Source organism: Camelus ferus, chromosome 22 (assembly GCF_009834535.1).
Source record: "Camelus ferus isolate YT-003-E chromosome 22, BCGSAC_Cfer_1.0, whole genome shotgun sequence".
NCBI lineage: Eukaryota > Metazoa > Chordata > Mammalia > Artiodactyla > Camelidae > Camelus > Camelus ferus.
The window spans coordinates 4,188,166-4,259,897 of NC_045717.1; the positions used below are offsets into that span (position 1 = coordinate 4,188,166).

Genomic DNA, 71,732 nt, shown 5'->3' on the forward strand with positions numbered 1-71,732 from the left:
ACCTGGGACACGGCCCTCCTCTTACGACCTGTTCTCTTATATCAAAATGTTAGCCTGCTTTCACCTGTACAAGGCCAGGTCTCGAAATCTGACCCCAGCCCCTGTGCTGAGTCTTTGCTCAAGAAAACAATACAACCAAACAAAAAAATGCACCTCGTACCTTACTCCACACTGTCAAACCACTTCCGGTAATTCTCCATTTATCTCCCTTCTGTAAATGTCCATTTCCTCACAGCCCCTTTCTGTTCTCCCTTTAAAAACCTCAGTCATCTTTGTCTTAGTCAGAGCTGAGCTCACTTTGTACCTGAATCTCTCTGCCCTGCTGCCCTCATCTGAATAAAATCTGTCTTGCCTGCCTTTAACCCGTGTCTCGTCCTGTTTCTCTCTGCCACTTCACAATTCTCTCTCTTCAACTGCTTCCACAAAGTATTTAAAAAAAAAAAATCTTTCAGGGCAGCCAGCCCTCTCTTGATTTTCAGGGATCTCTCTCTTCCTGCTGAAGTATCTAACCCTTTTTCACTTTGACCCACAAACTTCCTGCCCTGGTCGGACTGCATGCTCTTCCCAGCAGTCTCCCGAGTGGCTCTCTTTCCTGGATGCTTTGGAGAGCCTTGAGGTCCCAGAGGATGGCCATGTCCCAGGTCCCAGGCAAGTCTCCCGGATGTGCCTCATCAAGCCATCAAGTGAGGGTCCTTGGCTTCCTTGCAGGGAAGAATTTAAGAGCGAGCCACAGTTGAGTAAAAACAGATTTATTCAGAGAGATGCACGCTCCATAGACAGAATGCGGGCTGTCTCAAAAGGCAAGAGAAAGGCCATGAGGTGAGGGGTTGTTAGTTTTCATGGGCTTGGTAACTTCATGTGCTAACAAGTGGAAGGATCATTCCAGCTACTGCTGGGAAGGGGCTGGGGTTCCCAGGAATTGGGCCATTCACCCTCTTTTGACTTTTTATGGTCAGGCTTGAAACTGTCCTGGCACCTGTGGGAGGACCACTTAGCACGCTCTTGTATTTCAGTGAGCGTATATTGAAGCTCAAGGTCTACTGGGAGCTGAATCTTCCTCCATCTCGGCGCTAACTGCTGTGTCATTCTTTTAATGGCTGTGCCCTGCCCCCTTCCCTCCTGTCTCACCAGCACCCAGACCCTCTCCTTCCCTGTGCACTCACCTGCCAATCAGAGTCCTGCAGGTCCCTCCCAGTTCCGTGTTCGGATTTATGCCCAGTCCTGCCGGTCACCTTCTCAATGACTCACTGTTGCCAGTCTCTGCAGCTCTCAGCTCGTAGGACCTCTGGAAGTCCTGGGTTTCCCTCCCCCTGCCCCCGCACGCTGCAGCCCAGGTGAGCTCAGCGCCATCGGTGGCTTTGCGGCGGCCTCCTGTGCTCTGGGACACTCGGTCACCTGGTTTTATTAAATGCGTTGTCTGTGGCTTCTTTTCCCTTGCTCATGCGTGTTTGCAAGAGGAGCTGGGGAGATTAAGGAGTGAGACAGCCACTATCTCCACCACCCTTGATTGAGCCCTTTTAGACGGGACATGTGGATGCGTGCTGTCCACAGTGCCAGGGTGCCCACCGGGTGGCTTTGCTTCCTTACTCAGGACGTATTGCCCCTCTGGCCCCCAGAGGTTTATTTCCACATAACATTTATTTTTCTGGGACTACTTCTGAATCTCAGGGTGTGTGTGAGCATCTACCTGCTTATGTTTTTCTTTATATTTTCTTTATATTTTCTCTCTTTCTAATAGCTAAAAGTCATTCCTCTCTCTCTTTGTTTCCTTTCTTTGGGGGTGGGCATCCCTTCTTGTCTTTTTCTGTATTGCATTTTTTGCTTTGTAGCAAAAAGAATGAGGTTCAATGCTTCCCTCAGGCACTTTCTTAGAACTTAACCGTCTGAACTTCAATTTCCTCATCTGTAAAATGGAAATGATATGAACATATCAAAGACTTTGAGAAGATGAAGACTATGGTAGGGCCTCAAATAGTGCCTTTCTGCCTCTCTAACTGGTTATAACATTGAAAACTCAAACACATTTTCCAGCATTTTATTTGCATTCATTGAATAGTTTTGTTTTAAAAAATAGATGTGTATTCAGAAGGTTTTAAAATTCCACTTTGAAGAAATCCCAACCCCTACCCCTGCTGAGGAGGGGGAAAAAAGAAGAAAAAGAAACCAGGAATTCAGTTGCTTTTCCTCTGCCTCTGTCAATCACTGCTCTCCCTTCTGGATCAGGGCCCCTCGCAGGAAAAAAAAAAAAAGAAGGAAGAAAAAGAAAAAAGAAAAAAGGCTTTCTGCCCATGATTCAAATTAACCCCTTTTATGACCATATTTTTTTCTCCTGAATTGATATCTCCCCAGGCCACATGTTTTAGCCTTTTAAAAAAGCTGCCAGAAATGATTAGAACAGAGAACAAAAGGATTGGAGCCTCTGACAGGTGGAGACTCCACGTGCTTGAATTCAGTCACCTCTTTTATTATGCAAATGCGCCCCCTTGGGTCCTGCCTTCCATGTGCGATTAAATGGAAAGTCTCTTAGGATAAATGGAGTGCAGATGTGGCAATAAAGGATCCACATTTCTCAAGTCCCTTTTCCTCACAAGCCAAATAACTCTCTTCTCCACGGCCCCAGTTGTTTTCTTTGGAAAGTAGTCTTTGTTCCCTGGGGGAATAAATTTTGAATGACTGTTCCCAGCTATGTGCTAAAAACAAAAACAGAACCCCAATTCTCTGGTTTTCTGGAGACTCCATCCAGGTTCAGATCTGGGTGGTGTTTCCTGCCTGAGAGAGGAAAGAATGGCTCACATTTTGTTCCTGACCGCTTCCTATGTGCCAGGCACGGTGCCAAGCCCTCTCTCCATCCATTTTCTCTCTGCATCCTCCCAACAGCCGCGTGAGGTGGGCATTTGCTTGGATTATCTCGTTTTGCAGAGAGAGGGCCCGGACTCACCCAGGTGGAGCCACTCAGCTAGTAAACACTGAAACCAGGACTGAAACCCAGAGGCAGCTTCACAGAATTGGAACCGATGGCCATCATGCCCAGAATCCTCTGGGCTTTGGGACAGGGGTGCAAGCTTGGGGTTTGTGTCATTCTGGACCCTGAGCTTCTGAAAGCAGAGCCAAACAGGAGGATTGGCACAGTGTGCTCAAAGGAAAAAGAAAGAAATGATACAGGGAAAAATGGGGCTCGAGAGAATGCCAGTGTCCCAGATGACTCCCTGGGATGTGCCCCATCGAGTGAGGGTCCTTGGCTTCTTGCCGGAAAGAATTCAAGAATGAGCCACAGTTGAGTAAAAGCAGATTTACTGAGAGAGATGCACATTCCACAGACCAAGTGTAGGTGGTCTCCGAAGGCCGGAGACGTGAGAGGCTTGGCAGTGGCGGGGAGTGGTGGTTAAAGTAAAAGTAGATACTGTGAATGAAAAATACTGCAAAGCCATGTCAGTAAACAAAGAACACTGAAGCCATCAAGTCATCAGCGGCTGCCACCACCCCACAGTGAAGACAAGCCTGCAGCCCAGCCTCTGCAGCCACGGCGGTGACACACTCCGAGGGGACTCAGAATAAGAAAGGACGGGATACTGGCCCTAGATAGCTAGGTGCTTGTCAAAGGAATGAATTCAATGAGCCGAGACATTTGCTCCCTCCCATACATAGAAAAGCGCTAAATTCTTTAACTTGAGATGCCTGGTTTTCTTTAATAACAGCAATCTTTAATGTTCTGACTACCTGGTCTTTGTTGCAAAACTCCTATATATCTTGGATCCTTCCCTACCTCTTTGGAGCAGCCCCCTTAGAGCCATCTGAGAGGCTGTCATCCCAGGCTTAAGTCCTCAGAATTGTCCACCAAGTAAAACATAACTCCCAACTTTTAGGTTGTGCATTTATTTCAGTTGACAATACACATTCCAGAGACAGAGTGCTGGCCCGTCTCAGAAGGCAAGAGGGAGAGCAACCCAGAAGTGTGGGGTTGTTAGGTTTTATGGGCTTGGGGATTTCATATGCTAAAGAGTAGGAGGATTATCCCAACTGCTTTGGGGAAGGGGTGGGGATTCCCAGGAACGGGGCCACTGCCCGTTTTTGACCTTTTATGGTCAGCCTCAGACCGGTCACAGCGCCGATGGGTGTGTCATTTCCCATGCTAATATATTCTAATGAACGCATACTGAAGCTCAAGGTCTACTGGAGGTCATATCTCCTGCCATCTTGGGCTGCCACGTCTACTGGGAGCTGGTTTTCCTGCCACCTGGGTGCTAACTGCTGTGTCACTCCCTGAATGGCAGTGCCCTGCCGCCTCCCTTCCTGTCTCAGTCGAGCGGAGGGAACGTGGGCTTTGGGGTCCGACATCTGGCTTTCAGTCTCAGCCACGCCAGGGGCTGGCAGTGTGGCTTTTCCCAAGTGAAGTTCCCTCTCTGGGTCTCACTTTGTTCATCTGTCAAATGGTGGTAGAAACAGCTCCCTCTCAAGGTTGCGGGGAGGATAAAGTAAAATGATCCAAGGGAAGCTCTTTGTTAACTTGATGCCATTTTGGAGATAGAGATAGACAATTTATTGTCCAAACCAGGAAGATCGAGAACTGAATGGCATCCAGTCAGCCTGAATGCCGGACCATTCTCCTCAGTGTGCACACTGTCTCCTGGCCTCCCTGAGACTGGAAGAGAAATCCTGCAGAAGGAACCCAGGGAAGCATTCTTAAGGTGATTAACTCAGCCTTCTAGGCACCTGACTTTGAGTACCTTGCTCTGTCCTCCCCACTCACCAGCTCTCTGGGCTACTTCATAGAATGGAGCCGTTTCTGGTTTAACACAGCAATGGTTAGGATGATTGGCGCCAGCGTCTTATGTTGTGTATTTGTATCTCTTACAGGCTGTATGATCTTGGACAAGATGTGTAACCTCTCTGTGCCTCAGTTTTGTTTCCTGCAAAATGGGTCCATGAATCCCCAAGTGCATGAGTTGTGGGAGCACTGGGTGCTTAGCACGGTCCCCGGCACATGGAAGCCCTCAGTAACAAGTAGTTTCCCTTTTTCCCTTCGCATGAACCATGAGATTGTCTGAGTGTTTATTGAAATCCCAGCATCACGGAGGACGATGACAATTAGATTGAGTTGGTTGCAGCAGACTGTTAGATTTAAGTGAGTCGTGCAAGAAAAAATACCCTATTACAGGTACTTCTTGTTGCAAGCGAATACTAATGGTAACTGGAGCAGAGGTGATGGAGACCCCTCGGCATGTGCCCCTGGCCCTCCAGAGTTGGCCTGAAAGCGGAGCCCCTCCCACCTCAAGCTTCTGCATCTCTCTTCTCTGCCGAGGGCTTCTCTCCTTGGACAGCTGTGCCCAGACATGCGGTGGGGCTGGTCACCGCCTCCCGGGGCAACCCCTACGTGCTGGGGGTGAGCGTCCAGATAAACGTCCCAGCCTCCTGTCCTCTGGGGAGATGATATGGACGTGAATCCACACGCTTCCTTGGAGGGTCCCATAAGGACCTGAGCCCCAGGTGCCCACAGCAGGAACTCACCCAAAATGACAGCCAGTACCAGCTCCTTTCATTGATCCCTGTTCGCATGGTGTTTCCTGGCATCGACTCATAAGTAAACCATGAATCCAAGTCCTAGTCTTTGACGAACCCAAAAGGAGACAGTGGCTGCTGGAGTCTGAATGTTTGTAGTCCCCCCACCCCCACCCCTCCCGCCTAATTCACATGTTGAAATTAACCCTCGAGGTGATGCTATAGGAGGTGGGGATTTGGGAGGTGACTGGGCCACGTGGGCAGAACCCTCATGATCAGAATAAGTTTTCTTATAAAAGAGACCCCCCCGACAGGGGGTCCCCTCCGCGCGGGGAGGTTATAGTGAGGAGTGGATGTCAGCGGGGAAGCAAGCTCGCACGAGACATCGAGTCTGCCAGCTCTGCGATTTGGACTCCCCAGCCTCCAGAACTGTGAGATCCAAATGCCTGTTGTTTGTAAGCCACCCAGTCTATCGCAGTTTCATTATAGCAGCCCCGTCGGGTTGAGACAGTGCCTAACCCTTAAGTGCTGGCTGTGAGTGGGTCCTGCGCTGGGCGCTCCATAAGCATCACCGTACGTGACCCTCGTAAAACCCCAGGGGCAGGTCCTAACGCTAGTTGCATTTCACAGAGAGCCAGTGGCTTGCCCAAGTTCCCCCGGTGACTTAGTAGTTTTCCAGGACAGAGTACCTGGGCCAGAAGCCAAGGATGGGCTTGTTGATTCTGTTTGATGACTTCATTGATTTGAGGTGAGGAATCTTATTCAAAGGGGACTTTAGAGACCACCTCTGTGGGGCAGCTGGTGGGTGCAGAATATCCAGAAAGATCTATGCATCATGGGGTGCTGAAGAGACCGGGGTTCTGAGCCGTAGAAGAGCTTAGCTGAGCCTTAGGGAGAGGCCGTCCCCTTGTTTTGATGATATTACTGAGGCATCAAGGAGTAAGTGCTCTCCACTGTTCTCTGTCTGCTTGACTCCTGGGGAGGAGGTGGTCCTCCCGGAACAAGACGGGCAGCCAGCTCATTGCCTCTGCAGTGGGGCAGCCGCCACGCTGGGAGCCACGTGTGTCACCCTTGGATGCACATTTCTTTCTTTCCTCCTTCCTTCCTTCCTTCCTTCCTTCCTTCCTTCCTTCCTTCCTTTCTTTCTTTCTTTCTTTCTTTCTTTCTTTCTTTCTTTCTTTCTTTCTTTCTTTCTTCCTTTCTTTCTTCCTTTCTTCCTTTCTTTCTTCCTTTCTTCCTTTCTTTCTTCCTTTCCTTTCCTTCTTTCTTTCTTTCCTTTCTTCTCTCTCTCTTCCTTCCTTCCTTTCTCTTTCTTTCTTTCCTTTCTTTCTTTTCTCCCTCCCTTCCTTCCTTCCCTTCCTTCCCTTCCTTCCTTCCTTCCTTCTTTCATGAGTCTGCTTCTTTTTTATTTTATTCACCAGTTTGTTATATTTTTTAGATAACACATATAAGTGATATCATACAGTATCTGTCTCTCTCTGATTTTTTTTCTCACTTTGCATAGTGCCCTCCAAGTCCAACTATGTCGCTGCAAATGGCAACATTTCATTCCTTCTTAAGGCTTTCTCTTGGCATTGTCTCTTATTCCACTGTGTATATGTATAAACGATATCTTCTTATCCAGTGGTCAGCTGATGGACACTTAAGTTGCTTCTGTATCTGTAAATACTGCTGCTGTGAACATTGGGGTGCATGTATCTTTTTGAATTAGTGCTTTTGCTTTTTCAGAGGTGTGCTTGGGTGAATATAATCCCACTGGATTGCTGGGTCATATAGTAGTTGTATGTTTAGTTTTTTGAGAAACTGCCATGCTGTTTTCCATGGCTGCACCAGTTTACATTCCCACCAGCGGCGGAGGTTGGAGGCACACATCTGACGCCAGGGGTCAGCCAACCCTGCTCTTCCCATCACCTACAGCATCTCCTGCGCTCAGGTCTCAGGCCTTTGAGGGCTGCCGACCTTGGGAGACTGAGGCGGTTCCTCCCTGCTCTGTACACATCAAGGGATCCCCTCTCCACTGTCACAGTCACCTCTGCTGCAAACATCACTGAGAACAAGCCTTTTATTTCAGCTCTTAGTAAGGAATTTCTGACCAGGTGACCAGGAAACTTCATTTCCCAGTTGGACTAATTCCAAGAAGGAAAGTGTGTTGTTTTAAAATTTGGAGGTAATGAGATTCTGGCAAACACCCAGGGGAGAGGACGGAGGAGTGGGAGTGCTGGAAAGCTGCCTCGCAGCCTCCCTTTCGGATGGGAGGAGACCGGTCTCCCAGTCCAAGCCTGGCTCCGCCTCCCACTGGCTCTGGCCCCCAGGTGAGCCACATAGTCTTTCTGCTCTCAGTTTCCTCTTCTATCGAATGGGGATATCAGTTCCTACCTCGTAAAATTGCTGTGGGGATAAAATGGCAACTCACAGAGAACACGGAGCAGAGTGCCTGATAAATACTAAGTGCTCAGTAAACATTCGCAGGGCACAATGCCCGTCAAAGATAAAAGGGGGAGGAGGCAGGGGAAATCTTCAGGTTTTGGTGCAGCTCTGACATTCAGCCAACGCAGCATCAAATCCTAGAGGAAAGATTGTTTTTAGAAGAATCAGCATCGGACAGAAACAGGCAGGTCTGGGCACCCCGTCCCCCTCCTCTATCCCTCTGTGCTCAAGCTGTGCCTCCCAGCTTTGGGGAATGAGACAGAGGCCATCACTGAGCCAGATATGTAACATCTGCTCTTTTAGCCACTGAAGGCTCAGAGGAACTGGAAGCAATCCTGTGTAGGAACTTGCTTGAAGTTCATGCCCGTCCCTGAGTCTGGGAGAGGAGCCCAGGAAGGAAATTTTTGGATGCATGAGAAACTTACACTTTAGAAGTCAGCCAAGGGGTGTGTGTGTGTGTGTGTGTGTGTGTGTGTGTGTGTTCGTGCACGTGCTTGACTTTTTTGTTAGTTACTTATTAATTAATGCATTTAGCAGCAGACACTTACTTTTTAAGTGTCAACTATATGCCAGGTACCTGGAAATTTCTCAGAGGAAGATACCCACTTGGACCCAAATGAACAGAGGCAAGGCCAAATTTCCTCTGAAAGACTAATTTAGAATTATGTAGGTCAGGGCCCTAAAGCACTACTTTATAAAGTACAGATGAAGACATTTCAACTGAAAAACACTAAAAAATTAACTATTTTATTTTTTTCTAATTATAAAAGTGATAGTTACTTATTTCAAAGCATTTAGAAAGCAAAAAAAAAGTCTAAAACAGAAGTAAATATCACTTGCAGTCTCACTATCACCATTAATATTTTGGTGTTCTTCTTGGTTTCAAGAAGGAAGCCCACCATTTCCCCTGGGCTTTGAAGGATGAGTAGGAGTTTGCCAGGCATATCCAAGATGGAAAAGCCTTCTAGGAAGAAAGGAAGTGGCATGTGTGCAGGCTCAGAGATGCAAAAGCACGTGGACATGGCTTGCAAAAGCCAATGGGAAAGAGACAGGAGGGCCAGAGAGAGGATATTCACTTGGACAGGTTGGCAGGGATGAGGTCATGGAGAGTCTCACATGTCAGACCAAGGACTTTGTCAAAGGGCTTCAGGAGAGGGAGTGCCTGCTCAGGCAATGTGGAGGATGGGCTAATACAGGGAAGCCTGGCAGGAGGAGCCAGTGGAGGCTCTGGTTCAAGTCGAGGAGACAATGGTCCAAAAGAATGGACACCCAGAAGATGCTCAACCTCAAAGGGTAAGAAGTAAACTTCGAAAAGTTACCTTAAGATTTTCAGTTCTTACAGAGACAATTGTGTCTTATGCTGGGGAAGGTATGAGGAAATGGGCACTGGTGCTAGAGTGGAACTTCTTTGGAGGAGAGTCCATTTACTGTTTGTGTGATTTGGGGGAAGGGTTTCAACCTCTCTAAGCTTCAATTTTATTGTGTGAAAAATGAGGATAATAGTCTTATAATTTCTTTTATAGAGTTGATAAGAGGCTTAAGTGAGCTAATGAATAAATTGCACTTACAATGCCTGGTACGTCAAAATAAACGCTAAATACAGTTAGCTTTCATCATCATCCTGCATCTTCATATCCAACTTGCAAATGCTTGCATCCTAGGACCCAGCTCATCTCATTTCTAAGAACCTCCATTAAAGAAATAACATCATGAAATTATAAAGCTTTGCACAAGGATATTCACAACAGAATTTTTTTTTATAGGAGCAAAAACGTGGAAAAAAACAGAAATGTCCACTAATAGAAGAATAATTAATAAATTAGGGGTATAGCTTAGTGGTAGAGCACATGCTTAACATGCATGAGGTCCTGGGTTCAATCCCCAGTACCCCCATCAAAAAAAAAAAAAAAAGCAAAACAAAAAAATTATAGGAATGAATGTTTCAGAATTCTATGACACTCTTAAGAATAATGAGGAAGATCTTGTTAGAGCAAAGTGTGTTACAGCTCAGTGTTAACAGCAACCTGGATCCTGGCAAGAGACCAAGCAGCACTCAGAGAGCTGGAGAACTCAAGTTTATTAAGCCAGCGGGCCCAGAGGAGTTAACATTCCAAGCTCTGGACCCCATCTGTAGGTTTACACAGGCTTTTATAGGCTACAAGTCAAGAATTTGCAACATTTTACAACATCTTGCAACATCATATGCAGAGTAGGTGTTAGAAATGGACCAATCAGGAGTGATAGAGATGGACCAATCAGGAGTGAGCTTTATGCAAATGAGGTATTAGAAATGGACCAATCAGGAGTGAGCTTCAGGGACCAACAGAATCTTAGGGGTAAGTTCTGCTTTCCTAGAAGCAAGCGGTTTTACAGAAGCATTAGAGCGAGAGAATACTGCTGGACCAGGGAACCGGATGGCATTGGTGGGAAAGTAGTGTCCCTGCCTGTGAGTCCTGCCAGTCTTTTCATGGGGCCTCCCACATCAATCTCTATATATTACCTTTAAAAACATCCACAGCTTATGTTTTAAGGGGAAATAGGAAAGATTAGAGTATAACATATATATTTCATTTCTATAAAGTCAAATCAAATATACTCGCAGGTGAGCATATGCGTTTGCACGAGCATAGACAGTGTCCAGATGAACATAGACCCAGTTACACCAGTTACCCCTGGAGATGGTAGTGTTGGGGCTGGGGTTAGGAGAAGGAAGTTATCACTTTATACACTTCTGCGCCATCTTAGCTTATTCTTATGAGCATGCGTTATTTTGGTAGTAAAAATGAAGAGCTTCTTAGGTCAGAGAGGTTGAGGCATGAAAGAAGGCGGGGCACTGGAGGAGGAGCGTGAGGCGGAGCCTGGACGAAGGCAAAGGACGGGAGAAGCAGGCGCGCATCCAGAATAGGGCACCCTCCGGTGTTCCGCATGCACCATCTGTCCAGTTGCAAACTCCACTCACACTGGACTCTCTTCAGAGCCACGCTCCCCAGAGCTAACGAGCTGCGGCCCCAGGGACATCTGCTGTTTGCTTTCCGCAAAGGTCCGGGTCCCTTCTCCCAGGCCCGTGGGCATGGAGTCCTGGATACTGTTTCCTTGGGGTCAGGAGGCTGGCTCCGTCCCCTCCCGTGGAGGGAAGCCAGGCTGCGGGAGGGCCTGGGCAGGACCCCAAGGGTAGCTGGCGGATTAGCCAGGAAGCGCTAACACCCGACGCCGGGCTTCTGCCGCCGGGCTTCTGCCGCCCCCTGCCGCATACGGGCTGGATGACCTCTGGCAAGACCCAGAAACCCTGTAATTGCATCTGTGAAATGGGAGCAACCGAGGTGGTAGTTATTTTAGAGGGTGTTGTGAGGTTACACGAGGTGGTGACAGGGTAAGATGACTGCTCGGTGACTGTTGGCCATCACCGCCTGGAATGGGGGCTCCCCGGTGGCCTAGTGGATTTAAATGGTAATTCACGCCCATACTTGCAGCTGACCGCTGGGCATTCGTGTCACTGCAGTGCATTAACCGTTCTCCCCGCCCCCCGCAGCACCTCCAAAGTCTTTACACCACCTCAAAGTACTCCTTGAGCTCTAGGACAGCAGTTCTCACCCCTGGTTGCACCTCAGAACCTGAGTCCTGGGAGCCCCAAATGCTGATTCCCAGGCCACACCCGCATATTGGGAAGCCATTGGTTTGGATGGGGCCTGAGCAACAGGACCGGTGACACTCTCTCCCAGAGATTTTGGGGGTGCAGCCAGGGTGAGAAATCCCGCCCTACACCCAAACAGGGGTGCCCAGTTTCAAGGATAGGGTCCCCTTCCCTCAGACCCTCTGTTCCCTAATCTCAACTCCCAGACTTGAGAACTGCAGCCACAGCTGGTCCCTGGTCCAGGCGGCTTTTCGGTCCAGCCGCCTCCTCTTCCTCCCTCCATTTTTCTTTTCTACTCTTTTTTTTTTTTAATTTAATTATCAGGCCCTAGCCAGCAGCTGGGGCTTCCTTTGCCCTTTGCTCCCCAGCCCCTCATTGCTCCTGGGAAGCTGAAATTTCCCCTCGGAAGTGGGATCCAGACCCAGCTTCTCCCACGGTGACAGCACCCTCTTCCTCCTCATCGGGTCATCACTACTGGATTTTCCGACGTGAACTTAGCCTTCTCGGTGAGGAGGCCGTGTTGGAAGGAAATCTTTTGCTTCTTCCGCGTTTCAGTCGCCAGCACCCGCGCCATCCAGGGGGAAAGCTGCCCAGCCCTTAGTCTCTTGCTTCACCTGTCACCGCTCTACTGGGTAAACGGGTCCCAGGCATCTCCCCTCCTCCAGACCGAAATTATTATTCAGAGTTTGTAACGCGAGGTTGCATCCTTTGGAATTTCAATAGCATCCACATCTTTGTCTCTATTTTTAGCTTTTTCTTATTTAAAAAAACTTGTTCTCTCAGGCGACCATCTTTCCTGGAGATTGCACATGATTAAAATACATTTTCATTATAAAAGGAAAGAACTTGCTCTTGATTGCAATCACACACGATGAACCGGTTTCCCACCCCGGGAAGCTGGCTGGGACGACTCCCCGCACTACTGATGTTTACCAAGCTGGCTCGGGGCCGTACTGGAAATGGCCTGCCTGCCTTTCCCGTTTGGACGTTATTACAGAGAAATTAAACGGCAGGGGAAGGAAAGTCATGACTTCCGGCTTGCCACCTGTCCATTTTAACCTTCACCGCAAGACCTAAGGTGGGTTTTATTGTCTCCATCTTACAGATGAGAACACTGAGGCTCAGAGAGGGGATCTGGCTTGTCTCTTAGCAAGAAACAGTAAGAGACAGAGCTAGGACCTGACTGCTGTTCCTCCCCTGCACAAACCACCCTGAGAAGGACCCCCTGCTTTCAGGATGAAGTCCATGTTCCTTCACTGGGCACCGAAGGGCCCCCACGACTTGGCCCTGAGAACCTGGCAGCATCTTCCCCAAACTTCCCTTGGTGCACACAACCTTCAGCCACTGTCTCCCTGGTTTCCAGGTCTGTCACATGGACTCTCCCCTGCCCTCGAGGAGCCCCAATTTTCTTCCTGCCCCCTGCCTCCTGCCACTGAGAAAATTCCTGCTCCTTCAAGCCGACCCTGCTTGCCAGCTCCCCTCATCCAGCCAGCCGGGCTCAGGGTTCATTGTCCAGGTGTGATTCCAGGTGTGACTGGCCTGCGTCACAGCACTGATAGTCCCGAGGGCGGGAACTGACTCTGGTCTGGTTCTGGTTCCGCTCTGTCCCGCTCCCACTGGGAATCCGGTACCCTGGAAAATGAGCCCCAGTGGATGACTCCATTCCTGCCCGTCGGACGCCAAACCAGGGCATCTTTCCAACTTGCTGCAGCTGAAGAGATCACATTGGTCCTTCTCATAGCTTCCTGCACCCTCTTCCGGACTTAGCATCAGAAATCCAGAGACCCACGTTGGCAGGCCGAAGTCCGTTGCCTTGCGCCACCTGCCGGCAGCTCCAGGGATCGGCAGGCTCCAGCCGCGCGTCTTGCAGGCAATGCTGCTGCCTGGCGGCGCTTCTGCGCCCTGCGGCTCTCTCCGAAGAAAGTGAATATAGTTCCCTGTGTTATACCGTAGGTCTTTGTTATTTATCGATTTTATATATAGGGATGTGCTTCTGTTAATCCCCAACCCCTAATTTATCCCTCCATACTTTTTGAATTTCTGGTGTCAGAATCATTCAGAGGGCTTGTTAAAAGTTGGCTGGGTCCCACCTTAGAGTTTCTGATTCAGTACAAGGAGAAAGGCCCTGAGAGCACGCATTTCTCATTCCCACTGATGCTATAACTGCTGGTCCTGGTACCACACTGTGAGAACTGTTGCTCCTGTTACTGTAATAGGGGACCCCATCTGGCAATGACCTTGCCGACCTGCCTTTGACCGTTGGGTGCTTATTTGAATACTGTACGTTCTACAAACCTTTTGTTTGCTGGTGTATATGAAGGAATGTGAATACATTCTTTTATATAGCCTTTGAATTCACCAAGTTAGGTTTGTGGTAAGTGATTTCACTTCTTCAAGACTGTTTCCCCCACCTTTTTAATGAAGAGATGCTCAGAGGAACCCTTGGCGGTATTACAAGAGTAATGCAACAAACCTGACTCCATATGAGACCTGTTCTGTTGGCTTTAACCCTGTGCCCTGTTTTCCAGGCTTAGTCTTGCTGGCTCTGCACCTTTCGTAAAACAAACTTGCCTTTAGCCTGAAATATACAGGAGAGCCTGTTCTCAGGGCTCTGACCTTTAAGGATATTAACACTTTTGCACTCCTATAAAGATAACAAGTTGCAGGATGGAAAATAACCTTTGTTTTCTTAGAGGTTTTATAGGGGCACCATGATCTGACCCACCTGGACAGCTGCGAGAACAAAGGATTCCTACACCAAGAAGTTTGCAACAACCAACCACACCCCCTCTCCTTTTTAGTATAAAAGGAGCCTGGATTCTGATTTGGGGGAGGTGGTTCTCCAGGACATTCGTCTGCCATATTCTTGGTTTGCCAGCTTTCCGAATAAAGTCGCTATTCCTTGCCCCAGCACCTCATCTCCAGATTTACTGGCCTGTTGTATGGTGAGCCGAATGAGTTTGGACTCGGTAAAACAATGAGTAATGTATGCAGACGTGAAACCACTTTGAGGATTGTAAAATGCTGTACCAGAGCTAGTTCTAACTATTCTAATTGATGGAGAGGCCATGAAATACAGTGGAGGACACTTTTTGGAGTTTGACAGGCGTGGACTGAGATGGTGGTTGGATCACCATGTGACATTACACAAGTCAGTCCACCTGTCTGAGCCTCAGATCCCATCTCTTTAAAACTGGGCAGACCATGGGCTCCCTGAGTGTGAAACAAGCCCCTGTGAGTTTCATCACCAATGCTCCTTTTGCTCCAGGAGCTCCAGGGCCAGTGGTGCCCTGAGTGACAAACCGGCTGGTTCCAGACAAACCCTGGTCACAACTTGGTTGCTTGCGGCCACTTTGCCTCTGGATGCCTAGGGACGCTGCTCCTTTCCAGCTCTGTTCCCAGAAACTCTCATGGTCCCTGTTCTTTCTGCATCCTGGTGATGACCTCTCTGCACAATGCCAAGTGGATTCTTTTCCACAATTGGAAATTGGAAATACAGGGACATGGCTTCAGATCCCCAGCAAGAGCCCGGGTTAAACCCGATGACCATGTGGACCTGTGGCCAGGACCGGCTGCTCTGGGTGCTGGAGCTCTGGCAGTGGACCACATGGACATCCCTGCCCTCAGATGCCTGTTGATCCTGTGTCCCTCGGTATGTCCACATTGAACCTAAATGCTTCCTTGGACTCTGGGGGGGGGGGGAGGAGTGGTAAATATGCACATTCATAGAGTATCACAAGCTGATCTGAAATGGACCTGATGGAGCACGGGAGACGGGGCACAGCCGGAACTTCTCCAGCTGCGATGTTTACATATGCTGTCTCAGTAGGTCCGGGCTGGGCCCTGAGAACTTACATTTCTAGCAAACCTGGATGTCGCTGGGCTGTGGACCATACTTTGAACATCGGGGGTTGAAGTGATACCTTCTAGCATAGCTACCCAATGTAACTTTGTATTTCCTCAGTTCCCAGTGAAATTCTGAATCCACAAGGGAAACACTAATTTTCTTAGTGTCCCAGTTGTTTGTAGTTTTGGACAGGGCTGTCGGTTTGGGGGGTCAGACTTTGGCTCCCATTCTAGTTTTCAAGCCACCAGAGGCAGCTTTGAACTTGCATTTCACTATGGAAGCCCCCGCTTTCTCAGCCGTGAGCAGAGACTTTTCCCACCTCTATCTCGTTTGGGCAAAATCCTTCATTGTTAGACATCTTAAAAGGATGGATTCAGGTGTCTCCCTATGACCATTTTAATCTGCTATTTTTAGTGAGGTGGTGGGTTATCTCTGGGGAAGTTGCCGGGGTTCTGAAATCTTACTGCTAGCACTGATACACTGGCGTTTTGAATTCATGGGCAGTGTCTCTAGACAAATACATGATGGGTGACCCTCCCCAGACTGTTCACTATGTGAACAGCTGTACAGGAAGTACCTTGGTTACAACTCTATGATGTAGATTCAATCATTTTCTCAAATCACCCAAATGAACAAGACTGAAGGTCACAGAGGATGTCCGTAGCCCAAATACATATATTTAAAAGTGGGTACAACCAAGATTGCATCAGCTCCGTCTGACTCCTAGACCCAAGCTCTTGGATTTATTTACATAATTTTAGTGACAAACTGAGTTCCAGTAGCGAAACAGATGCAGAGATGTGACCAAGAAGGTTAAAATGCTCACAGCTCTTTAAGAAGTCTGTTAATAAGGCATTTCCCAATCTTGGGTTAATTTATATTTTCTGTGAACCACAGCAAATGCCAGTTCCACATTAGAATCCAACAAACGATATAAAAGCGGAGTGACCTCACCACCTTGTGCAATGGTGTTAGTCATCCAGGTCTGATGCAGAATCTCACTCCCGCTGTGGGCACAACTAATGGTCCTGGGGTTGCGCTGTGTGGGGCTGGTGGGGGGGTCTGTGCGTCTCTGTGCACGTAGTCTTTGAGAAGGTGGAAGGCTGGTGGCCAGAACTAGAATCTGTTTCCCACTTAAGGTGTACTACAAAAACATCTATTAGGAGTTACTGATGGTACCGAGAGATTCAGTTTACATGAAACGTACCATCGGTCGTAACATACAAACTGCATCATCCACTCCATACAAACCAGAGAGAGGATTTATTTTCATTCCAAGTTTATTTAACATTTCATCCAGTCGAACTGAAATAATACATTGACTCCAACTCTGGCAAGACACGGTGCTAATACTGAAATCAAAACTGCCAGTCAGTTAACACTTACAGTCATAATTCTTTATGTCGTGTTCATAGCAATGTTAATAACTATTTGCGGTTACCAGCGGATTGCACCTCACGTGAACTTTCCTCCAAAAAAAGGTTATTTATTTCAAAGAGATCAGCAAAGACTGCCAATCTTGGCTCAATTTGTTCCTTTTTATAAACCACAATTCGACGCTACAGTTCATATTTCTCTATAAAAGCATCAGGAGTCGGAAACTTCAGTAAATAGTGTTTAAAAAGACACACTTCCAGGCTTGTCATCCCTTGTGTCATGATGCTTTGGTCCTGTCCTCCTGGTGTGTATTCAAATTTCGGTTATTTTGTCAATCTTCCAACTGGTCATAAATTTTTCAATGAAGGTTAAGATTCTGAGATGGGGCCACCAGTGGACAAGGGAGAGGGATTCTGAGATTAGCTGGGGTGAGCAGGGCAGGCCTCACGGGCTTTAGTTTCTTGTTAAAAGTGCCCTTGAAGCACCTTGTGGAGGTGTGCCTGGAATTTCCGGCTTTTACCAATTTCTAAAGAGACGCCTCTATAGCAACAAAATACATCCAAGGCCGGAATGTCATGGGATGGTTTAATAGAGAAACTCTCAACGAGGAAATTCTGGCAGCATAAAGAAAGGCTCAGAGTGGCCCAAAGCTTTGGGTCCATTAATCCTTTTAGACAAAACAGAAACACAGACATGAGGCACACCATTCTTGCTTTGTGAGGAAATTCAGGCTGGTCACACTGTCAGGAAAAAATCTGCCAAGATTAGTTTCTACATTTTTGTTTTTTCACTTATTAAGTCTCTGAATTACAAGTTGAATCGAGTGGCCTACACTTGATAAAATAACTATTCTGCATATGCCTTTGAACCTCGACAGAACTGAAACATCATCTCTGTTTCGTTAAATGTATTATTTGTGAAGCTAACCTGGGTGATGAAAACAGTGGTCCGGGCGTTGGTTATTCTCACAGGGGGTGGAATGTAATATACAACATTCAAGTAAATGTCACTTAGTCACGGATTCACACGCACACACTGTGTCTGTATCTTTCTGAAAGCCAAACAGAGCTACAATGTCACGGAAAGACCTGTAGGTGAACGAACTGCACACGAGCTTCTACACAACAAAACAGACAAAACAAAACAAAACAAGAAAACAGCAAACAACCAGATTCAAACTAGTCATACTGCACTGGTTTTGGAAAGACTTCCAAAATTTGCCTTTCTAACTAACATTTCAGTTAGTTGACTCGTTGGCTTAAATCACTGAATATAAAGCCAACAGGTAAAGGGAAGATTAACACCTTCGCAGGAATGTGAAACAGGATACATTTAAAAGTCAGGCAAAGAAAACCCACCAGCAATACGAAAGCACACAGCTGCTGACAGCAGGGAGCTTGCCTCGCGACTGCCTGTTCCTATGACTTTCAGGAGGTATCTGATCTGAAGGAGCTTTTGTCTATGAATCCAAGAAACCCATCATCTACTTTGCGATGCTTCCTGCTCAGACTGGGGGCCAACTGCCCTGAATACGTACAAGTCATTTTTCACAGTATGGCCTCAGAGCTTTTGCGTTTCCCCAACTCACTACTGAGACCGCTTTGATTGGAAACAAAAGTGGGAATAACAGTTCAGTGTTTCAAACAGATTTCCTTTCTGCCGACTGATAATCAAGTTATTTGTGGAGCAGCTAGTGAACGTCTACTGTATGCCTAGCGGGGCTTTCGAAAACTCCGGGGGAGGGCTGGGACAGTGGCCTTGGAAAAAGCTGCAGGAAGGGTGCCTCTGTAAATCAGACCGTGATTCAAATGGAAGGGGGCCAACAGGTGGGGGCACCCGGCCCACACCAGGTGCTGTGCTGTATGTAGCAGCTTGACTCTAAAAGGCTAACGTGGATCTTTCAAAGGTTTGTGTCACTGGGAGGACCCGGGCTGGTATTCCTCGCCACCTCGGCTACCACCGGGCTTGCGGTTGGCGGGACCGGCTGAAGGCGTTTCTGCCCCTGCTTCACAATCCCTTGTTAAAGTACACGCGCTGTAAGTCAGGACGGGTCTCTCGAATCTTGGCTCGCAGCTCCTCCTCCAGGCTTGTCACGGACATGGAACTGGGATAAGGGACAGATGACATGGTTATTTCACGGGTGGGGGTGGGCATTAGGACGTGAAGGGAGGAGAGAGGGGACCCCCACCGCCCCTATGACTGGTGCAGTCAGAGTCCTGTTGGAAAACCGCTTCGTGTGCCCAGAAAATGAGCACCCTGTGCCTATCAGAAAATTGTCGCTAAGGACCCAAGAAGTGCACTGAGAGACCCTCTTGACCTCTCCCATTATTAAAAGGCTTAAGCACTCATCGTTGGCAAGGAAGTATGGTCGTAGTACGTTCAGGCACTGACGGCATCGGAAAACAATCTGCGGTCACGCCACTTCCCAAGGGAAACAATATAAACGTTCACCACTAACGAAAAAAGACAGATGCACTCAGTGGAGTTTTTAGCACTAAAAATTCACTTGTACTAATGTGTTTTCTGTCCACTGTCTAATAAATAATAATGCAACTAATGCTAAAACTTCTAGAAAATGCTAGAAGGTGCGAGAAAAACCATCTCTTTAGTCACACCACTGAGAATGGCCACTGTGAGTCTTTGCTTTTAGGGATTTAAAAAAATGTACTTGAAGGTATTATAGGGGTATGTGTATGAAAGCTTATTTTTTCTTTTTTTTGGTTATTAATACATACATGTTCTATAAAAGGATGAGGAGAAATTGCCCAGAGAAACTGCTGACATTCTGACATGTAATTTGTCTTTTGAAAAGAATTGTTCTTTAAGATAGTTGAGACGTGGTGAACTACGAGGTAAAGAAGGTCAGCTACAGATTTATAAACATATGTCAAAAAAAGGAAAAATTATTGACTATAGAAAGAAACTAGAAAAAAAACCCACATTGGCTATTTTTTTCCCCTATGGAGTGGTTCCTTGGGTAATTTAAAAATAATATGAGAATGATAATGGCTGTGACTTGTTGCTCATTTTGGGGGCCAGACATTACGCATTTTAGTTCTTACAAAGACTCTGAAAGTCAGGTATTAACCTAGTTTTACAGATAAGGAAACCGGAGTTACACCTGAGATGTGAAGTCCAGTCTAGCTCGACCCAGAAGCCATGCCCCAAACCAACGGGCTACACTGTGTCTCTGTCCTTGCAGGAATTTCCACTGATCTGTAAGTATGTACAATTACTACTGATACAATTTAAAGGACAAATCCGATTTTGGAATTAAAGTTACTCAAACCCTAATGGATGATGGCAGTGGTCTCTTTTTTTTATCTTCTAGGAGAGTTTTAAAAAATTGGAATAATCTGTTTCTTGACACTTGGGTAACCCTCCCCTGTAAAACCACCGGGTTCTTGTGTTTTCCTTGTGGGGAGAAGTTTAACGATCACTGCAACTTCCTTCACGGCTGGAGGCCAATGCAGATTTTCTAATTTTTCAGCGTTGACAATACATTTCTAGGAATTCATCCATTTTGCCCGTTTTCACATCTACTGTGTGATAATGTTGATAACACGCTCTTATCTTTTTACTCTGTTGGATCTATGTAGTTTCGCCTTTTTTTCATTTATAATTATCATTGTGCCTTTTGGTTTTGATTGACGTTGTAAGATTATTGTCTACTTTGTTTCTATTTTCAAAGGATCAACTTCGACTGTGTGGACCCTCAATTGTTTCTTTATTATCTATTTGACTTGTTTATGGTCTTCACTCCTTCTTTTTTCTGTCTCTGGAGTTTATTTTTATTTATCTTTTTAAAATTAAGTTGGACATTTACTGCATTGATTTTCAGCCATTTTTTCTTTCTAATAGGAACATTTAAATCTACAAACTTCTCTCAAAGCAACCCTTTTGCTGCTTCCTACGGGTTTTGCTAAGAGTGTTTTCGTTTCGTCTCATTCACGTAGGAGAATGGATAATTGTGGTGTATTCATACAGTGGCTAACACACAGCAGTGAATGAGCTGCAACTCCATGCAATAATGGGGAGGGATCTTAGTCACATGATGTTGAACAAAAGGAATATGACAGTCTTCTCTGAAAGGTTCCCACGGAGGCAAAACTAAACACCACCATAAGGCTCATGCTTATATACGATGATGGTAAGTTTTCAGTGCAACTGCATAACCAGCATGAAATTCATCCCCGTGATTAAATCTGCAGGGGAGGCAGGGAGAAGGGCTGGAAGAACTCAGGGATAGAAATAACCTATTGGCAACATTTTTATTTATGGGTTGGGCAGCGGATTCCTGAATGGTCATTATTTCATTTAGATCAATAAAATAAAAGAGGGTCCTTTCTGGACCAATGAGGACAGCGTGTTACAAACCAAGGGATATGATTACTCTGCCTAACTAGTGAGGGACAGAAAGATAAACAAACGTACAAACAAATGTGTACATGAAATATCCAGACTCATAGCCTTTGTTTTTAAATAGAGGAAGATGAGAGAGGGTCCTTGGTCTCCGAAACGTAAAACCATGTGACTTCATGGCACTAGCAGGTACAGAGATCTTTAAATTTCTAGACCTAGAGTTCACTCCGTAAAACAAATATCAGAATGAATATATTGGTTTTTCTCCTAACACTTAAACAAAATCAAGGCCATGAAACCACCACCACAATCAAGATAGCTCACATTTCCATCACTCCCCAAGGGGTGCAAATTTCGAACTCCTGCTTTATCCCTTCCCACGATTTTCAAATTCTTTTAATCTCAAAATAAGAACAGCCACATTTATGAAGAGTTCCTTCGCTATCAGGCGTGCTCCTCAGGACTTCACAGACACTATCTCTGTCACCGAGTTCAAAGTCAAGTGCTAAATGCAGATATTCCAAAGTTATGCACTCAAGAAATAAGTTTTTCTGTTATGAAGCCCCGAGATTCTGGGGTTTGCACAATGAGATGGGTAGGCGTGCTCCTCTTTAGATGAGGAAATTCATCTGTGCTGGGCCTGAAAACAGATTCTGAGGGTCCTGCCCTCCCCAAGGGCGGGGCTTGGCTACAGGCATCAAAGTGATAAAGGCTCCTTCTCTTTGAAATCTATCAAGTGAAAGATCAGATAAAAGATGGCATTCAGAGGGACCTGATGGAGCTAGTTCTGGAGCAGAACGCCTCATCTCAAACCTGCATAAAAGCCCAGGGCATGGAAGGCCACACGCTGGGGACCCACCGGCCACGGAGGGTGTTACAGAGGCAGGGGCCTGGTGACACAAACCACAGCAAGGCAACAGAATGCTGCTTCTCTGCGCCGTGATGTTAGACTGGAAGGTGGCGGAAGCCCTCTGTTTATAGGATGCTGATTTAGTGCCCGTCCATCCAGTTCTACATCAAAGGCAGGATTCAAAGGCAGCTGGTGATGAAAGACATGTGTACAATAAAGCTTTTGAGGCAAAACAAAGCAAAACAAAAACTCCGCGTAGGAGAAGTGGGGAAGCAAATAGACCAACCACTGAAGCTAAGCGTGTGTAACTGCCGTCCCTGGGGGTGGAGCTGAAGTTCTAATACATCTGCACGATAGTATGCCTTGGCCAGTGGACCGGACAACAAACGAACCATACTTAAATTTTTATAAAAGCAAATTTGCACCCGAGCTAACCTGAGTCTTAACACAAGAACAAAGCATTTTTGAAGGTATCAGTAGCAGAGAAGAGCCAGGCAAAGAGGGTTTTGAAATTCAACAGACGTGCGTTTGATTTCTGCCTCTGTCTCTGCCTTCTAGAGACTTGGTTTCAATTACCGTTTTGAGAGTCAACTTTCCCAGTAGTGAAACGGACCTGCACCTTCAACTGGATTTTAAGATCAGAACTCACGATTATTCTAAAGAGTAACAAATACATACCTTTTCTGAGGAAACAGAGCGCAGCACAGAGGCGTAGCGAATACCAAACTTAAAAACAAACAAACAAAAGACAAATCAGAGCATTTTGAAATGGCTGATTTTCAGATTCTTTCACCATCTTACTTTTATAACAATTCTCTTCCTTCCTTTTCTTTCCTTCGAGTGTTACACTGCTTCACAAAAATATGTCCTGTTTGTGATTTTATTACCAATGACAGCCAAAATAATTTTTTAAAAAATCAAAGAGATAAAAGGACTTCAAAAAAGAATCACGCCAATCGCCCTAAAATGTTGTAGGTTTCTCTAAAGACAGTTTACTTCCAGCTGAGTTACCGGGACCATGAGTTCCAGATGTTCTGGGGATGGTCTGACACTTTTCAAATGTATCCCAGGGAGGGTACAGCTCAGTGGTAGAGCACGTGCTTAGTACGCACAAGGTCTTGGGTTCAATCCCCAGCACCTCCATTAAAAAAAAAAGAAGTAAAATAAACGACTAAATAAATGAATATTAGAAAAAAGCTTGTGTCCCATGTCATCCACCCTTTCCCTCACCTTTCATATACCGTGTATTTCTCTTTGACAGAGAAATTAATGACAGCAAAGTCACTCTACTCACCAGAAACCAACCAATCCAACTTGGATGGGGGCGCTCATCCACGGAAACCTCTGTGTTGAGAGAGAAATGATTTTGAATAATTCACATACAGGCTCTGAGAGACCGCCTCTTCTGCTGGGAAACGGGAAGGAGCCACGCCCCATTACAAGATCCAGCTGGAATGCGATTAGTGAGATGTGGGGGTAACACGCCAACAAGCCTGTTAGTCCTGACTTCCCGGTCCCCTCCTTGATCTGTCGCTGGACGCACATGCAAAGCTTAGGTGGCTTCTCCTTTCGTTCCCCTGCACGTATCATCTGAGAGCTGCCTGGCTGTCTCTGGGAGCTGGAGAAACCATTATCGCTTCGCGATCGTTTCTCTCGTAGCCGGGGAGGCAGGGCAGTCTGGTTCCAAGGCTGGAAGACTAACGAACCCGCACGCAGCTCTCTGTCCTACCAGCTCATCCCGACCGTGGGGAAAGGGCAGACGGAGCCCAACCTCTCCAGGCTTTGGTCTCCTTCTCTGTAGGGTGGGGATCACCACAGCATCCTCAAAGCTTGCAAGTGAAAATGCACCAGATAACATTCACACAGCCCCTAGCACCGTGCCTGGACCTTAGCAGATGCCCAACGAGCACCCCGCCCACCTGCCCTCCTCTGTGCCTCTCCTTTCGTGGTTTTAGTTGCTGTCGGCATGGTTAAAACTCTTGCTGGCGTAACACATTTTTGCCGATCACTTTTTTTTTTAATGGAAATGAATGAGTTCTTTGGTGTTTTGGAGAATACGTGCATTAGATTTTTAGTTTTCAAAAAGGAGTTTTAAAAAGGTGTAATACACAATTGAAAGAGGGATGAGGTCTCTAGATTATTCTAAATCAGGCCACTGAACTAGCTGCGACCAAGCTGTGAATCGGTTGTAAGGAAATCAGCCAACTTAGTTAAGAGTCAACACAAGCTGTGAAAAAAACCACAATTTCACGGCGGCTCACGTCAGAGGCGTACCCTGGTCCCCGAGGAGACTCCTCTGGCGAAAGGGTACGTCGCGCAGGTTAATGTGAGGGGAGGGAGGCATGGACTAGAGAGGAAGGGAGAAACGTTGATGAGCAGAGACACACACAGTGTTCACCCCTCAAAGGACAGCAAGGAGAGGAAACCTGTATCTGGGGCAACTGGCTCCGACCGATGATGAAGGATTTTCACAAGGAGATGGGAAATGCTCCTCCCAGCACCTCCCTGTGCGCCCTCTGCGTGGGTCCACAGACTTGGTGACGGGTACTGATGAGATCTTGTGGGAAGATGAGACCACGAGAGCCCGTGAGAGCGGCCCCTCATTTCAAGTGGACTCTCGAACAGCTGTGTGTGATCTCAACGATGGACGTGTCCAAACGAAAGGCTGGCGGCGGCTTTGCTGGAAAGGCTCTCGGCAATGACTGGGATCCTACAGAATTCTGACGTCTCCCGTGAGCCCCAACCTGCACGTCATCCCTCCTCCCGACTCCCTCCCCAGCACCGCATCCTGCCTCATCTTTCCCGACTTCTTCAACAGGACTGAGTCTGAGAATACACGAGTGAGCTGACGATGTGTGGTTTCCCCCTAGATAACCTCAGAGCTCCTTCAAGTAGGGACCTTACAGACTCGTGCAAACGGAGGGTATTTGAAATGAAAAGTTTAAATGAATTAAAGACAGGAATCGTAAGTTTAAAAGACGTATCTTCAAAGAGGTAAAAACTACAAGAAGTTAACTTGACTCTCGATTCTTTCTCCTCCTGATGATCTTTCCGCGAATAGCTTTCCAACATACAATAAACTGCACAGATTCACTGTGTACAAGTTTTGACATACGTCTTCAGCTGTGAAGCCATCACCACAATCAAAATAATGAACATATCCATCATCCCTAATGTCTTCCTCCTTCCTCGTGTCCTGGGCAATTCCGCCGTCTTCCCTACACCGCAGGGTCACCCGCTCCCTGGCAACCTCTCATCTACTTTCTGTCACTATGTATTAGTTCCTATTTTCTAGGATTACATGTATAGTAGCTACGGTCTTGGGTAATTATTCTGAGATTCATTCCTGTGGTTGTGTGCATCCAGAGCTCAGCACTTCTTATTGCTGAGTTAGCTGTTCCCTTACGTGGATTCATGACAATCAGATCAATCCATCCTCTTGTTGATGAACATCTGGGTTATTTCCAGTCTTTGGCAACTGCAAATAAAGCCGCTGTGAACATCTGGCTTTTATGGACATGTGTTCTCATTTCTTCTAGGCAGATACCTAGGAGTGAAATGGCTGGGTCACATGGTAAGCTTATGTTTCACTTTTTAAGAAACTGCCAAACTATAAGATTTGACATTCTCACCAGCAGGGGATGAGAGTTCCAGTTCCTCCACATCCTCATTAACACTTGTTATGGTCAGTCTTTTAAATTTTAGTCATTCTGACAAGCATTTAGTGGCAGCTAACATGGTTTTAATTTGAATTTCCCCAATGACTAAAGACGCTGAGCATCTTTCCACGTGCATATTTGACATCTGTATATATTTGGTGAAATGTCTGTTCAAACCTTTTGCCCATTTTTTTTTAATTGGGTTGTTTTCTTGAACAAGTGTTGAGAGTTCTTTATGTATTCTGGATACAAGTCATTTATCAGATATATTCTTTGCATAAATTTTCTCCCAGTCTGTTGTGTGAATGTTCATTTTCTTCATAGCTTTCCAAGAACAGAATTTTACCATTTGGATTGAGTACAGAGGTGGTGTTTATTTGTTCATTTATATATTTTAGTCAATTTGTCAGTTTTTCTTTTTATGGACGGTGCTTTCAGTGTTGTGTCAAAAAAAAATCTTTGCCCAACTCTAGGTCTCAAAGAGGTTCTATTATATTTTCCTTTTAGGAGTTAGACAGTTGTAGTTTTTTTTTATATTGAGATTTTATGAACCATTGGGAGTTGATTTTTATATATGGCACCTTCAGTTCCTGACACTCGGCCAGCATCCCAGGCGACCTGACCATCCACAAGTCTCCCCGTAAGTCACACTCTGTGTCCTCTCGGAGCCTCTGCAGAGCATGTGCCCCTGGCCAGTCCTCTTCCAGCCTCTGCCCACCAACTGCAACTGAGGGAGAAGCCTCCTGTACGCTTCCTCTGCGCCCCACACTGTACTCACTGTGTCCTGGAACCACTTGCCCTGTGCCTCTCCCCACCACCGTGCTTCACGGTCCCTGAGAGCAGGGCTCACGCCCTATTTCTATGATTCTAGTACCTAGCACGTTGCTTGGCATGCAACAGGCATTCGGCAGAGGGCTACTGAATAAAATATATAAATGAACAAATAAACGCCACCTCTACACTCAGTCAGCAGACAATCCTGGAAATCTACTGAGTAGTCAGAGCCGTCCACCTTTATTAAGGAAAATATGAAAAGAACCAGGGGTTAAGAAATAAGGGGCCCTTATCTGACCCAAACCACATCAGCTTTGTTCTCAATGAAAATGCCAGTAAGGTAAAGAGAACACGGAAGCTATTCTTCAAGAAAACTGCTGGGCGAAGCATCAGATTTTAAGCAGGGAACTTTCTGGTTGACTGCACAGATTTCTGTGAGTCACCTGCCCCCAGCTAATGCCACTTCCCAGGGCTCCATTTGGGAAAAGACAAGGCGTAGGGGGGAAGGATGAGTCATGCCAAGGCCTCCCCAAGTGCACCGTTGAAAAAAAGCCAAGAACATTCAATTCATTTCATGTTTGCAGAGGAGTTTGGTCTTGTCCAAGGTAAAAGCCCAGATCAGTGCATCCTTGCACAGAGGTGCATCTGGGTGCTGGAGCTAGGGACAGAGGGCCGACCACCGAGGCAGATGCCACCCACATGGACCTTATGAGCTACTGAGGAGATGATCTCTGAGCTTCTGTCAAAGGAGCCAGGAAAAAGCCTGCCTTTCAAAATAGCACGTGACAGTGCTTTGCAGGTGGAAATGCATGCAGGATGCACATCTAAGCAGCCTCTGCCTGGGTTTTCGTCACGGCCACACTACCGATTAAGTCTGAAAGTCTTCTCTTCATGGGCAAAATGCAGTATTTCAGTCTGACAGCAACCATGAACATGGCAGTGGGATGTACGTCTGAGGAGCTCAACCACATTCAGCTGTTGCTTTTTCAAAGCAGCATCCTCCACTGGAGGCTGGAACGAGTTCAACTGTAGCCAGGACCCTTTGGCGCTAGCAAGGCTGCTGGGACTGCCTGGTGGGCTGCTCTGCCTGCCTCTCCCGACCTTGACACGGGGCTTCTGATGCCAGTGGCCCCTTCAGGCTCCACGTGAGACCCTTCGGGGAGTGGGGTGAGGGCAGAGGGGGAGTGAGGTAGCACACCTCCAAATTATTATTCATGGGTCTGGTTCCAAAGCAAAGCTGAAAGTCACCAACTAAGCCGAGGGAGGAAAACACAGTATTTACTCATTTACGATTGTGAAAAAGCCAAGGGCAGTGTGGCGATGGCAGGCCAGCTGCTTGGATCATCTGCTGGTTGCTTCATGTAAGAAAATGCCAGGCTGTATTTGTAGCAATTTCTGTCTGTGTCTCCGCAAGAAAATGATGCAATACGCCCAACTACGTCTTCTGTCACCAAGTGTTTGTCACCAAGGTATTAAAGGACAACCTGTGCAACAACAGACGCCCTGGCAGAAGTACTGCCACCCCAGTGACTTCTCAAGGGCCAGCAGAGAAGAGCACAGAGCATCAGTTCAATGCCTGTGAAGTTGCAGGTTTACCGGATGGGCCACCTCCTCCTAGTGTCACGCTGATGGTCCTCATTGGAAGTTCACTTGACAGGTTTTCTCCCTCAAAGCCTAAATCACTTCCCACGAGGAAAGCAGCGACGGACAGAGGAAGGAGCGTTATCATCCTTACTATTTTCAGATTGTCTGAAAACCACTGAGATGTCAAAGTGGGTGAGTTCTAGATGTTTATGTAATACGGTAGTCTTACGATCTCATCACCATCCCAGCACATAAGCGAATTCCTTGGCAGCTTTAAAGAGCTCATCTTTTCTGAACTTTGCAGCAGAAAGAGACGTCGGCAAGATCTTTTCCTGGATCCTCAAAATAAGAGCTTATCCAAGTAGGTGAAATGTCAAATGAGGTCACCATGACATTTTGGTCTTCAGGAATAGCTGTACTGATTAACTGTATGTAACTGTTTCATAGTTCTGTTTAATCTTACAGCTAAGGCTCTAGGAAGCCACCCGGGAGTTGGATGGGGACTCAGAGAGCTTTTGAGGGTGCAGCTTCCTGGGGTGGCCCAGGGGTCTGTGGATTCCCCCGAGAACGCTCTACCGTGCGATGGGGCAGTTCAGTCACCACAGTGCTACTGTGACGCCCGATCGCACAAGTCACATCACCATGTAAAACTGCTGGAGGAAGAAGCTCAGGGAATAGAATTCATTCACACACCCAAAGCTCCCGAGGGAGAGCACGAGGGGGTGATGTAAGGGGGGGTCTTCTCCCACCCACACGGGGTTGGTGCATCAACACGAAACCACCTGGGCACGCTGGTCAATCAAGGCTCTCAACATTTACTGCTTCTTCAAAGCACCCTTTCTTGGCTTATTCTTCTAAGAATGTAATTGTGCTGGAAGTATTCAGGGTGAGCCTTAATCTTCCTTCTGGAGCCCACAGCGAGCAGACAAGCCCATGAACATGCCTGTTGGACATTCAGAACTTTCCTAATCCCTGAAATCATTCAGAAAGCGCAGGGCTGTGACCCATGTCCTTTGTTATTCAAAGTCTCATTGTGTCCCCTCAGTGTTACAGTTTGATTTCTAAGACCCAAAACAATTCACCCCAGGAGAGCTGCAGCGTTCACCCCCACACGCTCCTCCAGCCGGAGCCGGACCCATTCCCCCGGTGGATGTAACGGTGTCTGTTTCCAAACCCAGCACTGAGCCCTATCCCTGCCGCTTCCTACTTGCTATAAAAGCTGGAGAATGAAGGTGAAGCATAAACACTATTGCACTGAATCACAGAAGCTACAAAAAGAATACAGACAGTGCACAGAGATGTCTTAGTCTTAACATCACAGCTTCATCCTGTAATATTTTTCAGACCTCGAGGGGAGACGGCTGATAGATTAATGGATTATTAGATATGATCACCACAGAAAGATACATCGGGGCACTAAATTCCGTGCTCTCGGAGGCTACCACTCCAAATTACTTTTTCCTTTCTGATAGTATGTATAGTGACTTACAAACGAATCATTCCCAACACGCCCCATCTCTTCATTATTACCCAGCTAGGGATCCGACTGGTGACTGAGATGAGTGTGTACCTGAGCATTAACCTCTGAAGAGAAGCAGGGCAGCATTCAGTAAATGAAGGTTTATGAGAGCTTTATCAAATGCCTGGTATTAGAAATGAAGTCTTCCATGAAGTGCCCAACTGCCACTGGCCTTTCCATCCTTCGCTCACTTTTTACGTGGGAAACACTCTACATAGTTAGAAGTCTGAAAACGGATGGGAAGCATGGAGACCCTGATAAACAGAACTGGGACTTACCTTGAGAAAGGCTTTCTTTTCCAAAGTGTTCATGATAAATGGTGGGATGGCTGGAAGGAAAGAAAGATCCACTTAATTCCTCATTAATGTCTATTTTCAGCTCAGATTTTCTTTTTCCCTCAACAATTTCACAAAAGGATCCTATTACTTTTAGGTTATTTTCACACTGGCAGGGTAAAATTAATTGCAATTATTCCTTAAAATATCTTTGTATTAAAAAAAAATCCACTGTTTCTACTCTCTAGATTTTGGAAGAAGAATGCGGTGCTTTTTGCTGGCCAGAAAATTTTATAATCCTGGAGAGAACTTTACATTTAACATTAAATGTGCAACAGTACAAACATTGGGGACTTTCCCCACCTAAACCTATGAAACAAATGCAACCTTGCCCGGGTGTCCATCCTGCGTGGGGCAGAGTATAAAGATTCCTGCGTTGAGTCAGGCAGATGACCTGCTAGCTGGGTGATCCTGGAAAAGCTCCCTCACCTCGCTGAGCCTCAGTTTTCTGTTTTCCTCGTCTATAAAACAGGGGTAATTGTTATCAAACTGGCCAGGATGAGTAGATACAATAATGCACGTAGGCAGCATTAGCTCATTTACTCATGACTCAGACTCAACTGTCACATCGACTGCTTCAGTATGTCAGTTACCTTGTGGATTTCACTGGGACTGAAAGACTGTTTCTTCTTCAGGGGCTAGATAAATGTTTAAAATAACCAAGCCACTGGACACACACGCATTGGGCTTGCTGAACTCCCAAGAGGAGCCTCGTTTTTCAAAATGGGAAAGAACAAAACCAAAAGCCAGCCCAGGGGAGATGCAAGGATTGCCACCTGGATTTCAGCAAGTCTGGAAAGCTGGGCTCAGCAGGCGTGACGACGTGCTGGTCCCGGACTAAGAGGACTTGGGACCTGCACTTCACAACTGTGGTTTCCATGGTTCACCCACCCTCCACAGGGCACATCACTACCTCACAGGGGCACCAGGGTGTTTCTTTGTTAAATCATTTAATGGCAGTTAAATCATGTAACTGGGGAGCTGGAAGCCTCCTCAAACTTTCCTTTCATGCCGTTTTCTTCAACTCATTTGCCCACTCCTACCTGCCTGCAGATGAGTATTCACAGTGACGAAAGGCATTTAAGGACAACAAAAAATATTAGTGGGGAAACTTGACAGCACTTGATGAAGTATGCTTTTCCTCCGAGAGCCTAGTTGACAGCCAAGTGCATTCAATTTAGATGAAGAAATTAAACATACTAATTTTCATTTTTTTTCTGCAAAGAGTGATGTATTTCTCAGGCCCTCTGGTTTCTGAGTAAGTCTGAGAACCTTCTTGAGAGCCCTGGTCTCAGTGTAGCTTAAGGAGCCTTAGGAGTGGACCAGAGATTCTCTGAGGACCTGAGTAACAGCACAGATTTCCTGCTTTTGGTCGTGCTGACTCCAAGCCCTATGGCTGAGAGGTAGCTTGGCACACATCTTCTTAAGAGCTGCTCTAACCAACTCGACTTGGTTCGTGTTTCAAGGGCTGCCAATGGATACAAATATATCTTTAGCAGAAATGATATCCATTGAAGAACTTTTGGAAATTTCTTTTCGGGATTTACAAGGACCAGATTCTTTCCCTTCTGATTCTCATCACCTCCACTGTCACCGCCCTGGTCCAACCACCATCATCTCTTGACTGCGGTACCTGACAGCTTCCTGACCAATCACCAACCAGCGTTCTTGTTTTCTCTTCACTCTGCTCTCAACACAGCACCCGGAGTCATGCAGTTAAAACCTAGGCTGGATTGTTCCACTTCCCTGCTCAAAGCCCTCCATGGCCTCCTACTCCTCAGACTAAAAGGCAGGGTTCCATCCAAATGCCTGCGGGGCCACCCACATCCATCTACTCCATCCTACTGTTCCCACCTCCTTCTCTCTCCTCCAGCTGCATCTGCCTCCCTGTGACGTTTTCAGCACCCCAGGCACGCTCCCTGCTCTCCTGCTGTTCCCTCTGCCCCGTAACCACCTGGCTCCCTCCCTCCCATCGGTCCAGTCTACTTCCACCCCCAGGTCCCCTACTCTCTTGTCCCCCTTAGCCCTATTACCATCTCACATGTTTTACTTAATTTGTTAGTTTTCTGCCTCCCCCCACTGACTCCCCTACCACCAAAGCAGCTTCCACCAAGGGGAGTGATTCTCACTGCAGTTGCTCACTGCTGCGCAAATGCTTGCTTGATGGAAATGTACCGGCTACATGAGTAGATGACACGGTTCTACACACCCATGCCAGGGGCAGCCATGAGGATCCTGGACACGACCACTTGTGTGATGGCTTGTTTGGCAGCGTTTGCCGACTCGCCCACGCGGTTCCCGTTTTCATCGGTGACGGGAATGCCAACTTTGAGTTCCCTAGAGAGCAAGACAACGTGCAAAGAAGTCCACAGGTGCCTTCAGCAAACAGCTGGAAACAGCTATAAAAGACTGAGTCCTTCCCTGATCCAAAAATCCACTCCGGTGACATTTCTGGCAAGAAACAAGTCTATTTTTAGATACCACGGACGAGTTTAATCCTCATGCGATAGACACGAAAGTAGAAGGACACTAGTAAACTTGGTCAGAAAAGGGCGTAGCATTTTCAATAACACTATGACTTAATGAGTGCAGAGGCCAGATAAGGCTAATGTCTACACTCGTGTGCAAACTTGAGCAATTTTCCAAATGCGAGATGGATATCATACGTGGCATCATTAAGCAAGCTCATGATACTGACACGATACTGACACAGGGGTCACAAGTACACGGTGCTACTGGATTTTTAACTATGGTCACTAACACTATAATTACAGCTCCTACTGTTACCCTGTTTTTCGTTATCCATTCCAAAATGCTTTTTCTCATTCTTTCTTCTCCTTTAATTTTTGCCAGTTCTAAAAAAATACTTCCAAAGATATAGATTAATATTATTTTAAACCCCGAAAGAAAATTTGGGGGGAAGGGGAAAAAAAACCTCTTTAAAGAAAAAGTCGTACGTAGCCGTTAAGTTTGAGATGTATTTTTTAAAACGTTTTATTATAAGAGCATTCTAACCCCCGTGGGCCCATCAGCCTGCTTTAATAACTAGTAACTCATGGGACACTAATGGCCTCATCTACAAAACAGAAACAGACTCTCAGACATAGTAAACAATCTTACAGTTACTCGGAGAAAAGGGGCGGGAAGGGATTAAACTTGGCAGTTTGAGATTTGTAAATGTTAACCACTATATATAAAAATTGATTCAAAAAATTTCTTCTGTATAGCACATGGAACTATATTTAATATCTTGTAATATTCTTTAATGGAAAAGAATATGAAAACGAATATATGTACATACGCATGACTGGGACATTGTGCGCTACAACAGAAACTGACACATTGTAACTGACTATACTTCAATTAAAAAAAAAAATTGTAACTCATGGCTAAGCTTGTTTTATCAGTAGACCCAGCCTCACCCCCAACATCAGATTATCTGGAAGCAGATCCCAGATCTCATATAATTTCATCTGCAAATATTAAAATTAAAAAAAAAATTAAAGTTTCAACAAAGCAAAGTATTATAAGGGCCCCCTACTGTCAAGGGCGAGTCCTCTCTTAGACTGTGTATTAACCTTACCTTTGCCTCATTAACGGAATATTAATGCAATTAGCAGCAGCTACCGCAGCGAAGGGAACAAAACGTCCTATGAGCGGAGAGACGTGCTGCAGAAAAGACAATTCCAAGAGCAACATCTTATTTTTCCCGCAGGACTAAATGGAAATACTTCTTTCTTCTCCAAAACGGCTGACCAGGCAGAGTCCCATTTGGGCAGAACCTCGGGGCCAAGAGCACTTTCAAAACTTGTTTCCTGGAGGTATTTTTATATTTCCAGCATGGCCACATGGGGACAAGGCAGACTTCCAAGATATTTTGATGGCTTCGTGTGGATGATGGAAAGGGGGGCTTTGCAGTCCCTGAGTCTTGGTTTCAGAGGCTGACTCCTCCACCTCTCAGAGATGTGGCCGGAGGCACGCAGCCCAGCACACAGCCCCCAGTGGGCTGTTCGCGTGGGTGAGCATTTAGCCCATCACACACAGGGCCACGTACAGACCAGGGCTCTGGCTGATCTTATTAGTGACCCCCCCCTCCCCCAGGCTTATGGAAGATATACTTAAAATATGCAGTTGAAGATAATGACGGTAAGAAGACCATCACAGGACTTGAACTATTTTGAGAAATAACAGAGGGACTTAAAGAGTCAGGCAGGTGAGAACTAAGAAGCTTTGCTATGGAAGCAGAAGCCTGAGTACCTTGGTTAGCGCGTTGAGTCCTAGAGCCGTTGCCACTGCACCTGTGGTGGCAGAGACGTACGCTGTCCCCAATTCGCTGAAAAGAAGGAAAACAGTACGTGAACAACGAGGGAATCTCAGGACACCCAAGTGCAACACTCTGGGAAGAAACGAAGGGGAACTGGGAAAGAGCATGATTAAGAATGGAGATTCAAGGGAGTGGGTACAGCTCAGTGGTAGAGCCCATGCTTAGCATGCACGAGGTCCTGGGTTCAATCCCCAGCACCTCCATTAAAAAAAAATTTAAGAAAAATGGAGATTCCACAAAACAACATTCATTATCACTCCACAAGTAGAGATACTCATAGAAAAAGCAAGCAGAGCTGTTCAAAAATGGCATTCTTCACATGTATCCTAACTACAGTGCCAAACAAGTAGACATACTAGAATATGTATGGTGGGGTGGGGTGGGGAAGGAGGGGGGCCAGATCGCAGGAAGCTGCAAACGAGGGGAAATGCTTATTGGTCTAAATGTCTGGAGCGTATTTGCTCAAATAATCATTATTCTCAAAATATCAATACTGAAAGTAAAAATGCAGTGCTGTCCTTCTTTAAACGACATCTTATTGTATAAAAATACTGTCTCATTCTGAAAAGGCAGCGAAGCCCAAGCAGTCCTCTCTTGTTTCAAAATAAATTTTAATTCAAGGATCGGGCGAAATGAAGGTGTGACAGGCGTGGCTGGGTTGCAGATGTCAACACCCTCTGTTCCCTAGGATGATAACAGACAAACACGGGCGGTCAAAAGCACTTTGAGAGCTAAAACGAAAAGGAAAACACTTTGAAGTGTTACACAAGTTAGGCTAAAAGGTTTGGTGAACTGATCTCTCTAGACTGTATAAACTTTTTTTTTTTAAACGAGAAGTAACATTTTAAATCCATTCATTTTCTTTTGGGCTCCATAGATGACCTATTTTAAAGACAAATCAGATACAAAAGTCCCCTTGGTTTCTGCAGAGATCACACTGCACGGCCGCTACTCCTGACGGCCGGCTTATCTGTCCACACGCACAGCGTAGACTGCAGGGGTTACAGGTGGCCGTTCCCTACATTCCCTGAGCTGCCCGCTGTGTGCTCTGCGGGGGATGGTGGGGAAGGAGCCCCAGGGTGTGGGGGGCTGATCCCCCTACCAGCACCACCAACAGTGTAACGGACAACCCCTGAGCAGGCAGGCTGCAAAAAAACTGCCATCTTGATAGAAAGGGAGGAAAAGAAACACTCCTGAAAAATATGCTCCCTAAGGCTCTGAACAATGTGAACAATTGGTACAGAGAGACTATTTTAAACAGGAGAGCACGGCCACCGAATCAAATGAGCAGAGGATGGTCACATTGTACGGTCATACTTTACAGTGAGGGGGGCGTCTCCGCTCCTGTTGGTGTAGTTGACCACGGCGTTGAAGGACTGGTTAATCCACTGCCAGAACAGCACGGCCGGCGTGGTCCTAGAACAGAGCGACCCGTCACACACCCACCGCCACTGTGACCCCGGCACCGCACACAACAGGGAAGGGCAGCACCAGTAACCAGAGGGTCAGAGAAGGGAGAACGCTGGGTCCAAGGCTTAGGATCGCTGGGGCTGGGCAGAATTTAAAGCTGTCTGATTCTTAGTTCCCTCATTTGTCAGATGCGGGCAGCAACAAACTCAGCGGGTTACGGGGAGAATGGAGTTAATTCAGTTAAATTTTATCTTCAGTCTCTAGAGAGCCTGGCAGAGAGTAGGCACTCAATTAACGTCAGGTCCCTTCTCTTGGGGAAAAAAGCCATTTGCAGCCTAAGTCGTTCTGGTCCCTCCTCACCGCATGTGGAAGCCTAGATGTCTGCACCCACACCTATACTTACACCTGCATCATATGAATGGATTAAAAGGAGAATTTGCTTAGTGGCTCTTTTTATTTTCTTTCTCATTTTCTTTTGGCTCTAAGGTTTAGGGAAAAACTCAACCTCCTTTGAGGCACAAGGAGAGTAGCTTTCATCAGAAGGAAACAGGAAAATAAGCCCCTAGACCTACATTTATACAAAATGAAACTCCCCACGAAATGATACTTATTTCAAGAAAACAACTCACATACAAAGATGTACTTTAAGCTTCTGTAACGTAAAACAAACTGACTGCTGTCCCGTTGCCATAACTTGCCTGTAAAAGGTCATCATGCAGCCTGTGATGGTCATGTTCATCGGGACCTGGGCTGACATCCTTCCAATCAAAATCATCTTTTCTCCGGTGTCGGGATGAAAAGCTGAATCGTAGATGTACTTCGCTCTCCACAATTCATTTTCTGTAAGGCCTGGAGGAACGATTCCCTGTCTAGGAAGACAACAGCAAACAACATGGCAGGTGTCCATTTCGGAGACCTCACCAGTGCTCCAGGAACAGGCAGCTAGAAGGTTTTCAAGTTTAAATTTACCTCGAACATCTGTGTCCGGATGGTGTGATCAATCTAACTATTATGTAGAGTCAGTGAAATTTTAAGAGCCAATACTAGACAATAAACACTTAAAATGGGCATTTCCCAGTGTCCGGCAGCAAAGTTTACAGACCGCCCTGGGTGTCCTCCCTGACTCCCCACGCGACAGTCAAACATGTAAACACGGATCATTCGCGGCACGTTTAGGCTCAGGGCTCCCACTTAACCCGGTTCTCAGCTTTTGCCCAACTCTCCGCAAGAGCAGGAATCAGCAAACTGGCTGTGGCCTGTACACTCTGTTAGCTAAGAGTGCTTTTTATATTTCTTAAAGGATTGTAAAACAAACAAAAAGCCCTGGGAAACAAACAAAAAACCCCCAAGAAACTAGGAAGAATATGCTGTGTTCTGCAGAATAAGACAGAAACCCTTTATGGTCCACAAAAGCCTGGACTATTTCTTACATGGTCTTCTATCAAGAAAGCTGTGCGTCCACCAACAGATGAAGGGATAAAGAAGATGTGGTATAGATACACAATGGAATACTACTCAGCCACAAAAAAGAATGAAATTTCGCCATTTGCAACCACATGGATGGACTTGGAGGGCATTATGCTGAGTGCTGTAAGTCAGACACAGACAAATACTGGATGATACTACTTATATGTGGAATCTAAAAAATATGACAAACTAGTGAAGATAACAAAAAAAGCAAACTCACAGATATAAAGAACAAACTAGTGGTACTAGTGGAGGGGTGGGCATTACAGAGGTGGGGGAGTGGAAGGTATAAACTACAGGGTGTAAGACAGGTTACGAGGATGTGCTGTATAACATGAGTAATAGAGCCAATATTTTGTAATAACTGTAAATGGAGTGTAACTTTTAAAAATTGTATACAAATTTTCTTTTTAATTGAAAAAAAAAAAAAAAAAGTCGGCACCACTGTCTTAGAGCATATTTTTTCTCCCGCCTCACGCCTGGCCCTTTGAGCTGAAGGAGTCCATCACAAACCCGTAAATCCTGCCATCAGCATTCTTTCCATCTGAGATCCCATCTGTGGGGTTTATTCATTGGGGTTTTATATCAGAAGCAACCAACCTACCCTAATTTGTGACAACTTGCTTTTTGCATGATGTTGTCTCCATCTGGAGACAGAAAGATGTGGATGCAAGGGTGGTTGTACTGGAGAGCAGGAGGCAGGGAGCTAGGAAAGGGGACCTCACAGATTGGTACCCATGAATTGGAGGGGTGGTTGTCTTGTTTTCAGGTTATTACAAACCCTGGGGGGGGGAGCATAGAGCTCGGTGGTAGAGTGTGTGCTTAGCATGCATGAGGTCCTGGGCACCAATCTCCATTAAAATTAATAAACCTATGTACCTCCCCCACAAAACAAAACAAAACAAAACCCCCAAAAAGAAAAACCCTGGATATTTGTGTTAAGGGTCAGCAATGGGGGATAAAACATGTCTTCCTATTTTTTACTTTTTTTTTGTAAAAATAATTGCAAAAAAAAATGTTGAAAAATCACTAAGGGAAGGTTTAAAGGCAACAGGCTAACATGATGACCCATTACTGTGTTAAGTCAAAAAAGCATAATTGCTAATGTTACCTGTAATCATGCACCACTTTTCTTGCATCCTCTAGCTGCTCATTGGTTAAGAGAATATTCCTGGGGTCAGTCACAGTGAAGAAATGATTGGCTCGTCCAACAAAAGTGCTTTGATCCCATCGGGGCTCTCTGATGTTAATGTTTGGTGGGAGTTCTCCAGACATCGTCCTGGACTGTGGAGGGTCAAACAGAAAAGCCTGCTCAAAACTTACGATGTCACTGTACATTTAGAAACTCTGTATTCACACTAATCTTCAAAGAAAGAGTTATGTACATTCCTAGTTACAAAAATAACTTTGCTATAAACGGCAGAAAGACGTTCTAAGTCCAAAGCTACATTTGTCTGTAAATCTCAATTAAGCTTAATCAAATTTCAGTAATTGTCTCATGCACTTCTTTTTATAAATACATAGTATTTCATCATCCCTTACTTTTGGAAATCTATAAATACTTTAGGAAAAAAATAACAATGTAAAAAGTTAAAAATAACATTCATAGTAAGAGGGTCTGAAGTTTGAAACCCTTTTTCTGGATGAAATAACCAACCAACGTCAAACTACTGCCGCATTCTGGTTTACTAAATTTGTTATTCCTACAAGTAGAAGTGACTCATTATGCAAAAAAGGCTCACACGCTAAAAATTCTATAATTAAAAAAAGATGCAGATTCATTCAGCCTTATTCGGCATATAAACTACCAATCAAAAATGAAAAATTCTGTTCTTTAATCTAATGGGGTCATAGTGGGAAAAACACATTTTGACAACCCCATGAACAGTAATAGCATGGTGCATGTAATTTTCCTTACAAAATACTTATTTTCTGGCTAAGAACCATGACTTTTTCCCCAAAAGTAACTAATATCTTTCTCTGAGTAACACACGCTTATTTTTAGAATTGCTCTGTATTGCTGTAACGCACGTTTATTGTAGTATTTTGAATAATATAAGCTTATTGTAGGAAATAAAGAAGAAACAAAATCTGCTATAATTTAGCCACGCTTGAAATAACCATTGTTGACATTTTGGTATATTTCCTTTTCTATACATATTATCATTTAATTAAAAAAATAAAGTTGCCATCATACTCTGTACTTTAATATCCTGATTGTTTCTTGCATGTATTTCAAGAGCATTCCCCACGGCACAGAATATTCATTTTGGGTATTTAGCAACACCTACAATGTTTATGTTCCTTTCAATTTGTCGCCATGATAACGAAAGCTGTATCCTTGTCTACTAATCTTTTTCCTTGTAGATTGGTGACTTCCTTAAACTATAATCTCTCTACATGCTATTAGCAGGTCAAAGGATCTTCTCTCTCTTAAGGCTTCAAACCATTGCTTTCTTGTACCTGTCCCCTTTTCTTCCAGTTCTAATAATGGTTCTAATAGTGGCTTTCTTTTCCAGGTCATTTTTCATTATCTTTCAGTGCTTCACTAGTTCTTAGGTATGTTAGATGACAGAGGCCTGTCACCTGTACTTCATCAGAATCTCAAATTAACACACGTCATGGCCCACTGGGTCAAAGTCGAGTGTCAGGTCCACAGACGTGAGGAAACGAGATTCCTATGCGAATGTGCAGCAGCTGGTCAGTGCGAGTGAGAAAGTCAAAACTCAGCCCCAGCACTCATAAAGCAGGCTGGGAACATGAACACAAACTCAGCTGTGAAGTCAGTGGGAACCCATGTTTCTCCCAGCGTCACGATGCAGCTGTCAAGCGTCAGGACAACCCCCTTCTCCGGGTGACCACCGCTTTCTCATCTCACTGAGAAACCTGGTTCTCCACAACTGCAGACTGTCAGAAACTCTGCTGTCTGAAATCATGCCAGGAAGAGTGGAACATCCCACTCTTGACACAGCAAAGGCGCCTCCGTTTCCAGGCCAGGCGCGGAGTACCTGATGAGGGAGTTTCTGGATACAACATTACAAGTCTTGTTAACTTTGCAGTTTCCAAGGAAACAGGGCCACAGGGCCACCTCGCAGTCCAGACCTTTACACCCAGCCCTGCTTTGAGCCCATCGAAATACTGCTTCACTACACTTCCCTCCTCGGGACACTGTCCCTTCCCGCAAAGCTGCTGGCATAGACTGGTGGTTCCAACCAACGGAACACACTGCAATCACCTGGAAAGCGTCTGAAAAAGACACACACTGTCCTTCTTCTAGCAACTCGGATCCAGCAGGTCTAGCATGGGATTCTGCAGGCGCCCTGGGTGCAGAGCTCCAGCTCCCCGGGCACCAGGCTGTCACTCTGCATGAAGCTGGGGGCTGTTTCCCTCCCTGCATCTCTCCCTGCTCTGCCTATGCCTTCCCTCGGGCCTGGGCAATCCGCAGTGCCCCCCAGGGGATATCTGATACTGATTTTTTTTCTCATAAAATTCAGTACCAAGTATCTTTCTTCCCTTTAAGGTATAATTCTCACTCTCACCATTCATTCCCCCTTTATACTTAATGTATGTAACAAAAAACTTTTTTAATGTAGCTTTCATAGAGTTCTTCCCCTTAGGGGGATGGTAATTAGGTTTACTTATTTAGTTTTAATTTTTTTTTTCTTAATGGAGGTACTGGGGATTGAACCCAGGACCTTGTGCATGCTAAGCAGGCACCCTACCACTGAGCTGTACCCACCTCCTCATAGAGTTCTTAATAACAAACCATCTCCAATTTGTTAAACAGAAGGCAAACTTTAGGTCAGGTCATCAAAACATGATCTGGTTTTATAACACAGTACTTTAAAAAATAAAAATGTTCTAATTGCATAAGAGCTGGGTAGGGCCTTAAAATCGATCTACCCACTGTGCTGATCACATAGATGAGGAAACAGAGGCACAGAGCAGGGAGGTATCTTGTCCGGGTTGGGCCACGGGCGCTGGCAGCAGTAGGAAGTTGGGGAGGACCCAAAGCCAGACTGGATTCCTGGGCACTGGTCAGCCAGTTCACTCTTGACTACATTAGTCCCTTTTAGCTACTTCCCTCTCCCCCAGCAAAGTATATCAATTGATGTCTGCACAGAATCAGTAGCTTTAAGGCCCTCCTTTTTCCTTTTAAATGGAGAAGTGTCCTCACATTATGAAGTTCTGCACCAAGATAACCCTATGGTGACTCCATAGCACACGTGGACTGTGGAGGCCTCACAAGGTCTCCTCCGGCAGGAGAAGCAAAAGCAGACAGACAGGAAAGGAACCCCGATGTTTCTGGAGTTTCTTGTTACATACAAGGAACTGGGCTAGACGCTTGCCAAAAGTGCAAGCTCCTACTATGTGCCAGAGGCAGCACATTCTATGTCAGTATTCACAACGGCGTGCTTTTTGCCTACTATGCACCTTTTACAGGAGTGGGAAGTGCGATTCTGAGATGTCACTCACAAGCACTCCTTTGTCTGCCCAGCTAGGGAGGAAACCAGCTTACCTTCAGACTCCAGGCGAAGCCCACCAAAACCCCAATTCTGTATAGACCTGTGGTGGGCAGAATTATGGCTCCCCAAAGACGTCCAGGCCCCAGTGCCCACAGACCCTCAATATGTCACCTCACGTGGCAAAGGGACTTGGCTAGTGTGATTAGGTTAAGGGTCTTGAGACTAGGAGACTAGCCTGGATTATTCAGGTGGGCCTGATACCAGCACAAGGGTCCCTACAAGAGAAAAGAGGGAGGCAGGAGAGGCAGTCAGAGAAGCAGAGGGGAGGACAAGGACAGGTTGGGCCGGTGCGGGGCCACCAGCCAAGGAAGGCCATGCCCTCTGGAAGCTGGAAACAGAGTGGAAACAGAGCGGAAACAGGTTCTCCCTGGAGCTTCCAAAAGCAACACAGAACCAGTTTTTGGACTTCTGACCCCCAGAGCTGTAAGACAATATACATTTATTCTAAGGTATGACATTTGTGGCGATACGTTAAGTAGCAATAGGATGTTAACACAGCACTGTTTTCCGTACTTAAAAAGGACCTTAATGGAACTAGACATGGACGTAAGAAATACCAACTAAGACGGGACAGCCTGTGCCCGCCCCCGCCAATTTAAAAACCTTTATAAAGGCTAATCAGGAATGCCGCAACAACACTTACAGAGACAGCTGATCCCAAAGCAGATACAATTCTAATTATTAACTATGAATCCCATGTTCCAATTAGACAAGCATTTTCACACGTGAACCTTCAAGCACAAGAACAGTTTTTACTTTTTTCCACTCCCAGTAACCAGTTTCTAACCATTAGGAGTCCTAGTTTTATTGGCTGCCATGCCCGGGTCCCTGGGGCCTGTCCCCTTTCCGCCCCCCTGACCGCTGGGGCTTGGGGGTCCTGGTCACTTGGTCGGAGGTCTGCAGCATCCCGGGAGCCCATCGGTTGGCGGGCGGCCTTGGATGCTGCAGTCTGTGCTTAAGGGTTTCCACCCTGCACACTCGGTACCAACCGACCCCAACCGACGGATCGAGGGGTGAGCCGGGCTGTGAGGAAAGGGCCGCAGCCGGCACCTTCTTGGCAAGAAAGCCACGTCCCCAGGATGGTAGGGGAAGAATGGATTTGGCGTCCCCATGGTCGGGTTTATGCAGAAAAAGCGCAGCCATCCTTGAACTTGCTGGCCATGAACTTTCCTCCCTCTGTCCCCATTAAGGGTGAAACTGGTCAGAGACCAGACACCTTTTCAGAGCGTTCTTAAGCACCGCTAACCACGCGGTTCTGACAGATTTCAAGACAGGGGATGGTGACAGTTTTTCAAGTGCTTCTCAACAAGGAATTTCTGCAGAGGACACTGAGGAAGTCATTCTGCTGTGCAGCCCTCAGGATGACACTGAGGACAGCACGAAGGATTGCAAAGCCATGATGGCTCAAAAGACAGTTTCAGAGAACAAGATACATCTTCCAATTGCAGAGGTGGCAGGGATAAGGGAAAATGCTACATCTCAAGGGGACAGACTGCATGGGACGCCAAAGAGTGTGTGCTAGAAGGTGAGTTTATCAGCTTTACAACCCAAACAAGTGGAAGGTGCCCTGGAGGGACTCCGAAGACACCAGTGGGAGGATCTTCTCTTTGACACATCTACCTGAGGCTTTGACGGTTAAGCAGAATGGCTGAAACAGCTTCAGAAATTCAGAGAGGCCACGGAAGGAGAGGCAGGAAGGGTGGAAACATCACAGATACTGACGGACTAAATGAGGAGCTCCCCAGGAGAACTTTACTAACCAGGTACCAGCTGGTTTAACCACCGCAGGTGGTCAACTGCAAAATGTTACGGCTGACAAAATCCTACCAGCGGGCTTCTGATGGCAACAAATTCAGTATCCATGATTTGAAGAAATGATGGAACCGGGGTTGTAGAGAAGCAAAGGACGCTGGAAGGTCTGGAACAGAGAAATTAAGAGGAACCGACTAGTGAAAGGAGGTCTCTGTATATTTAAATGGTTATAACGGGGCGTCCTGACACTTGACCAATTGGGGTGTTAGTTCTGCCTTAAGAATATTTTCCAGGGAGGAGGGTGTAACTCAAGAGTTCAAGAGCACATGCTTAGCACGCATGAGGTCCTGGGTTCAAGCCCCAGGACCTCCTCTAAAAATAAATAAATAAACCTAATTATCCACCCCCTCCAAAAAGAATCTTCTTCATGAATGATTTTGAAGAAAAACTAGGATTTTAAAGATATAAAAAAAATTTTTTGTACGAGAAAAAAAAGTGAGATTTAAAAAAAATCTTCTGTGGCAACTGACACCACTTGTGCAAAGAAAGAAAGTCCAAGTTTTGTCACTTGGAGACAAAATTAATAACCTGAGTATTTTAAGTACCTGGGACCATTAATATAGCATTACACTGCATTTAAATGAGTCATTCCTAAAGATAGCATCTTATACCTGCTACACATGTTAAAACATTAATTAACCCCTCCAAGAGGACAGAAATAATCTCTTAGAGGAAGCAAAAAAATAAAAACAAAAACAAAAAAAACCTTGAAATTCAACCTCTTGGCTAAGGTTTTGGTTAAATATAGTATCTTGAAGTCTCATCAAAATGAATTTCTCCAAGTCTTTTCATTCATTCATTTATAAACAAAATTAATTTACTCATTAAACATGCACCGTAGGCCTCTCCTGCACCCACCAATGGCTTGGCCCTGGATTTGGAAAGACCCAACACACAGTAACCAGTAAGCTGAAAAACAAACACCCTAACGAATACAGCCTAAATCCCCCCAAACACGCTGAGAGACACGCTTCCCATGCAGAGCTAGCTGTGTCTGGACATCACCGTCCTCTGCGGATGAAGCTTCATCTGAGTTATCAGATTACTAGCCTGGGTAAATCCTACAGAACACCAGAGTATGAATGACTCTGACATCCCTAACTGTACACACTTTTCAGAAATACTCACTATTTCCATGGAGTAAACCTGCTTTAAAATTCACAGTAACTCAGCCACAGAATTTATAAGCTCTGAGGGCCAAAATGAGTGCCATGACAAAGATTCTCTCTTCACAAGGCACTCATACCTTACACATTACAGGCCTACCGGAAATGGCAGTTCACTCCATCTTCTTTCTGCTTAAGCTGCATCACAACCTTCGTGAACAATTCTGGGAGGGCAACACTGCCTCCCTGTTTGGTCAGATGGTACACAGCCAGCGCATAGCTACACAAAGGTGAGGACCATTCCAGGAGTCCGAGGCCAGGACCACCTCCCGCCACGTATGAACCTTTGTGGCAGGTGAACAGTCCGCTCCAACTAGACAATGGGCATCAGATTCGTTTCCAAGTAAGTTTACTGAACCAGCTGGCTAACTGAACTTGAATTCCTGGCTCTACGCCACACCTTCCCTAAATGTCCTGTAACTTGGACTCCTCAGATGGGGGTGATAAGGGAAGGGATGTGTCGTGGGCAGGAGTTTATACCTGGGGAGGCACTAGATCTGAGCTCCAATCCCAGCTCCAACCGATGACTCTGTGACCTTGTACACATTATCCCACTGCTTCAAGTTTCTGCCTGTTCATCAACAAAATTAGGATGTCACTTAATAACAACACTAGTGTTTAAAAAACACATATTTTAAGAGCTTTCCTTTTAAATATCCTGTCTAATCATCATAGCAGTTGGGTTATAAGGGCAGTAAGCTAGCTTGCTCAAGTCAGTGGTGGTGCCAGAATGTGATGTTATATTGTCTGGCTCCAGAATCCCTGCTCCTTAGAGAGGTGGTTCTGACCCAGAAAACTTCATCCCGGACATCCTGATTCAGTAAAGCTGAGGAGAAGCCTAGGAATTTGATATTTAAGAAATATGCCAGGAGAGATATGTATACGATGGAATACGACTCAACTGTAAAAAGGAGTGAAATAATGTCATTGGCAGCAGCATGGATGGACCTAGAGATGATCAAGCTAAGTGAAGTCAGTCAGTCAGAGAAAGACAAATATCGTATGATATCACTTGTATCTGGAATCTAAAAAAATGACACAAATAAACTGATTTACAAAACAGAAAGAGACTCACAGCCATAGAAAACAAATTTATGGTTACACATTCGGGGGGGAGATGGATAAATTAGGAGTTTGGGATTGGCTGGTACAAACTACTATGTACAGAACAGATAAACAACAATGTCCTACTATATATCGCAGGGAACTATATTCAGTGGCTTAGAGTAACTTGTAATGAAAAAGAATGTATGTATGTGTGTGTGTATGTACGTGTATATATATATATAGACTGAATCACTATGTTGTACACCAGAAACTAACACAACATTATAAATCAACTACATTTCAATTTAAAAAAAAAAGTAAGAAAAAAGAAATATACCAGGGTTATCCTATGATTAGGTAAGTTTGGGTAACACTACGCTGCCAAGAACATAAAGCTTATAAATAGATCATAAAATGTCCTACCAGTTAAGGGATGATTCCTGCCCTCTTTTGGGGGAAACAGAAATGTTAAATGACTCCAGGGCCACTCACGGTGGTGGCTGGGCCTGTTCCTTCTGGCCGGGGTTCCAGTTGAGGAAGGCTCCCATGCCCTGAGGCCCGGTCCCCTGAGCACCCACCCTGACAGCCCACGGCATGAGAACTGGACTCAGAGCACTTTGCAATCTGGACTAGAGGCATGATTCTGCCCGTCCTTTCCAGGCAAGTCAGTGGGTGAGTCGCTTGACATCTCTGAGCCTCAACTTTCTCATCTATAAGATGGAGGCAAGAGCTGGCTGACAGAGTTGGAAGCATTAGCAAACTAAGGTGAACAAGAAGCTGTGCTTTATTAACCTTTATTAAGTGTAAACGGCTAACCAATACAGGATCATTACTAACCAGCCGTTCTCCACGTGTGGGGGCTCCTGTCCTCGCTGGCTGATGTTCTGCCCATGAACGCAGTGGCAGGTGGTGCTGGTGGGCTCAGACGGGGGGAATGGAATGGTGCTTGGCTGCCTGAGCAGCCCGAGGATGATCAGAAACGTCTAAGAAAAAGAACTCTTCTCTAAGATAAACTTCATTGCAAACTTTCAGCTGCATGCCAAGAAAATGCTTAACTACTGGGGAAAAAAAAAAAAGAATTTTCCAAAATTTCACAGAAAACACACTAGCAGGCAACATGCTTTATTAGGGACTTGGTAAGAAAGACCTTTAACCCTGGCTAAACATTAACAATGATAATTCAGTGATTAAACTGGAAACTTATTGTTACTTAAAAGAACTGCAGTTTGAAAGAGTTAAGACTCTGGTCGCCCTGGTTTATTTAGTTAAGGGCTGGAGGTGTGAAATGCCCTGCCAACGTCACTGCAAAGTCATGTGGCCGAGAGTCCACTGTGTGCCGGGCACTGGGCTCTCCATGTGTGACTAGATGGCTAAATTCTCACTGCAGATCTCTAGTGAAATTTCCCCCTATTTTGTTGTTATGCAGAGAAATCAAGTGTCACGCCCAAGATGACCCAGCCCAGAAGTGGCAGGTTCTATCTGACTTTATAGCCCACTCCTGACCCTCCCAGGGCCAGAGGTGACATCCAGCAAGAACGATCCAATCACTCAAGGAGGATTGCTAAACAGCATTAACAGCATTAAACAGCATTAGTTTCCTAATTTGCCTTTAAGCTGGTTATCTGTACGCAGCGTTCCTTTCTTATGGGCGTGGCCACCCAGAAGATCAAATGATAAATCAGAAAGTCGAATCCCATGCTAGGAAGTAGATTCTTTCAAAGGGCATTTCCACTCAGCACTGGCTTTCTGTTGCATACCCTCCTCTATTCCTAGGATAGGTCTAGATGGAGACCTAGAGAATCAGGAAGACATGGGGAATTACTGCCTTCTGTCTGTCTCACCATCTTTTCTGCCCCCACCTCCCACCCTACAAGGCAGATCCCACTCTTATGTTAACCTCAAAACTCCCAGGTGACAGTACAATCATTGTTTCGGTGGTCCTCAAGATCAACTTTGGGTTTGGTTACTTAATTTCTTATGATGAGAGAAGTTCTTATTCACTTCAAAAAATTTTTTTTCTATTGGTTTATACTTGAGATGGTGGCATAAGCCTGTAAAAATAATAAAATATTACCAACTGCAGTACTTTGGATACATTCAGTTCCACATTTTGCCACCTACTTTAAAGAATCAAATCACAGATGATATATACTGTCTCTGAAAGTATTTTACCAACAGCAATTAACTAAAAATAATAACTTTCAACTTTGTATCCTGAAGTGTAGGTTTGACATGTATTCTAACTTTATAATTTAATAATTGTTAATTAATTCTAACTTAATAATTAATTGAAAACAGTCAGCCTTTAAAAAAGTGACTTACTGCTACTGATTTGTTACTTTAACCTCAAGCAAAAGGTTGGTTCCACTCATGATTATATTCCAACCACATGAACCTAACCACTGCTTGCATGGTAGGATGCAGATGCCATATTTCATTCTAAGGCATCAGAGAGCAAAGAAGTTGGATGATGGATCTGCTCTAAGGGTCACTGCTGCTCTGAGTGTCCTCTCAGCATCCTTTGCAGGAAGTGAAGAGGGTGAAGGGATATTCCCCACCCCCCCAGGGATATTCCCCACCCCCCCATCCTCAGGTAACACCTTACTATACCCATCCACATGGGACTTCAGAAAACTTTTACAGAATATTAAAAGCATTCTAAATATTTTACTAAGCCTGAATGACAGCTACCCCTTGCTATACAGCTTCTTCTCTGAGAGCTTCGACCACAGATAACATCCCTTTCCTGAAAGCCCATGAGATCTAAATTAAATGCCTGCACCCTCAGTCTAACCCTTGAATACATACTTAGAGCAATTACATATTAGAACTGCATAGGAACTGATACTCCTCTCCAAACACCATCATTTTAACAAGCTAGATGCCCGAGGTCCCTAAACCTCTTGGTAAAGCTTCCACTCATCCTCCCAGAGACTTCCCGCCCATCTTACAGATCTTATTTGGCAAGACTGAGCTCAGCACTGTAAAAGCTGCAAAGCCTCCTTACTCGTCTGGATACCCACCTTGCACTTATTACAATGCCTGGAACATGGAAAGAGTTCAGAAAACTGGGGATGGGCAAAGGATGAAAAAATCTAGAGGCACCCGAGTGAAAATGTAGAAGATGAGATAGAAGAGAGATCACAACTCTGAGAGAAGTACAAATAAAATGCCGGGGGGCGTTCAGAAGGCAGTTGCCCATGGAGTGGTTAAGTGCCCGAGCACTGAAGTCAATCCGGCTGAGCTCTTCCACTCAGGCACTCAACAAACACTCAGCGAGGGTCTACGTGGTGCAGGTGATAGATGGATGAGCAAGACAAACACAAAACATGAGCCCTGATCACAAGCAGAGAATCAGAAGAGCAAGTAAACAAATGCTATTAAAGAAAAAACACTGGGGTAATCTAACAAAGGATGTGTGCTTGAGGGGGCAATTTCAGACAACTCGGCCAAGGGAGAACATTTTTGAGGAAGTAACACTGAAGCTGAGACTACAGACCACTGTGTAACCTTAGGCGGTTTACTCAACCTCTCTGAGCCCCAGCTTTCCCATCTGGATTAGGAAGGCAAGGCCAAGCACCTCATGGGGCTGGACGAATGCAGAAGTAAACTGGACCTGAATATTCTGCACACACTTAGTAGGCATCGTGGCTACTGTCATTCTGAGAAGGTTGGAGGCCTGTGACAAGTTAGGCAGCACAGATATGCAGGGTCCGAGCCGGGTCACTGCTATGCCAACCACTTGCCTGTCCCTTCCCTACCAGGTTGGGAGTTAGCTGCAGGGCAGGGAACAGGTGATCTGCTCTGGCCCCGCAGCCCCGCTCTGCGCCAGGGGCAGAATCCGGGAGCTCGGAGCTTGAGGGGCGGTGGGGGGGGGGGGGGTCGGTGCCACCGGGCCACCCAGCAGTCGCTCGCGCGCGTCCCCTGCCGTGGCCTGTCCCCGCGGCAGCCATCTTGGGTGTCCTCCCCGCGGCGAGTTTCGTCACGCGGCCGCGGGGACAGCGTGGCGGAGCGCGTGCGGGCGTGGATGGCTGAGCCCCCTCCCATCCGGGGGGACCCACTTCACCTCGGGGGTTCCGGGGGACCCCAGGGGAGGTCAGGCTGCTGGAGGTGGGGAGCTCAGGCAGCGGGATGCCAGGGGTCCCCAAGGTGCAGGCACCCCTGGCACTGGGAGTCCCAGGTATGGCCAGGGGGCGTCCGACCTCCCAGCCGGGGGAGGTGCGGGGGGGGTGCTCTTCGCAACCTGCCGGCGGCCGCGCGCGCCCGGCTCCAGCCCGCGCCCCTCCGCCGGGCCCCCAGTGTCTTTCCCGCCCCCCGCGCCCGGGCCCGCTACCCGCCACTCACCGCTCCCCCCGGGCCGCCGCCCGCGCCGCTCTCAGGACCCGCTCGGCGCCGCCTCCGCCGCCACCGGAAGCGCTTGTCCCGCCACGGCTGCCCCGCGCGCCGCCGCCGCCGCCGCCGCCGCCCGGAGCGCGCCCCCGGAGCGCGTCCCCGTGCGGAGCCGCTAGGCCGGGCCAGGCGGCGGCGCGCGCGCGGGCCCGGGGACACGGCCTCGCAGTCGCTGCGCTCTGGGCCCCGCCACCCGCCGGTCCGGGCGCGAGCGCCTGCGCGCGCCGCCTTTGAGTCTGGCTCCATCATGAGCTCCCGAGCTCATCCTCACCGTGGTGTGGGGCTGGCGCCACGTTTTCCGTTTTGGTTTCCCCGAGGGACGACCCCTTACTCGCTCATTTCTCTATCCCCAGGGTCTTACATAGAGTCAGCATCCACTCACTCACGTATTTAAACCATTGTTTCCCAAAGTGTGGCATTTGCCGCCACTGGGGCTACAAGGCGATTTTCGGTGGTGCAAAGGCCATGGGAATCATCCTGGCTGCTGGGTGAATAGGCTATTGAGGAGGTGACGTGGAGGCAGAGAGGCCAGTAGGGAGGCAATGGTGCTTAACCAGCGGAGAGATGATGCTGGCTTGGACCAGGTTGGTAACAGGGGAGATGATGAGAATCATTGGATTCTGGGTATCTTTTGGAGGCAGATGAAATCTAATAAATGGTGAAATTACATCCTGTTCATGGATAGGAAGATTCTATTTCTAAAGCTGTATATTCCCACATTAACTTTAAAACATAATTCAATTCCAAATAAAATTCTGACAACTCTAGTGGGTATAAGAGTGGGTGCCTAACTTGACAAGGAGACTGTTAACATGCATTTGGAAAAATAAAGAGCTGGAAACAGCCAGAACAACTAAGAAGAAAAAGAGCAAGGTGGAGTAAACATGCTATAAACACTGAGAGTTTGTGTTTGTGCAGGGATCACCAATTAATTAGCTTAGTGCAGCCAAATCGATGCACCAGACATGGACACTGCACACAGAGAAACCTGCTATTAGCTGCATCCCAGGTGAAGGGGGAGATTGGATATTCATTAAATGATACTGGGGCAATTGAATCCCTGCCTTCTACCATATTCAAAACTCAACTCCAGACCGATTTAAGACCCAAATATGAAAAAACAAAATTCCCCCAATTTTAGCAGACAATACAGGAGGGTATGTTTCTGACCTGGGTATATGGAGACATTCTTAAATAAACACGAAGTGTATGGAATATAAAGGGAAGATTAAAAAGTTAAATCTCATTAAAACTAAAAAAAAATCCATGCTCGCCAATGATACCGTAATAGAAGTGAAAGAGTTCGCGTCTCTCCGTTCACATCGGCAGGAAATATTTTCAATTCATGGATCTGGCAAAGATTACATATGGAGAAAAATGTAAAAAACATTTAGAAATGAATGAGAAGGAAGAGGGGGCAATCCAATAAAAAAAACATACAGAACAAAAACAAAAATAACCCCAGGGAACATGCAATTCACAGAGAAGAAAAAAAAATATGGCCCTGATACATAAAAAAAAAATATTGGAACCGACTGGAGATTGGGGACTCTGCCTGCATAGTTTTTCTAGATAGTTTTTTTTGGTGACACTTCTTATCCTTGGAATTCTGAATGTTTAACCAGTTTCTGTTCTCTACCACCCCTGTGCCAACTGTTGGGCTCACAAAGATTTAAAAACAAATTCCTCTTTCAAAGAGCTTAGTGACAAGGAGAAAAACATAAGAACAAGTAATTTAAAAGAATGATTACATTTCAATATAAAAATTGCCGCAGTATAATGTGGACTGTGTAAGTGCTGTGAGAGCACAGAGGAGGGACTGACTAGCAGGATGCGGATGCAAGAGAGGTATAGTTGATACACAGTGTCGCCGTTATCTGTTGCCATGGTAATGCTGCAGCAGAACCACAAAGCCTCAGAAGGATACAAAAATAAACATTGGTTTTTGTTCGTGCGCGCGCGTGCGCACTGGCTGGCAGTTCTGCGGATCTGAGATGGGCTCTGCAAGGTTTACTCACGTGTGTGTCAGTTGTTGGCTTTGAGGGTCTTGGCAAGGCTGTCTCACTGCTTGAAGCCATAGCTAGGAGGAGTGGAATGACTTGGCTCTGTTCCAAATCTCATTCCTCTGGCAAACCAACCTGGGCTTGTTTACATGGCAAAGTCTGAGGGAGGGAGGGAGGGAGGGGAAATGAGAGAGAGAGAGAGAGACAGAGAGACTACTCATTTTTGCTTTATCCTATTGGTCAAACCAAGTCACAAGACCGACCTAGATTCTTTATCTCTTGATGGGAGGAGCTTCAAAGTGACATTATAAATAGATGTGGTATACAGACAGGTGGGGAATTGGGAACATGATTTTTCACAAATTCCTTCTTGTGTGTATTTTGCTTTCCTAGCATCCCAGTTTCTTTTGGGGAGCTCCCCACTCTCACTTCATTTCGCCCTGGTCAGATTGTCAATCATGGGACTATATCCTCTCATGCCTGCCACTGTCACGGGTATGTGTCCCAAGCTGAGCCAAACAGAATCCTGCCCTGAATTTATATTCAGACACTGAGAAAATAGGAAGTCATGCCCTTCTTCCACCCCTACTGGGGCTGCTAAGCTGGGAGAATGTGGATCAGGGGCTGCCAGGGCTACTCTTTTTGCCTGTCAGCAGAATTGAAACTGACCTGAAAATTGCAAGAGAGAGAGAAGAATTCTGATGAGGTCACTGCAGGCCCCTGACTCATCCAGTCCTGAAGCTAGATCTACCTCCCAGGCTTCCAGTTATAGGAACTCATAAATCCAACCACACACACATTTCTTTTTTAAAAAAAAATCATAAGCTCTTTTGAGTTGGATTTCTATCTCTGACTGACTGGGATGTTCACAGAAGTGGTGACATCAGAACTACATGAAACCAAATTTGACAAATCAGGAAAAGAAGTCAGATGAAGGAAGAGAAATGAGCTAAGGTTTTCAGAATAAAAAGCCAATGTCCACATGTTCCCACCATTGTACTTAAATAAACATCTTTCAGAAACAGCTTCCAGGGTTGCTAAAACAACATTTTGCAGCTTCGTTGATAAGGAAACTAAAGGCTTGGGAATTCTTGCTAAGCTTGTGTGCACCAAGGTTGCAAAACCCTGGCATTCTCATATGGACTTTGAACTGTTCAGGGCATGGCAAAAAACAAAACAACACTTAAGTCAGCAAAGATGGGGGCACATTTCTGAGCATAGTGAAAGTTCAGTGGTCTGAGCAAAGATCTTGCAGACAATATACCACAAGGTGCAGGTTTCCTCAGGGTCCAACAGGAAATTCAGTGAGACAATATTTTTCTTTTAAGTTAACATTTGTGGATGAAAAATACTGCAAGTCATATCAGTCAACAAAGAATGCTGAAGCCATCAAGTCATTAGCAGCTGCCACCAACCCCCAGTGAAGACAAGCCTGCAGCCCAGCCTCTGCAGCCACTCACAATGGTTCCCTCTGAGGGGACTCAGAATAAGAAAGGACAAGATGCTGGCCCTAGATAGCTAGGTGCTTGTCAAAGGAATGAATTCAATGAGCCCAAATGTTTGCTTCCTCTCATACATAGAAAAGCACTAAATTCTTTAACTTGAGATGCCTGGTTTTCTTTAGATAACAAGGAATCTTTTATTGTTCCAACTAAAGCTTTGATGTAAAGCTCCTATATATCCTAGCTCCTCCCCTACCTCTTCGGAGCAGTCCCTCAGAGCCATCTGAGAGGCTGTCATCCCGGCTCGAGTCCTCCCGCCAAATAAAACATAACTCTCAACTTCTAGGCTGCGCATTTATTTCAGTCGACACAGTGAAATCAAAGCCTTAAATTCTAGATTCTATTAGCAATGCTATATATGAAGATAAAATAAATACATAATCAGATGCATTTGAAATGTAAGGAAAAGTTCACGGGCACACTCCGTGCTATTCGCCAGCACTGTCGCTGAGAGATTTTTTAGTATGTTTCTTTCTAGGATTTTCTTTTCTTTTCTGACCCAATCAAACTTCTGTTTCTCCTGTGCTTGAGTTTCTGCCCTCTTATGTATGAACAGAAGCATGTGGACCTGTGCTTAAGAACACGGGTCTTGGGAGGCAGACCAGCCTGGCTTTTGATTCAATCTCTGCCCTGATCGCCTGTGAGATCCTAGACAAATGAGTTCCTTAACCTCTCTTGTGCCTTCGCTTCTTTATCTCTAAAGTAGGGATAAGGCCAACACCCTTCCTCCTGGGGCTTTTGTGGAGATTACCTGAAATGACGGACGTGGCGAGATTAGCAGGGCGCCTGGTGCCGTGCGAGCCTGGATAATTGAGAACTGTTGTTATTGGGGTTCTAGCTTCATGGCTCCTACAGCACTTCAGAAGTCTCTCTGTGGGTACTTACCTCGTGGTACTGAACCATTGCTTTATAGTCCTGTCTTCTCTCTAGACTGTGAACGATTTAAAAAAAGAAACTCAACCTTACTCAATTTTCCTGGTGTCTAGCACAATACAGTGCAGGATGGGTGGTGGATTCTGTATTTGTTTGCTAAATATGTTAGAGCTGTGATGCACGTATTTTATGATCTGCTTTCTTCACTTAAAGGTATGATTCCTAAACATTCTCTCGGGTGGCATTATAATCCTCATCATTCATTCATTCATTCATTCATGCTTTTATTCAGTAAATGCTTATTGCTCACCAATTCTCCATTAATAATTGTTCCAGGCACTGGGGATTCTACATCCAAAGGGACAGATTTAACCCCCTGCCCTCCTGCAGCTGACATTCTGGAAAGGAGAGATGGACGGTCAACACAGGGAATGTGCACAGTACGTAGTGGTGGTGTGCACAACTTGAGCAGGGAGGGGTGGCAGGAAGGGTGGTCAGGGCAAAGCTCTGGGGCAAGCGTCCTCTCTCATTTCAGCGGCTGTGGAGCAGTCCAAGGAGCAGCCGTGTCATCCTCCACTCAGCTGGGCCGGGAGACTCTTTGCACACGCGTCACTCAGGCGGGCGAGGACCTTGTGGCCTCCACCCCCGAATGTCAGACTCTGCAACTTGCACAAGAGCCACTGCTGCTCCCGGAGCTGCATCTTGCAGCCACCGCTGGAATGGATGCTCCACTGTCTGGGCACGTGCGTCCGACCGGCTGAGCTGAGGTCACGTGCGAGGGCCACACCAAGTCTTTTCTGTAGAGGCTGATGATCTATGTCCCCACTCACATAGGATGGAGAATTGAATCACCCCAGGAACTTCCCTCACTCTGTTCCTCAGTCAGTACATGCCTTGATTCCTTGATGCCTCCAGGGGTAACACTGTCCTGATCTCTATCACCTGCTTTCTGTGATCTAACACTAACTTCTAATTAGCTTTATCTCTTCTGGAAATTTCTCTAAAGGGAATCATACAGTATATGCTTTCTCTTGGTTGAAGTATAGTACTGACTTACAGCGCTGTATTAGTTTCTGGTGTACAGCATGGCGATTCAGTTATGGTGCGTACGTCTTTGAATGTGTGTCTGGCTTCCTTCACTCAGCATGTTTCTGAGATTTATCCATGTTGTTGGATGTAGTTGCAGTTTGTTTTTCCGCGTCATGTAGAATTCTGGTTTATATGAAAATACCACACTTTTTGTGTCCATTTCCGAACTGATGACCCTTTACGATGTTTCCCATTTAGGGTTATTATGAATAAAGTGGCTGTGATATGGACATTCAAACTTTTTATGAATGTAAGAGGAGTTTTGTCTTTTTGTTTTTTTTTTGTTTTTTTTTTTTTTTACATTTAGCTTGCAATGTTTGGGGCATGTGCTTTGACCTAATTTTTGCCTCCAGAGTGATCTTCCCAAGATCTGATGTTTTATGTCAGTCCCCACATGAAAGCTGGTTTTTGCCACCAGATAAAGTCCAACCTCTGTGGTATGGCATTCAAGGCTTTCTGATACTGATTTACCCTCCAAGCAGTTTCAAGTCCTTCCTTGCACCCTGATGCAGGCACATTGACCAGCTCACTGTTTCCAGGACGCACCAGTTTGCTTTATTCCTCTTTGCCTTTGAACAAATTTTGTCTGGAGTATCTTTACCCAGAGAGTCTTGATTCCTGGACGAACTGATACACATCCCTCAAAACCTAGTTGGAAGACACCTCCTCCAGGAAGTTGTCCTTCACTTTGCCAGGCACTTTGTTGTGCCCTTCATTGGGTACAATAACATTTGATATTCATGTTATTAGAGAACTTATTTCATCACATAAATCACTGTGATCATGGGCTGTCTCCTTTTCTTGTCTGGGACCTCTATGAGCAGAAGAGAAGGCTCAGAGCTGTGACGTGAAGTGCTTAATGCCACACAGCTTCTGTGACTCCTGGTCTGCCTGATTCCAGGTTAAATACTCTTAACACTACAGCACATGGTGGATTGCATGCTAATTGCCATGCACAAGGTTAATGGAGACCAGGGGCTGGAGCTCTAAGGCCCTGAGGGTCAGCAGGTCTTGGTGATGACAGCAGCGGAGTGTGGATCTGGGGCCAAGTGGTCAGGGCGCACCCACCAGAGGGTGCAGAGCCCACCCACCCCGGCAAATTGTTGCCATGGGAATATGAGTTCCGAGGGGCCACATCTTGTGACTTCTTTCAAGAGAACCAGAAATCCACAGAATATGTAGATTTTCCTAGTTTTTGAATGTTGATAAGTTAGTATGTTAAATACAACGTTAGACAATCAAAAAAACATCTGTGGGCTGGGTTCAGGCCATTGTTCACTGATCCGCTCTTGGTGCCCCAAGCTTTGTCAGGCAGTATCTGCATTCTGATGATGGGAAGGGAACATGTTAAAATTAAGAATGATCGATGACTGCTTGTAGTCCAGACAGAGATGCACCTGAAAACCAAGGCAAATCTCCTGGTTGTCTCTGATGTGCCATTTGTTTGCTGGTTTACTCACCACGTCTCTGATGTCGCTTGGGTTAAGCCCCATGAGGGTCCTGTGGCTATTAGAGCAGGCAGATAGCTCGACATGAGCAGAGAAAGGGGGACGCAGGCCAAAGGCAGGAATTGAGCAAAAAGGAAGGGGCACGGGCCAAACACAGGAAACCATACATTATGTAAACAACAGGGGTTCCTGGGCAGACAAAGAAAAGCAGAAACCTCTGGGTGCAAAAGGGGTCACACATTTCGGGGTAACAAGCGGCCTAGAGGCCGACAACGAAAGATGGGAAAAAGCAGGAATCTCCAGTGTCTGAATGTAATCTTTTGCTCATTATGCCCTCATTTCAATAAAATTAGCCTTGCAGATTAGAAGTACCCATCACGCACCGACACCATGACACTTCCGGTCCAGATGAAATAAAGACAAAAACTTCTCTCTCCAGGAAGGTGGAGTTGGGATGAAAATCAGGGGATATGATCTGAAACCCTTTCTCCCCCAAAGAAGAAACTCTGGTCCCAGCACAGGCAGGGGCAGGTGGTCTAAGCGGCAGACATGGGGCCTGGAGGAAGGACCAGCTGACCTGCCCTGAGTCCGTGTCAGGGCAGGGCTCCTGGCAGAGGTAATAGATGAGCCAGGCCTTAAGGGGCAAGTAGGAGAAAGTGAAGTAAAGAGGCGGGAAAGGACATTCTTTGCAGGGGCAACAGTACGCTCTGCAGCATCGAGGCCCAACCAGTTAGGCTGGATCTGGGAGCTGTGGCCCACGTGTGGAATGATGGGTATGGGGTGGGCTTGGCTGCAGATCTCAAGGGATGGGGATAGGTGGAGAGGGGGCAGGTGTAGCCCTCTGGCACCCAGACAAGAGGGGGCTGCATACAGCTAGAGGGCATTCTCCCTGGGAGGGGGTGAGGTCAAAGCTGGAAGGAGCATCCTCACGGGTTCCTCCACTGGAGAGCTTAGGAAAAGGTAGGGCCAGGGCGAGGGCCAGGACGCAGGAGGCGAAAATCAAGGGGCCAGCAGAGCAGAGAGGACCAAGGGGCAGCCTAGGGCGTTTCTGGAAGCAGGGCGCAGGCCGCATTGGGATTTCAGGCTGTTTGCCTAAGTTCTACCAGGCACCTTTGAAAATAGTGACTCAAACTTGGCTGAACTTTGGAATCACTTGGAGAGCTTTTAAACTTTTGCAATTTTACCCAATTTCCCAGGCCACAGCCCGGAACAATTACCTCAGAATCTTAAAAGCAGGATCTGGAATCTGGATTTCTAAAGCTTCCATGTACAGCCAGGGATGGGGGCCACGACAATAAAGGGACGGAGCGAACACCAGGGAACAGACAGACTCCTCCTCCACTTTGATTCAAAGCGGCCCCTCCGCTTCTTGAGATGCGGGGGTGGGGCTGCAGGATCTTCGTGGGAACAGCAGAGTTGACCTGCCATCTGCCCAGGATGGGGGCTGGACTGTGGGCAGCAGGCAGACAAGCCTTAGGCTTTTGTTCCTCAAATATGGAGACAATTGTCCTAAAAGCATTCTTGTTTCGGGCTGAAAACTCAGTGTGTCTCGCATACAAAGCATCTGAAAAACACATCATGAATTGACCCTTTGTTTAAAAATAAAGCAATGCTAAATATCACTTGGAAGCTAATTATGTCCTGGAGGCTAAACACAATGTTGATTATGTGGAGAAAGCTGAGTCACTCCAGTATGGGTTTTAAGGAACTGGTTCATTAGGCAAATTAATCTTAACGTAACAGGGCAGAAATAAGGAAGAAATAAGACCACGTTACTTTTTGCTCTGGGTAAGTGCTTGCTGTTCCCTTTCTTCTGGGAAGAATATGGTACCTCACTCGCTCTTTAGGTCCAATCCATCCATCCATCCAATGTGTATCTACTGAGCATCTATTCTATGCCATGACTAGACCAGTGAGTGAGGCTGAATCCCTCCCTTGGGGGACAGACAATAAAGCAACACATACAGAATTTCAGGGAGTGAAAAGTGGCGTGAAGAAAGCTGGGTAAGAGGACAGAGCAATATAAGAATGGGGAGGGGGCCGACTTTAGAGGGGATGTTCAGGGAAGGCTTCTCTGCAGAGACCTGAATGAAGGAGGGAAAGAACCAGGCAGAGGACCCAGCGGAATAGCCTCGGGCTGTCCTAAAAGCAGAGGCTACTGATAATTTTGAGTTGATGCGTGAATTTCTGATCAGACTGTTAATCAGACCCAGGGCTCCAGCTGGCACATACAATGCCTTGGTAGAAGTTACAAAAGTTCACCCTCTCTGGCAGACAGATTACAAAAAGTCACCCTTACCTGTGATTGGAGCAGCTCTAGGTTGGCCCAGACTGTAAGCAGAGCCCCTAATAGATTCCAGCTCACCCTCACTCCCTTGGCCCAGGGCGTCTTTGTGCAGTGCACAGCCTGTCCAACTGTATGCAGCAGCCCTCACTGAGGTTCATTTAAAACAGACTCACCTAAGTCACAGGAAAATAATGAGATGGAATAGACTTTCTTTTGCTGGTGAATTTTTATGGGTTTGAGAACTCTCAGCAAGAAGCCTGAAACAGTTGTGGTGGGATAATATTTTGAGAGATTAGCTGGTTATCTGATTAACTGGTCTCTTTCCTCAACCCCTTTTCTGGTCCCCCTCCTTCCCTTTCAAGTGATCAAGGTGTCCTGGGCCAACTTTCTTGGTGGAAAGTAGCTACGGGACAGAGAGAAAGTTGTTAGACTCTGGTCATGAACACATCTGAGTCTATGGAGGGCGGGGAGTGAGACAATATATTTGAAAGAAATATCCCCCTTATATTTATTTACTCCCTGAATCCACATTCTCCATGTCTGTTTTCCTCCCCTCCACAGGCAACAGCGCTAACTTAGTATTCCGTACCCTCATAGAACATGTAATTTCATTCCACATGTTCCATGTTGTTTTGGGTGCATGATTTTTAAATTACAGAAATGTTATTCTGTTGTAGTTCTCCTTTGGTTTCTTACTTTTTCACTCACCGCTAAGTTTTGGGGATCTGTTTTCATGGTCTTCTGCATATCTTTTTTGTTCCCTGCAACTGCTGATCCAACCCCTTGGAACAGAGCAGTGACTACATTCTCCAGGATGACCACCAAGGTGCCTTCTACTTCTCAGTGCCATAAATTGCTTTGTGCTGAATGCCTTCTCATATGTCTAGTGAGGGTCCTGTTTCATAAAGACCCTCGGTGAGATTTCCGCCCAGGCAAGCATACTTAATTTAGATACGTCTTGCCACAGAACTCTCCAAAATGGCAGCAATATCTCAACAGTCCCCAGCAGTGCACAGAAAGTCTCCTGTTCCTCACATCTCACCAAGAACTGGGGTTATTCACCTCTCTGATCTTCGAAGGGAGTAGACTTCTAGATTGTCGTTCTGATTTGCAGCCCTTTGGTTATCAGTGATTTTGAGAATCTTCTCATCTGCTTATTAACACTTGCTTGATCATATTCATTGCCTGTTTGTTTGGTTTTTTTTGAAGTCAGGTTTTCTAGCTTTGTTCCTTTGCAGATGTCCCGTGTCTATTGCAAATCTCTTCTTCCAACCTGTCATCCTCCTGTTAATGTTGTCTACAGTGTTTGGCTGAAAAGAAATCTTTTTTTTTTAACATTTTTTATTGATTTATAATCATTTTACAATGTTGTGTCAAATTCCAGTGTTGTTGATGTCATTAAAGGCATTCACTTGTGGCCTTGCATTTTGAGCTTTTGAGGTCTTGTGTTAGAAGGTGCCCCGAATGCTAGCTTGTAAAGATAGTCCCCAGTATTTAATTCTCTAGCTGTGTAGTCTTATACATCACATTCAGGTCTTTAATCCACCTAGCACCTACTTTTCTATATGGTGTGAGGTAGGGATTCAATTTTATTTTTCTCCAAAGAATGAGCCAGTTTTCATTGCACTGTCTACTCATCTGTGCACCAGGGGATTTAAGGAGTGTGGTGTTTACTCCTCCCCGAGGCTGGGAATGATTTCATCAGGTGGTGAGATTCAGCTGACCGCAGAACTCTCTCTACCCTCAGAGAGGTGAAGGGGCATGTTTTGAGTGAACCAAGTAGCAAAGGGGTTTTCACACAGATTCACATAGATTTCCTATAGCTAACACAGTCCCAGTCATCCTGATAGGAATTTTTGGTGGATTTTATTGAGGTACAATTTATACAAAATAAAACACACAGCTCACAGGAAGTTGTGTAGCTCACTGAGTCTTGGCAGAGGTATACGCACACATGTATCTACCAGCGCAATCCAGAGAGAGAATATTTCTATTGCCTGAAAAAAATTCCCTTTGTGCCCCTTGGCAATCAAGCCCTCACCTCGACAACCACTCATCTGCCTTCTGTAACTAGATATTAGTTCCGCCTCTTCTAGGATGTCAAATAAGGGAAGTCATAGACTTGGAGTCTTTTGTCTCTGGCTTCTTCGGCTTTGGGATCCATCCACGGTGTTGGGTGTATCAGTGTTTCATCCCTTTTTATTGCTGGGTAGGGTTCCGTTGTGCAAATATCCTGTGGTTTTTTTAATCCGGTGAACAGGATTTTTGAGAATAGCTTCAGGAAATTCTACAGCTGCAGCCGTACTGGAGTGGGGCTTTTGATCACGAGACCTTGGGGGCAGGACTGTTGTTCATGGGATGTCCTGAGGGTGGTGTGGTTCCTACTGGTGTGCTGGGCATGGTTCTGCTCATATGGCTCCTCCAGGGAGGGGATGGCCTCTGAGCTTCTTTGCCTCAATTCAGTGGCCCTCTAGACCGTCTCATCTTAGCTTCCTATTTCGTCATTTTTTCACTGTGGCCCTGACACTGACCCTGGGAGGTGGGAAGGAGGACATGAAGGTTCTGGGAGGGGTGGCAGTCCTAATTTCCCCCCCACCCCATTGGCAAATGTCTTTCCTTTTCATTGCTTTTTTCACTGTCCCACACAACATCCACACCAGCATAGGAAGAGGTCCTTACTGTGATGGGCTCACAGGTCAGTCCTTAACGTTCTTGGCTGCTGCGTAATATGGAAAATCACTTGAAGAAAATTGCGTAGGATTTGCTTGTGGTGGACAGCTAAAGAAAGATGATCACACTTGTTCTCTGATTTACATCAAAGACTGAAAAGGGATGTTTTTAAAAGGGTCTTGAATATAAAAAAAGTCTTTTGAGCAGCTTTTTCTGTGTGGTAGCTGAGTCAGACTCCTCAGCACTGCTATTTTGCTTTGTTGAGAGATGCTGAAGTTCATTTGCATAGAGCTGGCAAGAAATTCTGGCTCTTGCAAGGCAATTTCTAGCAGATCTGAAAGTATCTAGACTTTCTGAACCAAAACACTGCCAGGTGTGTATTTGATTTTCAAAATATTGTTTATATGCTACAAAGGCCAAAATTGTGTATGATTCCTTTGGGATGGATGCCACACTGAAGGGTGCCAGAGCGTGGGAAATGCCTTTGGATCTAAGTTCCTTTTCCCCGCTGAATGGGGCATCTGTGCCCTTACCGTCTAGTGCACTCTATCCAGTACCAGCTCCCCGAGGATTCCCAGTTGCAGACAACAGAGGCCTCTCTTCTTATTTAAACAGAAGGGGATTTGTTAAGGGATTGCAGATAGTTTGCAAACCTCCAGGGTGTTTGGAGAATCAGGCGTGGTTATGCATGTTCCGGAAAAAAACACAGTTGGGAGAAAACAGATCAAGGATTGTTCTAGAAAAAATCTTTGCCCCAGGGCTCACCCAGTGGTCCTCTCATCTGCTGGCAGCATATCTTCCCTCGCTTCAGTGCCACATCCACATCTAGGGATGTATCAGGCAGGTTGAAACCACTTCACACACCTGTGCCCTGGCAGCAAAGGAGTCTGGGAAATGCGGCTTTTAGCTCTTCATCCACAGAGAGGCAAGCTAGGAGGGGCTTGGGGTGGCTGCCGGCAGTGTCTGCCACAAGTACTAACTTGAACTTGGCAGAGACCATGGCAACAGAGGATGGGATGGGAGCCAGAGTCTATGTGGTCTCATCCAAAGCAGAGTTTTGAGCCTCTATTTCTTAATTTGTCAGATATGACTAAAAATCCGACCTTACAGGGTGTGATGCACTGCTTGGGTCTCCCTTCAAGGAGTGAATGTAATAGACAAACGCTAGTTAGCGCCTTTAGGATCTGCCTTCATTTTCAAGCAGGAGCTACACTCTTTCTAGGTCAATGACCAGCCATGATGGGAATACAAGGGCCTGTCTGTTTCTGCCCAGTGCAGGACTCCCGTGCTGGGAAGTCTTTGCTCTGGAACTCCCCATTGGGTTGAGTGTGCTGAAATGCTGCCAGATCTGCATCACAGTCCTTTCTGTGTCCAATTCTGCTTTCTTCTATTTTTAACTTCCTTCCACGGACATTGCCTCCCATTAAACCCCTTGTATTCCTAATCCCATCTCGGTGCCTGCTCCCCAGGGGACCGGACTGATACACAGGACTCTTATGAAGAGGAAACGAGGCAATAGGTCATGAAAGCATTGGGTAGAGTGCTGGATACACAATTTCAGTGATTTCCTCTTTGTTTCTCCCTTTCCATTTTAATCTATGCTTTTTCCAAAAAAAAAAAATATGTCCTTTCCACCTTCAAAAATGTATCTTGAATCTATCGACAGATGACTGGATAAAAACGTTGTGGTATATTTATGCAATGGAATGCTACTCAGTGATTAAAAAAAAGAATAAAATAATGCCATTTTCACCAACGTGGAGGGACCTGGAGATCATCATTCTAAGTGAAGTAAGCCAGAAAGAGAAAAATACCATATGATATCACTCATATGTGGAATCTAAAAAAAAAGAAGAAGAAGAAAAAGAAAAAGAAAAAAAGAGAACACGACGAACTCACTTACAAAACGGAAACAGACTCGCAGACATAGTAAACAATCTTACAGTTACCAGGGGAAAGGGGGTGAGAAGGGATAAATTTGGGAGCTTGAGGTTTGCAAATGTTAAAAACCACTATATATAAAAATAGATAAAAAACAAATTTCTTCTGTATGGCACAGGGAGCTATATATTCAATACCTTGTAATAATCTTTAATGAATAAGAATATGAAAACGAACATATGCATATATATATATGCATGACTGGGACATTGTTCTGTACACCAGAAACTGACACATTGTAACTGACTATACCTCAATTAAAAAAGAAAGTAAAAAAAACAAAATTATATGTTGAATTTACCTGCTGCTTTACCATCTGCAAAGCTATTACTCTAGTCCCAGGTACCATTGTCTCTGGCCTTGTGTTTGTTTTCTGGGGCTGTCATAGCAACACACCACTGACTGGATGGCTTAAGCAACAGAAATTTATTGCCTGAAGGTTCTGGAAACTAGAAGTGCAAGATCTAGGTGTTAGCAAGTCTGGTTCCTTCTGAAGGTTATGAGGTTATTATGTTCCACGTCTCTCCCCAGCTCACGGAGGTTTTCAGGCAGCCTTGGGCATGACTTTACCTGTAGAAGCATCACCCCAACATCTGCCTTCTTCACATGGCAAATCTGTGTCCAAATTTCCCCGTTTTATAAGGATACCAAGTCATATTGGACAAGGGTCCACCCTTCTCCAGTATGACCTCATCTAAACCTGACTAATTAGATTTGCAATGACCCCTTTTCTATATAAGGTCACATTCTGAGGTACGGGGATTTGGACTTCAACATATGATTTTTTTTGGGGGGGGGTGTCGTGGGGTCTGATGGGCTCGTGCACAGGTTTTAAAAGAATTTACCAAAGACAAATGGCGAAAATAGAAAAGGAGTTTATTAGGGACACTGTCACAGACAACAGTGGGCCGCATGGATGAGACGTGCCCGTGAGAGCCCTGAGGGTCAGTTGCTAAGGTCTTTCATTCGGGAGGGTTACAACAGGTACCCAGGGGTCACAAGGTACATGATCGGCTTGTGCACAAATCTCTGATTGCTTGTAGGTGAGGTAAGAAGTTTGGGGTCCGTGAAGGGGCAGTGAGGTTTATGACTCTGTCAAGGCGGAGACGTGGGCTGAAACAAACCAGCCTGAGCTATTGTACGATTAGTCGTTACTTAAGGCTATTAGTTTGTTAGGGGAAACATGCCCAGTAAAGAATGTACTTTATCTTTTGAGGGATCGCAGGCAGACATCTGAGAGGGGGTCGTTGGACTTTGAAGGGTGCCAATTGTCCCCACAGCGGAGACACAGTTCAGCCTCTCGCAAGAGGATGCAAGAGCCTCTTAATTGGCCTTCCTGCTTCCTTTCCTGCTTTACAGAATTCAGGGCAATCTTTTGAACACTTGAATCTGATCACTTCATCCTTCTGCCTGGAATCCTTCAGAGGCTTCCTCTCACACACAGAACGCAATCCAACCTCCTCACTTGGCTCCTGGCATCTTCACACTCAGCCCAGACATCTCCTCAGCTTCATTTCTTATCAGTTCCAGACACCCAGGCCACGCCATTTCCCTCCCACCTCACGGTGTGGGCACTGGCTGTTTTGCCTTTGCTGGGAAGCCCTCCTCTCCTGCTGTTTACCTAGTGGGGTCCTGCATTCAGCCTCAGCGCCGATGTTACTTCCTCAAAGAGGTCTTCCCTGATCACCCTCCTGTAAGTGTGGTATGTAAGTCAGGATAAGTTTGTGTTTTGCTGTGCTAACAGATGGACCCCAGACCTCAGTGACTTACAACAAAGACATGTCCATCACGGGTCAGCTGCAGCCCTGATCCACAATAGCTTCACTCTGGGACAGACTGATCACAGCCTCTACCTCGAACACTGCTGGACTCAGGGGAGGGAAAAGAGAGACAGTGAACCCTGAACTGGTCTTTAGGTATCTGCCTGATAAACACACATATGGCTTCCAGCCGCATTCTACTGGCCAAAACAAGTCACATGGACACTCCTGAGTGCAACAGGGTGGGGACGTAATAGGGAGGGCGCTGTAAGTCCCACAGGCAAGCCTGAAGTCAGTGAGCTAGGGAAATATAATATTCTCCCTGGCGAGAGCAGCAAATATTTGGAACAACAGTATAACCTACCAAAAAGTTCATCCCCAATCTGCATTCTCTTTTATTTCCTCTTATTGCTTTTTTTTTTTGGTAGCAATTACTACAGTTGTAAATTGCAAACAAATCCATACTTTTTGAAAACCTCTGTGTGTGTGTGTGTGTGTGTTTGTGATGAAGCCCTGGACCATGGTAGGCTTTTGATAAATTATCACTGAATGAATGAATACATGAATGTGAAGAAACCTGGAAAAAGAGCAGGCTTTTCAATCAAATAGGATTAGGTGTGAATCCCAGCCTGACCTCTTATTTCTATGTGATCTCAGATAAGAGAACAAATATTAACCAAGCTTCAATTTCTTCATATTTAAAATAAGGCTGATAAAAACTTTCACTGGAGTTGGCCCATAGGTGGCACTCAAAAACGGTAGTATTTTTTCCCCACTTTGTTTCTTCACGAGCTATTCGTCTTTTGGTGTGGGTTTCATTTCAGCACATGTGAGCATGGACATGGTATTTACTGCATTGCACCAATTAGGAAAAAAGCATGTTTGGGCTGGTGTTGATTCAGAAAACTCATTTATTTGGCATTGGCTATGTTTCGTGACAATGTAACCCAGGAGGACAGTAGCGACCTCTGGCTATGCCACCGTGTCTCATATTCCTTAATTAACCTGCTAAATCTGGCTTTTATAAACTGCTCTCTGTTGATATGAGTGTTATGTTTCAATGGATGAATTTGTTTTTCATGCCTTCAAGTAAAGAAATCTAATTTTTTTTTTTTAATAATGATAATGAGTCCTAGTCCCAAAGCAATGCATGTGATTTTGGAGAATGCTCCCTGGCTCTTTTGTGTTTAATGCAACGATTGCTGCTGACATACAGAACACCAGCCATCCTCCAGCCAGCATACAGAGATTACGGTCTTTGGAGTCAGACAGGACCCGCAAGACTCCCGCCCTTCCATCTTTTTCATTTTGTGGGTTTGAACAAATCTCTTCCCCTCTCTGAGCCCCCAGTTATCTCGAGTAAAATAGAGACTATGTCTGAATAATTACCAGGCAGGATTGGTGATGAGAATTACGTCATGTCCGGGAATGAGGACCAGCACAAGTTGGTAGCTTTTTCTGACCCGTGGGCTATGTGGTGCGTGTCACTTAGTGGGGGAAGAGGGGAAAATATTAGCGAGAAACTGGTATAAAAATGAGTGTACTGTCAAAGAAATCTTCAACTTGAAGGGCCTGGATATGCAAGGTGACCCTGGGATGAAGTGTCAGGCACAGGTGAAAACACGGTACATGAAGGATGCTCAGCAAATGGCAGATTTTCTTTGTGCCATGGAGTAAGTTTGGGATGCTACCTCATAGACGGATTGCTGCAGCTGTTTTTTTTTTTTTTTTTTTTTTTTTTTTTTGTAGAATGTCAGAATTTCAACTAATATCCTTTGGCCAAAAGAGATCTATCCTGGATGCCTTAGGCTGAAAGAGGACTTGATGGTGAGGATAATGGGGAGCTCACACACCGGAAAAGAGTGGGTCCACCTTTCCATGGAGGGTCTGGGGAAGCACTCTGACAGCAGGAACGCACAGACCACCCTCCTGAGGCTGCCGTCTAATGGCTCAGCTCTAATCTCCTGTTCTCTTTATTGTGGTGAAATATACATAACGTAAAATACGCCATTTTAACGATTTTAACTGTGAAGTTCAGTGGCATTAAGCACGTTCACATTGTTGGGCAACTGTCACCACCATCCATCTCTAGGACTTTTTTCCTCTTCCTCAGTTAAACTGAAGCTCTGTACCAATTAAACAACTCTTCATTCTCCCTTCCCCCAGCCCCTGACAACCACCATTCTACTTTCTGTCTGTATGAATTTGACTATTCTAAGTGTCTCACGGAAGTGGAATCATACAATAATTTGTCCTTTTGTTAACTGGCTTATTTCACTTAGCATAATCTCCTCAAGGATCAAGTGTATGTCAGAATCTTTCCTTTTTCAAGGCTGTATAATATTCCACTGTATGTATATACATTTTGTTTACCCATTCATCCATCAATGGACACTTGGGTTACTTTCACCTTTTAGCCATTGTGAATAACGCTATTATGAACAGAAGTGTGAATATACCTGTCTGAGTTCATTTTTAAGGAGTGTGAAAATATCTGTTTTCAATTTTTTGGGGGGGGTATATGCCTAGAGATGAAATTGTTGGATCATGTGGTAATTCTATTTTTAATTTTTTGAGGAACTGCCACAATGTTTTCCATATTGGCTGCACCATTTTACATTTCCACCAGCAATGCAGAGCATGAAGGATCCAGTTTCTCCATCTCCTTGCCAATACTTGATATTTTCTGCTTTTTTGATAATAGCCATCTCAATGGATATAAAGTGGTATCTCCTTGAGGTTTTGTTTTGCATTCCCCTAAAGATTATTGATAAATATCTCTTCAAGTACTTATTGGCCATTTGTATACCTTCTTCAGAGAAATATCTAATTAGGTTTCTTGCCTATTTTAAAATTTGAGTTGCTTGGAGTTCTTTACAGATTCTGGTTATTAATCCCTTGTCAGATATGATTTGTGAATAGTTTCCTCTATTCTGTGGGTTGCCTTTACAATCTGTTGATAGTGTCCTTTGATGCACACAAATTTTACTTGTGATGTATTCAGATTTATCTACTTTTCCTTTTGGTGTCCATGGCCAATTCATTGTCATGAAGTTTACACCCTGTAGTTTCTTCTAAGAGTTTTATAGTTTTAGCTCTTGCTTTTAGGTTTTTTATCCATTTGGAGTTAGTTTTTACATATGGCGCTAGGTGATGGTCCATAGGTGATGGCGCTAGGTCTTTTTGCATGTAGAGATCCAGATTTCCCAACAAGATTTGCTGAAAAGACAGTTCTGACCACTTTTTGTTCCTCTGTGTTTCCAACGTAAATTTCAGATGCCCAAGGAGAGTCTGAACAGGGTTGTATAGGTCCTGTGCTTGTCCTGTGTGGTCAGGGGAGTTGAGTGCCATGACAGGCGGGGGATGAAAGTGTTAGTGAACAAAAAAGAGGTGTCACTACACCCAGAGACAGAACCCTGATCATGAGTAGAACAGAGTACTGGAGAGGAGAGATCTGGAGAGAGAGAGAGGGCTCCAGAGATCTTCGCAGTCCCCTGGAGCATTCACCAGGAAACTCATCAGTAAATGATGTGAGGAAATGAGAGGGTAAAGATTATAGGGAAAAGTATCGGGAACTCACACAGGGCCAGGAACAGTGCTTGTTGCCACCAGCCAGACTGGAAAAAAACCCTCAAAATTCACAGCACATTGAGCAGAGCACACAGAAGAGTCTTGCCTCAATCATGGGGGATAATTAGCCCCAGAATAAACATTGTTTGGTTTTACCTAACAAGCCTTCAAAGCAATATCTGAGTGGACCAAACTGTTTTTAAGTAATCTAAATGTGTCCTAGAACAAGGCTCAAGAATAGTTGTAAGACTATAAAGAGATCCAAGACCCAACAAGATAAAATTCACGATGTATATCATCCAGCCTCAAATTGCCAGGCATGAAAAGAATTAGAAAAATGCAGCCCGCAATAAGGAGTAAAAGCAACCAGCTGAACTGACACAGAGGTTGAAATTAGCAAAGAAGGGCAGTGAAATGGTTATTATCTGTATATTTCATACATTCAGAATGCTGAGTAGAGACAGCAGATGTGAAACAGACCAGATGAACTTCTGGAGATGAAAACTACAAAACCTAGGGGAAGGGTACAGCTCAAGTGGTAGAGCGCGTGCTTAGCAAGCACGAGGTCCTGGGTTCAATCTCCGGCACCTCCTCTAAAAATAAACAAACCTAATTACAACCCCCAGCAAAAATAACAACAACAACAACAATAATAATAGTAAATGACAAAACCTAAGATAGAAAATACACTGGATGGGATTAACAATAGACTAGACAGTGAAGAAGAAAAATTTTAGTGAGCTAGAGGATAAAGCCACAGAAACCATCCAGAATGAAAACACAGAGAAAAGAGAGCAAATAAAAGAGAATTAGCACCAGTGCATTGTAGGCCAACTTCCAGCAGTCTAGTATACATATAATTGAAGAGCCCAAAGAAAAGAAGAGGCAGATAAAATATTTTTTAAAAATAGGCAGAAAAAATATTTAAAAAAAAAATGGCCGTTTTCCCCCCCGAATTTGACAAAAACCATAAACCCACAGGTCTAAGAAACTCAACAAAGCCGTAGTACACCAAGGGTTTGAAGAAAACTACACTAAGGTTTATCTTAATTAAACTGATCAAAATCAATGATAAAGAAAAGAATCTTAAAAGCAGCCAGAGGAAAAAAGACATGTTCGGTACTGAAAGATGAAGGTAAGATTGACATCAAATTTCTCACTGGAAACAATGCAAATAAGGCAACAGTGGACCAACCACTTAAAGCGCTAAAAGTGAAAATCTGTCAATAGCAATTCTATCCTTAGCGGAAAAAAAAAAAAAAAATGAAGGCAAAATAAAGACTTTCCAGAGATATGACAGCTTAAAGAGTCAACCCCAGATGATCTGTACAGTGAGAAAAGTTAAAGGTCTTCCTTCAAGCAGAAAAGTGATACCAGATGGAAAGATGGGTCTATTCACAGAAGAAAGGGCATCAGAAATGGTACATAGGTAACTACATAGGTAAATATTTAATAGTTCTTTCTTATTAATTTAAATATCATTCTGAGATAACTATTTAAAGAAAAATATAACCATCTATTGTGGGATTTGGACCATGTGAAGAAGTAAAATGTGTGACAACAGGAGCCTAATGACTGGGAGAGAAAACATAGACAAATGCTACTGTAAGACTTTTAACTATACACAAAATGGAATCATATCCTTTGAAGACAGGCTGTGAGAAGGATGCAAGACAGACCTCTGTGTCTTATATAGATATATAATTACAGCATCCACATGTCTGATATAAGATATATGCAGGCATACTTCAGAGATATTTTGGGTTCAGTTCCAGATCGCCACCACAAAGTGAGTTTCACACTAACGAATGAGTCACACGAAGTATTTTGGTTTCCCAGAGCACATAAAAGCCGTGTTTACACTCTACTGTAGTCTATTAAGTGTGCAATAGCCTCGTGTCTAAAAATACAATGTATAGACTTTAATTAAAACTTTATTTTAAAAAAAATGCTAACCATCATCTGAGCCTTCAGCGAGTCCTAGTGTTGCCGGAGAATAGGTTCTTGTCTCCAGCAGGAAAGAACTCAAGAGTGAGATTTAGTAAAGTGAAAGTAAGTCTATTCAGGGATGGACACATTCTATAAACAGAGTGCAGCCCGTCTCACTCAGAGGGGAGGGCGGCTTAGGAGATACACAGTCCCCAGGCAGAATTCGAGCCATCTCGAAAGGTGAGTGGGAGAAAGACTGAGAGGTGTGGGAGTGTTTGGTAAAAGTAGACACACACTTCATAGACAGCGTGCTGCGTGTCTCAGAAAGCAAGAGAGGGTGGCCACGAGGTGCGGGGTTGTTAGTTTTTAAGGGCTCAGTAATTTCATATGCTAACGAGTGGGAGGATTACTTCAGCTAGTTTGGGAAAGGGGCAGGGATTTCTAGGAATCGAGCACCAGCCCACTCTTTGACCTTTTATGGTCACTCTAGGAACTGTCATGGTGCCTATGGGTGTGCCTGAGGCTCAAGGTCTGCTGGAAGTCAAACCTTCTGCCAACTTGGTTCTAACCAGTTTGTCCTGTCCTCAATGGCTGTGTCATTCCTTCAGTGGTTGTGCCCTGCCCCCTTCCCTCCTGCCTCGGTAATAGTCACATCAAC

At 45.6% G+C, this 71,732-nt stretch overlaps 1 protein-coding gene and 1 non-coding gene across 8 annotated transcripts; one reads left to right on the forward strand and one right to left on the reverse strand.

Moving 5' to 3' along the window:
• Nucleotides 1-9,744: 9,744 nt before the first annotated feature.
• Nucleotides 9,745-9,816, forward strand: TRNAV-AAC. Its single transcript has one exon. It is a non-coding gene; the product is annotated as a tRNA-Val (tRNA).
• A 6,847-nt stretch (nt 9,817-16,663) lies between these two features.
• SFXN1 (sideroflexin 1) lies at nt 16,664-50,092 on the reverse strand. Of its 7 annotated transcripts, XM_032465063.1 has the most exons (15): nt 49,958-50,031; nt 46,451-46,596; nt 45,047-45,137; nt 43,416-43,506; nt 38,174-38,346; nt 36,294-36,464; nt 35,503-35,601; nt 34,119-34,194; nt 33,445-33,530; nt 32,071-32,198; nt 29,805-29,854; nt 24,265-24,337; nt 23,285-23,334; nt 22,669-22,716; nt 16,664-18,882 (listed from the first exon to the last, which is right to left on the reverse strand). In XM_032465063.1, the coding sequence occupies exons 4-15, from the start codon at nt 43,449-43,451 to the stop codon at nt 18,820-18,822; spliced, it is 1,053 nt and encodes a 350-aa protein (XP_032320954.1). In that variant the 5' UTR covers nt 43,452-43,506; nt 45,047-45,137; nt 46,451-46,596; nt 49,958-50,031; the 3' UTR covers nt 16,664-18,819. The 7 variants fall into 7 exon arrangements, with proteins under 7 accessions (XP_032320954.1, XP_032320958.1, XP_032320955.1 ...); XM_032465067.1 differs by lacking the exon at nt 43,416-43,506; XM_032465064.1 differs by lacking the exons at nt 45,047-45,137; nt 46,451-46,596 and having other exon boundaries at nt 49,958-50,042.
• Nucleotides 50,093-71,732: the final 21,640 nt, after the last annotated feature.

Excerpts from the sequence above, each read along its gene's own strand:
- SFXN1 (XM_032465064.1), bottom strand. The coding sequence starts at position 43,451 with ATGGATACTGAATTTGTTGCCATCAGAAGCCCGCTG. Across the intron at positions 36,465-38,173 it reads AAAGTGGTGCATGATTACAG|ACAGGGAATCGTTCCTCCAG; the intron begins GTAACATTAGCA and ends TTGTCTTCCTAG. Across the intron at positions 35,602-36,293 it reads TGCATGATGACCTTTTACAG|GACCACGCCGGCCGTGCTGT; the intron begins GCAAGTTATGGC and ends GCTCTGTTCTAG.